Source organism: Helianthus annuus, chromosome 4, assembly GCF_002127325.2.
Source record: "Helianthus annuus cultivar XRQ/B chromosome 4, HanXRQr2.0-SUNRISE, whole genome shotgun sequence".
Taxonomy (NCBI): domain Eukaryota; kingdom Viridiplantae; phylum Streptophyta; class Magnoliopsida; order Asterales; family Asteraceae; genus Helianthus; species Helianthus annuus.
In genome coordinates, this window is record NC_035436.2 from 168,401,750 (window position 1) to 168,473,838 (window position 72,089).

Genomic DNA, 72,089 nt, shown 5'->3' on the forward strand with positions numbered 1-72,089 from the left:
TACTAAGAAAACAAAGACATTCAAATTTTAAAAAATATCTTAGTTAGATTTTCAAAAATAAAAAATAATAAAAATAACTAAAGAGTTATACAGATTAGCATAAACGATTTAACCTATAACAATTATCGGATCAAAAAACACCAAAACAACCATAAAATTAAACTTACCTCTTAAGTTCGACGAAGATTTAGAGTCCGACAGTTGCATAAAATTTAGGGTTTCTCAAGAAAAAACAAAAACCAAAATAATAAAATCACTAACAACATCACTCTTTGAAGACATCAAGAATAGATCCATTCATAAGATTAGAATCGGATAATTAAAATCATCATCAACAACAAAAAAATTACAGAAATGACAACATACCTTTAATTTTTATAAAATCAACTTTAATTTTTGATCGAATCTACATAAATAAGAACAAAGAAAATGTTATTAGCAATCGAAACAATTTTTATAAAATCAACTTTGTATACAATCGAATAACATAAATAACAACATACCTTTAATTTTTTTGGTCGGATCTACAGAAATCAGAAAAAAAAATGGTTTTTAGCAATCGAAACAATCTTTATAAAATCAACTTTGTATAAAGTCGAATAACATATATAACGCAGATCTTGGTTCGATTTGGTCTATTTACCTTTGATTTGAACCGGATTCTTGGTTGAAGATTGTGATCGGAGAACATAAACAAAGATTATTTCGCTTGGATCATGTGGTTTAGCTTTGATTTGTGAAGGATTTCTTGATTTAAGCTTGTGATCGGAGAAGGTAGGTAGAAGAGAGAGAACAGAGAGAATGAAGATCACCGATTAAGAATTGGTATGCACAATAATTGAGTAAAAACAATTTAAAGGACCCATATTCAAAATGGGTAATCTGGAAAACCCGAAACCCGGCCCAAACTTTTTCGGATCCCGCGTATTTCTTTGGTTTTAGGTTTGTGTTTTGTGAAAGTTGGTTTGTTTATAGAGAATTACATGAATTCCCTCCCAAAATCAAGGTTCACTAAACCAATGGATGCCACATCAGCAAAATGGCTCCACCATTCAAGGATACATAGCCCAAATCATCTCATTTATTAATATATATAGATATGTATATATATATATATATATATATATAGAAAAAGTATATCGTACATTACGGCTTAACGTACTTCACGTACAACAACGCGCGTGATTTGTTCTATAAGATGCGTGATTAATGTTTTCAATATGCGTGATTATTGTGTTTCAACATGCGTGATTTTGGATTTTCGAATTATAACGTGCGTTATTTTAAAATGAACATGCGTAATTACCTGTCGTACGTGATGTACGTTAAGCCATAATGTACGTTAACCTTCCTCTCTCTCTCTCTCTCTCTATATATATATATATATATATATATATATATATATATATATATATATATATATATATATATATATATATATATATATATGTTTGTGTGTGTGTGGGGGGGGGGAGAAGTTCGTTAGAACCAAAATATGCTAAGAATCACATAATATACTTGTATGTCGTATTTAAAACTATCAAAAGTAATGGATGGGATAAAAAAAATAATTATGTAACCGTCTTATATATTATATTTATTATTAAAAATAATATGTACAAATATGTTATACGGTTTTTACCATTTTCAAGATTGTATCTAAAACAAACTTCCTTATATAGGTTTTGTAAGATTGATTTTTTTTTTTTTTTTGGTTTTAGTATTTTACTCCTTAGAGACAATGGAGTGAGGCTTGGGTTTGGGCATAGGAAACCCACCCAAGCCCCCTACACCGTCCCCTATGGGTTTGAGCAGGGGCACTACCTCTTTAGCGTGGGAATTGTCATGGGCATGTGGCGGGCGTGGGCTTCGACGTGGAGGATGATCATTGGTTGTTGGTTTTGACCGCTGGTAAAGGACTATATTAAAAATAAATAAATTTTCTATTATTTACTATCTATATAAATCAAACCAACCAAACCCTTTTTCTACCATTCTCTACTACTACACTCTCAAATTTTATAAAAAAATCCTTCCATTTTTTATAAAGAAAATGCAGCGTGTAGTAGTTTTTTTTACTTGATGCAAATGAAACAGGAAATAATGAAAAAAATATAGCATGTAGTAGTTTTATTTTATTTGATGTATTCTTTTTTATTTAATTTTCGTATTATTGACATTATCTTCTTTTCTAAATTAATATAAATGTCTTTTTTATAAATTTAATTCGTTTAGTTAAAAAAGAAAGTATATAAAAAAAGGAAAAACAATGCCACTCATGCTTCAAACCCAAGCTCATTCACTCCCTTACCTTTTGGGACTTGGGGAGTTCACACAAAACATGTGTTAACTCATACCCTCAACCCAAGACCCTTCACTTCCCGTACTCTTAGTTATGGAGCAATATGACCAATATGGCAATATCTTTCATGATCATCTACTTATAGTGGGTTAGTTTGGTACTTATTTTATTTCTAGGATTCCTTTTAAGAAGCCAGAATATTATCATATGCTATTAATTCCATGCCTTGATTACAAGAGACGAAGGACCTCACTTGTAAATGGGCCTAGTATGTGACCCGAACTAGTTTTATTAAAAGTTGGAACACTAAGGCCCATAGAGACTTTTGTGAATGGGCCTAGTAGCCCAATTAACAGAAAAGTGAAAATACACACCCACAAACCCTATCTATTACTCAACTTCAAAACCCAGAAACCAGTAAAACAAAAACCACATATTAATTTTGATTTTACTAATCTTTAAGTACTAAAAAAATGGACTAAATTAAAAAAAAAGTCAAATGGACTAATTTAACAAAAAAAAGTCAAAAATCCCAAAATTCACCTGCTTTTTTCCTCTCTCAGGTCAGATCAAAAACAATTGAAATAGGGTTGTTGATTGATCATCCATAGTAATAGTATTCACAAATCCAAGAAAAACACAACACAACACAACGTGTTGGTGCTAATACAACTCATTCATTCATTCAATATCCAATAAAAAGAAAAACAACCCAAAAAATTAAATCTTTAATCTTTAATACCCAACAAAAAAACATGAAAAGATTAATAATCAACCGGATCAAAGATACAACACCAACTATTGTTATTGTTGTTGTTCTTTCTTTGTTCCTTTGGAATTGCAACAATAATATCATCACACCATCTTGCTTCTGTTTTCTCCTCTCTCTCTCAAGAATTCCCCCCTTCTCTCTCTACATATTTGTCTCCGCACAAAATTATTTTGTGGGTGTTGTAAAGTTGGAATCTTTATGTCGTTTTTCATCTTGGAACCCTAGTTTTTTGGGTATTTTTCGTGTGAATTTTTAGGGTTTTGTTTCAAGTTCTGATTTTTAGCTCTGTAATGGACACTAATGGTCAAACTGATGGATTCAAGAAACCTAAACGCCAGATGAAGACTCCTTATCAACTGGAGATTCTTGAAAAAACCTATGATTGTATGTCTCTAACTTTCTAATAATTTGTTGGTTGTGTGTTATTTGTGTCTTGATATGGTTTGGTTTTGAACTTTTGATACAATATATATATATATATATATATATAGATATATATATATATATATTTTTAGGGGTTGTGTGTGTGTGATAAATTTGTTAGAGTATTATGTTGATGTATTAACTTATGATTATAATTTATAAAGATTTATTATTCATGTTGTGGATGATTAAATATATGTTTGCAGCGGAGATGTATCCGTCTGAGGCGACGAGAGCACAGCTGTCGGAATCCCTAGGGTTAACCGACCGGCAGTTGCAAATGTGGTTTTGCCACCGCCGGTTAAAAGAAAAGAAAGAAGAAATTGTTAAAAAGGTAGTTGGGGAACAGATGGAGGTTTTAAAATCTTCTAAACGAGAATTGATTGTGGCTGAGCACGATGGTTCGCGGTCTATGTCGCGTCATGAGTCATGGTCAGGTTCAGAGTCGGATTCTAGCCGGGATAATGAACCCGTGGTGCGTAGCAGGGCGTCTGAGTTGACCCAACAGAAGATGATGGTGAGAAGAATGATTGATAGTGTGGAGGCTCAGTTGGGTGAATCGTTGAGAGAAGATGGACCAGCACTTGGAATTGAGTTTGATGAACCGCCACTGGGTGCGTTTGGGACACCGATAGGTACGTGCTAGTTTTAATTGTTTGTTAATAAAGAATACTATCACTAGCAATGCCTTTTCGACTTGAACTTGAGTCAGTTAGCCAAAAGAATAGACCTTGAAAAGCTTAAAACCTAGTGCTAGACAATTGGACCGTTTGACCTCTTATATAGGGAAATTTACGAAAATGTCATTTGACCAACGTTCTTTACAAAAATGTCACGTTCATGCGTCCGTGGACAGACTCCTCCACATGGGATGCGTCCGGATGCAAGGGATGCGTCGGGGAGGCATGGGATGCGTCGGGGAGGCATGGGATGCATCAGGGAGGGCATGGGATGCGTCGGGGAGGCATGGGATGCGTCGGGGGAGGCATGGGATGCGTCGGGGATGGACTCTTCAACATTTGAAAGGACACGTGTCAGCTCCTCGTTCATGGACTCTTCAAGGTGACGCACAGACTCCTCCCATGTAGAGGAGTCCGTCCACGGACGCATGAACGTGATATTTTCATAAAGAACGTTGGTCAAATGACATTTTCGTAAATTTCCCTCTTATATATGTATATATATGTGTGTTTGTGTGTATATACAGAGAGAGTGAGTGACTCATTTCAGAACCAATGATATGTAGAGAAGCGCATAATGCATTTGTATTTATTGCTTTGAAAGTAATACACAAGAACGATGACATCTATATTTCTCGTCTTATCCCATATCTTATATAATTTTTCTGATCTTTGGATTATTTACTCGTTTTTTAAAAACAAAATTTCTTGTTTATTAGTTATTGATATTCCTACTAATGTTTATATCTTTTTTCTATTGTGTGTTGCTTGTTAGCAGTGGTCAAGAAGCCTCTAGCTTCACCTATAAATGATAATGACTTCATTGAACCAAATGAAGAAGTTATGCAAATGTGGAGAAAACGCAAGGTATACTTGATACTTATCGATCTTTATTAACATTTCGTTTCTTGTCATATGTAACCATTGGTATTAATTTGTCGTTTTCTTGCAGAGTGAAGATGTTGGAAGAGATGGTCAATCCGAAAAGAGGATGAAAAAGGAGCTTGAGAAAAAAGATCCGTTGACGAAAAAGGTATAGCAATCTTCAAATAAATTTTATTTTTGGCGCTTGTTATAACATTTTATTCTTGTTCGTAATCTAATATCAGAAGGAAGAACAGATGAAAAAAGAAACGGAGAAACAAGACCGCGAGAGACGAAAGGAAGCAGAACGAATGATGCGGGAAAGACAAAGACAAGAAGAAAGATTCCAACGTGAAGAAAGGCGCGAAACCGAACGCCGAGAAAAATTCTTGCACAAGGAATCTTTAAAGGTAATGATTTATTATCTATTTATCTTATCACTGTAGAATGTAGTTAATGGTTGACTCTTTTAAATATATGTTTTGACTTTTGTAAAAGGCGGAGAGAAGAAGACAACAAGAAGAGCTTCGAAGAGAGAAAGAAGCTATAAAAGTCAAAGCTGCTATTGAGAAAGCGGCAGCAAAAAAAATCGCTAAAGAATCTATGGAATTAATGGAGGATGAGCGTCTAGAATTATTGGAATTAGCGGCTTCTCATAAGGAGTTGACATCGATCGTTTCACTTGATTATGAAACTTTGCAGAATCTTGATTTCTTTCGAGGTAAATTCCATTTTGAGTAAACTTCCGTTTTGCTCCCTGTGGTTTGGTCACTTTAACGGTTTTGCCCCAAACCTTTAAAAATAGCCATTTTCCTCCAATAGTTTGCTATGGTTTTTCCATTTTGCTCCCTGCGGGGAGCAAAATGGACAGACATACAATTTGGATGGAGTTAGAGGCAGGGAGCAAAATGGAAAAACTATAGCAAACTATTGGAGGAAAATGGCTATTTTTAAAGGTTTGGGGCAAAACCGTTAAAGTGACCAAACCATAGGGAGCAAAACGGAAGTTTACTCTTCCATTTTTATTATTTACTAATCGTTATAGTTTATCGATAGCGTAAATTTATATGATTTAACATTATTCCCAGATCTTTTATGCGTGTTCCCACCAAAATCTGTGCAAACAAGATTAAAACGTCCGTTTTCGGTTCATCCATGGATTGACTCGGAAGAAAATGTTGGAAACCTTCTCATGGTACGTTTTTATGCATCTTTTTTGTTATATAATCGTCGTAATTTAAAGCAAACTATAAGAATCATCCAAACAGTTTCCTGACTGATTTAAAACGACATTAACAGGTTTGGAGATTTTGTACGACATTTGCCGATATTCTCGGGCTCTGGCCTTTTACTCTTGACGAGTTTGTTCAAGCTCTTCATGATTATGTTAGTTTCACAAACATCTTTGATTTTTAATTATTATCATTTTATTATCTAGTCTTTTTTATATGTTTTTTTAATTTAATTATCAGGATTCAAGATTATTGGGAGAGGTTCACATTGCTCTTCTGAAGCTGATTGTTAGAGATATTGAAGATGTCGCAAGGACACCCTCCGGTGGGCCCGGGGCTAATCAATACGCTGTTGCTAATCCTGAAGGTGGTCATCCTCAGATTGTCGAAGGGGTAATTCCGTAATTTGCATCTAAAATCCTGACACATTCATTTACAAATGTCTAATATGGTTGCAATGTATACTGACGAACATTTATTTTTGTAACTAGGCATATATGTGGGGCTTTGACATACGCAACTGGCTTAAACATCTAAATCCATTAACATGGCCTGAAATACTTCGACAGTTTGCTCTATCTGCCGGTTTTGGACCTAAGTTGAAAAAAGATAAAGTCAAGCATCCGCGCTTGCCTGAAACTGACGAGGTGCATATTATATATATATATATATGTAGGGAGGGGCTCTAGAGTGAACACTACTGTATTTGTGAACTGAGTGAACAAATCCTGGCCATTGATTTACATCATCAAATCGTAAAATACACTAGTGTATTTTCATCATCAAATCCTGGCCATTGATCTACACTTGTGTATTGATAATCAAGGGCTAGGATTAGTTCACTAGTGTTCACAATCAAGGGGGTTGTTCACAAATGAACCTAACCCTATATATATATATAGAGAGAGAGAGAGAGAGAGTCAGAGAGAGAGAGAGAGAAAGTATACTGTACAATTGGCCTTAATGTACGAGCATACGAGATGAGAATGCCGCACGTTATAAACCTCAAAAACCATAAATCCGCATGTTATAAAACATCAGGTGTGAGTCATAAAATCCGCATGTTATAGCCTAAAATCGGCATGTTATAAAACACACCGGTTGTTAGTCATAAAATCCGCATGTTATAACTAAAATCCGCATGTTTTAACCTAAAATACGCATGTTATATTTTCATCACGTACGCATCGTACGTTAAGGCCAATTGTACGTTAACTAACCCCTATATATATGAAGAGTGTTAGCAGGTCAACCTGGTTCGACCTATATTAAAGTTAACTTGTTTGTTGCAGAGTAAAGGTTGTGAAGATGTAATTACGATGCTACGGAATGGCTCAGCTGCTGAAAATGCAGCCACATTGATGCAAGGAAAAGGTTCCCGTCTTCAAAAGAAGTCTAGAAATCGTATGACTCCTGGGACCGTGAAATTTGCCGCTTATCATGTTCTTTGTCTCGAGGGAAGCACGGGCCTAAATGTTTTAGAACTTGCCAAAAAGATTCAGGTTCTTAGTAAAAGATTTCATTTTTACTTTTCTTTTGTTATAAAGATTATCGAGCCGGGGGTCTCATTGGAAGCAGCCTCTCTATTCCTACGGGGTAGAGGTAAGGCTGTCTACATCTTACCCTCCTCAGACCCTACCTTAGCTGTGTTATTGGTGGGATTTACCGAGTATGATGATGATGATGATTTTGTTATAAAGATTAGAGTAAAATGCCATTTTCGTCCTTGAGGTTTGGCCGGTTTTGCGACTTTCGTCCAAAGGTTTGTTTTTCTGCATCTGGATCCAAAAGGTTTGAAATCTTACCATTTTCATCCGGCTCGTCCTCCATCCATTTTCTCCGTTAAGTCAAGGGTATTTTTGTCTTTTCTGTTAACTTAAAGGGCAAGTTGGTCTTTTTCACTTTAACAAAAAAGACAGAAATATCCTTTGACTTAACGGAGAAAAATGGTTGGAGCTAACGAACGAGCCGGATGAAAATGACAAGATTTCAAACCTTTTGGATCCAGATGTGGAAATACAAACCTTTTGGACGAAAGTCGCAAAACTGGCCACAAACCTCAGGACGAAAATGGCATTTTACTCGGAAGATTATTTCAGACTTTTCCTTTGTTATAAGGATTATTATATTTTGACTTTCTTTTGTTATAATGATTATATTTCGACTTTTCTTTTGTTATAAATATTATATTTTGACTTCTCTTTGGTTATAGTTATTGCGTTTTGACTTCTATTTCCTGAACTTTTGAAGAAAACAGGACTTCGTGATCTTACAACAAGCAAGACACCGGATGCTTCAATCTCGGTTGCATTATCAAGAGACCCGATCGTATTTGCAAGAATTGCTCCTTCTACTTATTGTGTCCGGCCCGCTTATAGGAAGGACCCTGCTACTGCCGATGAAGTAATTTCATCGGCTAAAGAGCAGATACAAACTTACGCAAATGGAATCTTATCTGGAGTTAATCTTGAGGAAGTTGAGAAAGATGAAGATTATGAATCGGAGGTTGTTGAGGGTCGAGAACTTAACGATTTTGTAACCTCATCTACTATCAAAGGCACCGACTTTCACATTGAAGATGTTAAAACGTCCGTTTGTGAAGACGTTGATGTTGAATTAAAACGTCCGTCCGTTGGTGTGAGTAATATTAATCAAGAAAGTAGTGAAATTGACGAAAGAAAATCAGAAGCGTGGGTTCAAGCGCTTACAGAAGGGGAATATTCGGATCTTTGTGTTGAGGATCGTCTCAATGCTCTTGTCGCTTTAACTGGAATCGCTAATGAAGGAAACATTATTCGTGTAGTTCTTGAGGTAATTTCAAATTATACGTTTTTTGATATTTTTTCACAAATATTTTTAAACTATTCTTTAACAACTCTTTCTATAGGATCGATTAGATGCTGCAACGTCTGTTAGAAAGCAAATGTGGTCAGAAGCACAACTCGATAAAAAACAATTGAAAGAAGAGTTTATAACCAAATTTCAAGATTCTTTTCTCATGACGGGTCAAAGCCCGTTGATTCCTGTTATTGATAATAAAGTCAATGACGGGTCTCGACAAACGGGTCAGGATAGTTCTGTTGGACAGATAACGGGCCAAATTTATAACAATGGATGTAACACAGCCGAAAGATCACGGTTGCAGTTAAAAGCTTTCATCGGTCACAAAGCAGAAGAAATGTATGCGTACAGATCTTTATCTTTGGGCCAAGATCGAAGGCGTAATCGATATTGGCAATTTGTAGCATCTAATTCCCGGCATGATCCAGGGTCCGGCAGGATATTCGTTGAATTACAAAACGGATGTTGGAGGCTGATCGATTCAGAAGAGGCATTTGATGCTCTTTTGTCTTCTTTGGATACGCGTGGGGCCCGAGAATCTCATTTACACATAATGCTGCAAAAAGCGGAGACGCTGTTTAAGGAGAACATCAGAAGAAATTCAAACAGTACGGCGTGTGTTTCAAGTTCCGATTCATTTGAATCATCGCTCTCTTTCAACATTGAGCTCGGGAGGGACGAATCGGAGAAAAGAAACGCTATGAAACGGTATCAAGATTTGGAAAAGTGGATGTGGAAAGAATGTTTGTATTCATCGAATTTGTCAGCTAAGGCACATGGTAAACAACGGTGCACCCCGCTCCAGGGAATCTGTGATTCTTGTCATGCGTCTTATTGCTCGGAGAAGGCTATTTGTCCCCGATGTTATAGGTCGATCAACACGTTTAGCGACAAATTATCTTATCTTGAAGTAGATAATTATCCCGATAATTGGGATATTACCCTTCCAATAAGAATCCGATTGATCAAGTCCCTATTAACGTTCTTGGAGGTAAGAACTTAAACTGTTTGTATCTTTTTGTAATCGGGTTCTATTATTGACTTTTGTTTGACCGATTGTATGGAAACGACACAGGCTTCTATTCCATCTGAGGCCCTGCAATCTTCTTGGACCGAAAACAATAGGGACGCTTGGGGTTCTAAGTTGCAAGGTTCATTGTCACCGGCTGATCTTCTCCAGGTTAAACTCACTCGTTCTTTTATGTTCAATTATATATGCTCGTGATATTAGTCTTCATTTTCTTGAAATGTTGTTTTTGATAGTGGATCAAATTTGGTTGCAGGTTCTTACATGGCTCGAGAGTGTCGTAAAACGGAACTATATGTCTTTGGAGTTTGAGACCACAGAGGAACTGATTGGGACCTCTGGCTTATCCGAACTGGTTGCATCGGGCCCAGGCTCGGTCCCTGTACTTCCATGGATAGCTCGAACCACAGCTGCTGTGAGTCTGAGGCTTTTGGAGCTTGATAGCTCGATTTCCTACACTTCTGAACAGAAAACCGAGCTTAATATAGTACACAAGACAAACGATATCATTGAGGTAATTTTTTTTTTCTTTTTGAAAACATACACACAACTTGATAAGTTTGATACTAACCTAGTCTCTTTAACGTGTTTCCCTACGGAAGTCTCCATTAAAGTTCACGTTCTTGAAGAACATCGGAAAAACCTTGGATTCCAACCAAGGTAAACCTGTAAAACCGGCTCGTGGTGGTGGACGTAGTCGCAGTGGCGGGAAGTTGCAGAAACGTACGGCAGGTTCCATAACTACCCCCAACAGTAGACACTACTGTAGAGACACTGTTACATTGAGTCAAGTTATCAAACAAACACATGCAACCGGCCGAAGAACTGCGAGGAAAAGAAGAATTGAAGATGCTCCCAAAGAAGAAGAGGAGCGTGTTAAAAACTTTAATGTTGAAGAATGGATTCGTGAACCTGTCGGCAAATTTGAAACTGAAAACCGTAACTTTGAAGCCAGCGAAGATGAAGAAGATGCAAGTGAATCTGATGATGGTGATGGGAACGGAGTCGGGTTTGAAATGGAAAACAGGGAAAGTTCAGGGTATGGTATTGCAAATAATGAAAGTAGATGGGGTGAAACGGATGAGGAGCGGTTTGAAAATGTTGAAGTAGATATGCATGATGATTATGTAGGTGGAAGGAATTTTGAAGTTGAAGATTCAGATTCTTTTGATTCTGGTGAATATACTGATTGAACCCTAAGAGAAACAAAAAAGAAAGAAGCTTAACATGTTATTACCAATTTTGAAGGTAGAATTAATTTTTATGGCCTTTTAGTTTTGTAGGAAACCATATAAAATTTAAGGGTTTTTTTTTTTTTTCTAATATAATCTTAAGTATTTACAGGGTTAATTTTTTTTGAAATTTGGTTGCTGATCATGCTTCTTGTGCCTTGTATGTGTTTGGGCATTGATTTGGAGTGTAAATGAACCAGTAACTAAGGGTGCGCATTGGGTCAGAACCGAACCTAACCGGCCTGAAACTGAGTTTTCTTGTGATTCCATTTTACAGCCTACTGATTTCCATTCAGTATCAGTTCATCAATTCAAGTTCCTTTCTCATCAAAATCCACTTTGTAAAAGTTAAACAATGGTCAAGAAAACTTATGTTTCGATTGTTGTTGTCGATGAAGATGAACACCACCCAAAGAACACTGGTTTACATGACAGCCAATGAAGATGAAACCATGGTTTTGATTGTTGTCGTAAAAGATGAACACGCCTGAAGAACACTGGTTTCCATGAAGATGAAACACTGGTTTTTATTGTTGTCGTAAAAGATGAACACGTCTGAAGAACACTGGTTTTCATGAAGATAGGACAAATGATGAATAAGTTATTTTTTTAAAACCTACAATTCGGGTGATTTGGTCATCTTTCTGGTTCTTGGTGCGGATAGAACCGAACCTAACCCAAAAAGTCTCCATTCAAGCCTGAGGTCCGACCTTTATTTTAGAACGAATTTCATTAGAAACAGACCCCTAGCAAGATGCGAGGAGGCCAAGAACAACACACTACAAAAGAAATTTACACCAATCTTTCCAAGTAATAGACTTTAAAAGGATTTATTCTGAACCAAATAAAACCAAGAGACTTGATGTCAACAATCTTGGACATATTAATTCGGTTATTCGATAGAATACACTCGTTTCAAGCCCTCATTAACAACATGCTATCATAGGGTCTTGAATAGAAAAGGCGAAAACTTGAGGGATGCCACACCAATCGCTAATGAATTACCAGACCACGGTTGCAGTACCTAATTATTATTAAAATAGACTTCAAACAAATAATAAAAGATTTCATAAATTATTATTTTATAATATAATCAAGAAATCCCACTTGAAATAAACAAAAAACCTTTTTATCATACACATTTGGAAGTTCACAATCTCTATACATCGATTAAAGTTCAAATATATAAAAAAAAAAAAAACTGCAACAAAATCCTCAAAACCACAACTTTACTTCAAATTCACACTTTCTTCTTGGATCTTTAAACCCACACACACACACACACCCCGTGATCTTCATCTTCCCCCATTTTCTCACACACATGAACAACACCCTTCTCCAAAATCTTGAAAAATCTCAACAATGTCAGTAACCCTTCAACCATCTCTCATTACAATCAATTATTATCGACCAATAACCAAAAAAACATCATCTTTCACATCACCCAGATCATCTTTACCGCCAGATCATTCATCTTTTACCCCCCTTCGAAAGAATGCCACTAATAATGGCGCCAAATCCTCAATACAAGCTTCAAGAACCACAATTTCATCTGTAACAGTCGAAAAAGATGTATCCGAAGGTACTGTATTCGTGATTAGAACTCAAGACAAAATGGGTATTATCCTTGATGTGATCACTAGGGTTTTAAAAGGGTTTAAAGTTGAAAACTTTAATGTACAATTTGAGGAAAAAGAAGATTGTTTTGTTGTGAAGTTTGTTGTAACTGATTTGGGTGGGAAAAAGATTGAGGATGAAGAGAGTTTGATTAAGATTGAGAGTGCATTAAAGGAGGTTGTTAATGAAGGTGTTGTGTTGAGGAAAGTTGGGTTTGTGGGTAAAAGTAAAACGGGTCCGGGTCGGATGTTTGAATTGATGGATGGGTTTTTGAAGAATGATCCGGGTAGTCTGCAGAAGGATATTCTTCATCATGTTGAGTATACAGTTGCAAGATCAAGATTCAGTTTTGATGATTTTGAAGCTTATCAGGTAAAGATTGTGTGTTAGTTTTCGAGTTTGTGGTTCGGTTTGAAAGATGATTGTGTTTGTTGTTTGAATGTTTTTATGTTTTTATGTTTGATAATGATTGCAGGCATTGGCACATAGTGTGAGGGACCGGTTGATTGAACGTTGGCATGACACTCAACAGCATTTTAAAAAGAAGGATCCGAAACGTTTATACTTTCTCTCGCTTGAATTTTTAATGGGCAAGTAATTTTTTTTCTTATCCGATTGTTGATTTCGTATATACACGATATACTTTAATCTGAAAGTGAACTTATGTACAATTCAGAAAGCTATGCGGGTCTGATTGAAATACGAAACCTACACTATTTAGTAATCACTAATCAGTCTCTTGGCATAGATTATCCCTTTTTTTTAATATGCGAAAATCCAATTGTTTTGCAGGTCGTTCGTTGTCAAATAGTGTTATAAATTTAGGCATACGGGATCAATGCGCTGAAGCATTAAGTCAACTTGGATTTGAGTATGAAGTTTTGGCAGAGCAGGTTAGTTAATGTAATTGTACGATATCACAAAAAAAAAAAAAAAAAAAAAATCATATCTTGCGATTGTTTACTTAAACTACTTAAAATATATGTTATTTCTAAAGGAAGGAGATGCAGCGCTCGGGAATGGTGGTTTAGCCCGTCTTTCTGCTTGCCAAATGGATTCTTTAGCGACATTAGATTATCCGGCATGGGGGTAATATGTGATTCTTAGATAGATGTAAACTTACCTAATTATAAGCATCTCTTTACTTGATTATGATTCTTGACGTCACAATAATCAATTTGAAAACACAAATTCAAACACCATGTTGATTTTTCTTGAAAGTCTTTATTTTTATTTAATTTTGTTGGTTATGGAATAATAAGCATTTTTTTGTCAATGTTTAGATACGGATTACGATACCAGTATGGGCTATTTAGGCAGATAATATTGGATGGTTTCCAGTATGAACAACCCGATTATTGGTTGAACTTCGGAAATCCTTGGGAAATAGAGCGGGTCCATGTATCATATCCTGTGAAGGTTTCAAAGTACTCTTTATCTCTGTTCAAGTATATATCTTATACTTATATATATAGGAGAAGGATCCGTTAGGAACCACCCTTTATTGCGAGAACCGCGAGAACCAATGTGAACACAACAAAAAATACCTAAAAAAACACACAATTTTTTTTTTAATATTTTTTATAAAAAATCGCTACTTTTAGTAGCAAAAAAAAAAAAAAAGTTTTTTGGCTACTAAAAGTTTTTTTTTTTGGCTACTAAAAGTTTTTTTTTTTGGCTACTAAAAGTAGCGATTTTAATGTAAAAAATATTTTTTTTAAAAATTTTGTGTGTTTTTTTAGATTTTTTTAGGTTTTTTGGGGGTTTAGTTTTTAGCATTTTAGCTTTGGGGGGGGGGGTTGTTAGGTTTTTGGGGGGTGGGGGAGGGGGGTTTAGGTTTTTTTTTTTTGGGGGGGGGGGGTGGGGGTTAGGTTTTTTTAGCTATTTTTAGGTTTTGTTCACATTGGTTCTCGCGGTTCTCGCAATAAAGGTGGTTCTCGCATGAACCTTACCCTATATATATATATATATATATATATATATATATATATTCATATGTATGCTCTGCTATAACTCTAACTTTAATTTTACTGTTTACCAAATCAGTTTTATGGAAGTGTGACAGAGGAAGTTGTGAATGGAAAGAAATGTAATGTTTGGACTCCTGGAGAAACAGTGAGTTATTTTCCTTGCATTAAATAATTCTCCAACACAAAACCTTTTTATTATTTCTTATTTTATTTTTCTATTTTAGTTTTGTACCGCTCTCGTCCTCTTCTTTGTAGGTTGAAGCGGTTGCTTATGACAATCCTATACCTGGTTATGGAACAAGAAACACAATTAATCTACGTTTATGGGCTGCTAAACCGAGCGATGGATATGACATAGTGAGTTTAAATGTTTAATTATAATAGGCTATTTATATAATTATATTACATCCAGATAGTGTTATTTATCTGTTTTCCCCTTTATTGCAGGAGTCATACAATACCGGAGATTATATTAACGCTATTGTAAACAGACAAAAAGCAGAAATAATAAGCAATGTCTTATACCCTGATGACCGTTCTTATCAGGTAAAATTTTATATCTACATGCGTTCGACACCTTAAGAAATCCGTAATTCATGTTTCTTGTAAACTGTAAACTTGTTTTCTCAGGGAAAGGAATTACGGCTTAAACAGCAATATTTCTTTGTCTCGGCGTCATTGCAAGATATTATTCGGAGGTTCAAAGATGTGCATGGAAACTTTGATGACTTCCCAGATAAGGTTTTAGGCTTTAGCATCTACTTGGTGTTCTTATATGAATTCTAATAATATTAAGAACAAAAGTCGGTGGCTTTTAGCTAGGGCTGCAAACGAACCGAACGAACACGAACAAGACCTTGTTCGTGTTCATTTGTTAAGAAATATATATGTTCGCGAACCATTCACGAACACTTATCGAACAAGATTTTATGTTCGTGTTCGTTTGTTAAGGAAATGAACTTGTTCGTGTTTGTTTGTTAATTTTAGGCAGCGAACATTGATGAACACAAATGAGCACAAACTAACGTTCATGAACACAAATAGAAACAAACGAACACAAACAATCGTTCATGAACAGAATATATAATACACCGACACTTATTAGATATTTAATTTTTCGGAATTTTAAAGTATTTAATTAAATATAAAAACTAAAAAGACTAATGAAGTATCGAACACAAACGAACACGTTACCAAACGTTCACGAACATAAACGAACGAACATGACCTCTGTTCATGTTTGTTTATTTAACTAAACGAACGAAATTTCTTGTTTGTGTTCGTTTGTTTAGTAAACGAACGAACACAAACGAACTTCCCACCGCACGGTTCACAAACAGTTAGCCGAACGTTTGGTTTGTTTGCAGCCCTACTTTTAGCCTTTTACGCCACCGACCTCACATTTTTCAAAAATTGACAAAGCTACCCTTCCACTTGGCGAAATGCATTTTTTGCCTCTTCTTCAAACAAAATGACAAATGCACCCTCGAACTTTGTGAAATTGCATTTTAAGCCCCTGCTCCATTTTACCAGCACCCCCTATACTTTCAAAGTTTGCATTTTTACTCCCTTTTCTTTTCCTTTTGCGTTTTTAACCCAAAGTTTCACCGCATTGCAATTTTAGTCCCTTGGCTTTGCAAAATCAAGGTTATCCCCCAGGTTTCTAATATTCCAACATATATAATATACGTTTTTAACATATAATTTTCTTTAATGATTTTTGTTCGCTAATTTCATTTTTAAAGAACTAATTTGTCATTAACCTCCTTGTGTTTCAAAAGTTTCGACTTTACCCCTTTCATCCCTTTACTTAAAAAAAATAATTTTTACGTCCGGATTTTTATGTACGTGTCCGTATAAATTCGAGGTGATCTACGTTCAGACGAAAACGTTTCTTGGGAAACGAGTCAGTGAAAGTATAATACATTTTCGTTACGTACCAAACCGAGCGTCGTTAAATCTAATACATTTTCATTCGAATGTATCAACTCAAGTTACTCTACTTTTCGTGTGGTTTCTATTTTTTTGAAGCTATAATAAGCCCCTTTTGATTGTTGCGCATCGGCCGCGGGCCACATAACGTTGCACTAAGTTGTTCGATGTTTGCAATGTACCCACACTGCAACGCGCGCGGGTCTATTTACTAGTTTTATAAGAAATGTCACATCACACATAACTTTTGTAGTTTTATTAATTTATTATGGTTAGTTGATGACTTGATGTATATTTTGTTTTAACCGTGAGTAATCTATGCAGGTTGCTTTGCAATTAAACGATACCCATCCATCAATTTCAATAGCCGAACTCATGCGAGTGCTTCTCGATGAAGAACATTTGGGTTGGAAAAAATCATGGAATATCGTAAAACAAGTTTTTTCTTTTACTACACATACAGTGCTACCCCAAGCGTTGGAAAAAGTTCCGGTAGACCTATTTCAGAATGTTTTACCCCGTCATTTACAAGTGAGTAACAACTTGCTACAGGTTTTTAATTTATCTTAACTTTATAATTCTTGATATATTCATATGTACTTGCTATTACAGATTATATATGACATAAACTTTGCGTTTATGGAGGAGTTGAAAAAGAAGATAGGACAAGATTATTCCCGTTTGTCTCGAATGTCGATTGTTGAGGAAGGTGCTGTAAAGGTATATATAAATTATAGAGTAAAATGACATTTTCGTCCCTGAGGTGTAGCTAGTTTTGCGACTTTCGTCCAAAGGTTTGTTTTTCGCATCTGGATCCAAAAGGTTTGGAATCTTGCCATTTTCATCCAGCTCCTTAACTCCATCCATTTTCCTCCATTAAGTCGGGGGCATTTTTATCTTTTTTGTTAACTTAAAGGGCAATTCGGTCTTTTTCACTTTATGTAAAAAGACCGAATACCCTGAAAAAGACTGAATTGCCCTTTAAGTTAACAAAAAAGACAGAAATATCCCTGACTTAACGGAGAAAAATGGATGGAGTTAACGAGCCAGATGAAAATGGTAAGATTTCAAACCTTTTGGATCCAGATGCGGAAAAATAAACCTTTGGACGAAAGTCGCAAAACTGGCCAAACCTCAGGGACGAAAATGGCATTTTACTCGAAATTATAAAATCTGCTAATGTTCATTAATATGATGCAAGATAAGAATCCACCTTTTTAATTGTAATATCGATATATTGAGTTGACAGAATATTCGAGTGGCGAACCTTTCCATTGTTTGTTCTCACACAGTTAACGGAGTCTCTAGAGCTCATTACGAATTGCTAAAAACACGAGTATTCAAGGTAATCAATTTTCAGTATAATATTTTTCATGTTTGTTCTTTGGAACAAATGTTAAATAAATAAGAAAATAGCTTACTCATGGTTTATTTGTAGGATTTTTACGAGCTATGGCCCGAAAAATTTCAATACAAAACAAATGGAGTAACTCAGGTAACGTTACATATTTAATATGTTGGCATAATTCAAATGTCTAAACTTTATCATTAATTTTTTTTTTGTTGCACTTTAGCGTCGTTGGATTGTAGTAAGCAATCCCTCTCTATGCGCTCTAATCTCAAAATGGCTCGGAACAGAATCTTGGATCCGCGATATTGACCTCTTAGCCCATCTCAGAGAATACGCATCAAATTCTGACCTACAACAAGAATGGATGACGGTAATTAAATGCGTAAAACGTTTTACTAGCGTTGGCAATTTGTGCGATGTTTGGCTAAACAAACGTGTTTGATGTGTAGGTGAAGAAGATCAATAAAATGAGGCTTGCTGAATACATTGAAACGATGAGTGGAGTGAAGGTGTTATATAACTTATATCCTTTAAGAAAATTGCTATAAATGTCGGTGTGCTTTCATTTCATTCACGATTTGGCCACTATACGTTAAAGTGTTTACTAAACTACCATTGTAGGTTAGCTTGGATGCAATGTTCGATGTGCAGGTAAAAAGAATTCACGAATATAAAAGACAACTGTTGAATATACTAGGCGTAATTCATCGATATGATTGCATAAAGGTATCCTTTTAATGTAAACTTTATATCTTTAAGTCACAAATTTAAGGAAAAATTACAAGTTTTATCCTTTATCTTTATACCACTTTTCAGGCGGTGTCCTTTTTAACGAATGTTGACAGGCGGTGTCCTTTACTAGGTATTTTGTTGTAAGTTTAGTCCTTTACACCTAACCCAGTTAAAAAACCCTGTTAATTGTTGGGTGTAAAGGACTAAACTTGCAACAAAATATCTAGGTAAAGGACTAAACTTGCAACAAAATACCTAGTAAAGGACACCGCCTGTCAACAATTAACAGGGTTTTTAACTGAGTTGGCTGTAAAGAACCAAACTTGCAACAAAATACATAGTAAAGGACACCGCCTGTCAACATTCGTTAAAAAGGACACCGCCTGAAAAGTGGCATAAAGATAAAGGACAAAACTTGTAATTTTTCCCAAATTTAAAGTATTAACTAATTTTTACTCTTGTAAACAAGAATATGGGGAAAGATGAGAGGAAAAAGGTTGTTCCGCGCGTGTGCATAATCGGTGGTAAAGCTCCTCCCGGTTATGAAATTGCAAAAAAGATCATCAAGCTTTGTCACGCTGTTGCGGAAACAATTAATAATGATGATGATGTCGGTGACCTTCTTAAACTGGTAAATTATCCTGAATTCTTGATATCTATGTTTATTTCTCAAGTGGGTCCCATGTGTTACGGTCAGGGGCAGTCTTAGTGAAATGTTTTTGCTTCTGCAGGTTTTCATTCCCGATTACAACGTTTCCGTTGCCGAATTAGTTATTCCCGGAAGTGACCTTTCACAACACATTAGGTCTGTATTTCACAAGGTCTTGTTCGTGTTCATTTGTTAAGGAAATATATGTGTTCACGAACTGTTCATGAACACTTACTGTCCGTGTTCGTTTGTGTCCGTTTGTTAATTTTAGGTAAGGAATGTTTACGAACACAAATGAAAACAAACGGAAACAAACAAGCATTCATGAAAAGAATATATAATACATTGATACTTATTAGATATTTCATTTGTCAGAATTTAGAAGTATTGTAATAAAATATAAAAATTGACAACACTAACGAAGTAACGAACTATCGAACACAAACAAATATAAACCAACATGTTACCGAACGTTTACGAACATAAATGAACGAACGCGGCCTCTGTTCATGTTCATTCATTTAACTAAACATACGAAATTTCTTGTTTGTTTTCGTTCATTTATTAAACGAACGAACACAAACGAACTTCCCGCCAAATGGTTCACAAACTATTCGCTGAACGTTCGATTCGTTTACAGCCCTACTAATTATTTTGTATTGACGAGTTTAAGTTTATTAAAAATATGCATCGTTTGTGTTTTTTTATATGCAGCACTGCAGGACACGAGGCATCGGGGACTGGAAGCATGAAGTTTCTTATGAATGGATGTTTGTTGCTTGCGACGGCTGATGGATCTACAAATGAAATTATTGAAGAAATAGGTTTAGAAAACATGGTAACTTTGAATTTGTCGTAAATTAATTTTCTTTTATAATACATCATTACAAATCAATGTGTTATTTTTTTTATTTTCAGTTCATATTTGGGGCAAAGATCAATGAAGTTCCGGCATTGCGTGAAAAAGATTCCACCATTAAAGCACCCCTTCAGTTTGTTCGTGTAGTAAGGTAGAATGCATTTACCTTAAAATGTACAAAATACGCTTTAATTAATAACGATATACGTTAAAACTATGGTGATATTAAATAGAGTAAATTACGATTTTGGCCCTTGTGGTTATATCACTTTTACCCTTTTAGCCCAAAAAGGAATCTTTTAACATCTGAGCCCCAACGTCTTTTTTTTTTCTAACCCTTTTGGCCCCTAATACTAACCCCATCCATTTACTTTTAGGGGCCAAAAGGGTTAGAAAAAAAGACGTTGAGGGTCAAAAGGGTTAGAAAAAAAGACGTTGGGGGCTCAAATGTTAAAAGATTCCTTTTTGGGCTAAAAGGGTCAAAGTGATATAACCATAGGGGCCAAAATCGTAATTTACTCTATTAAATATTATTATTTAATAAGTGTAATAAATCATAAATAATTTTAACTTTTTCAAGGATGGTGAGGGATGGATATTTTGGTTTCAAAGACTACTTCAAGTCGTTGTGCGATAGTGTTGAAAACGGCAAAGATTTCTATCTCTTGGGGTCTGATTTTGCTAGCTATCTAGAAGCCCAGGTAAGCTAATTGATTTTTAATTTTCTGAAATATCGAGTTTAGCGTTTCTTGATTTTGTGCCTAAATTTTTAAGAATAGTCAAGGTGGCACATAAGCATGAAATTGAGTAAGTTTGTGCAAGTGCAGGCTGCTGCAGATAGAGCATATGTCGATAAGACGAAATGGAGCGAAATGAGCATACTTTGTACTGCTGCCTCTGCAAAATTTAGCAGTGATCGAACAATTGAAGATTATGCGGAGGAAACATGGGGAGTCCAGCCCTGTAAATGTCCCTTTTAACTGTTTTCTTCTGTGCTCTAATTGCAATTCAAATGTTTAATAAACTAGTTTTGATTTATGTATAATTGGTAATATAGAGATTCTCATTTCAACTGTGTAAGCATGCATCCAAAAAACGTTTTTCCGGCGACCGGAGACTAACGGCGTTAGGGTTCTGTTAGTCAGGGTCCATTGGAGGCCAATATGTTAAAAGTTAGGACTGCCCGTGGTTATTTTTAAAATTGGGACTGTTGGTGGCCAACGACGAATAGTTGAGATTATTAAAATTCAATATTCCTATCCTAAATAAAGGCATCAAACAGTGGAGGATATTAAAGCATCTTTAACAAGAAATTTTGCTCATCAGAATGGAGTTGTTAAATGAGATATTATGATGTCTGGTGAATCATACATAATATTCTCAACTTTTTCAAGGATGGTGAGAAATGTATGTTTTGGATTCAAAGACTTGTTCAAATTGCTGGTCTAACACTGTTGAAAATCGCAAATAGTGGGGTCAAACTTTCTAGAAGTTAGGTAAACTAATTACTTGCCATATTATCATGTTTAGTGATTCTTGATTTTGTGCCTAAATATCAAGAGGAAAGGGAAAGGGCTCTCTTAGTACAATAAGGCGGGTATGATCAGGAAAATAGAGTGAATTTTTATCGTCTAGATGTCGTAGAGAATTGAGAATTCTAATTTCCTTCACTTTTAAGAATCAAAATAATGTGCATAGAAAGAAATTCTTGTATTTTCAAGTAAGCAGATATGAAGCAATAAAACTATATGAAAAGATGGTGGTTCAATTCACGAGTCGCCCTTAAGAATGTTGGTAATACGAATGAATGCCCCCCCCCCCCCCCCCTATCCACACACACCAAAAAAAACTATATTTTTGGAGGTTATATTTAGGCTAAACTCCTCCCCTCAATTTGGCTTTGAAACATTTTAGCCATCCTCTACTTTAAAACACTCAAATGTAGATATTGAGAAACATTTTGTGTGTATAGTGATTCTTGACTTTGTGCCTAAATATCAAGAATCCCACCATGGAAGATTATGGAGAGGAAACATGGGCCCCTACTAACAGTTTTTCCATTGTGATGTGATAATGTTAAATTAAACTAGTTTTGAGTTTTGTATAATTGGCAATATATAGTTCTCATTTCAATTTTGTTATATCAACATCATAATCACTTTACCTAAGCACTTAAACTCACAAAATCAAGTTCCTTTTTGAAACCCACCACCAAACACATCCTTTCCCAGTTCACAACTATGTATCAAATACTTGATCATATCCATGGTTGGGATTATGTGTCAATTGCCGTGTTATGAGCAACAAATGAGTTTATTGATAATTGATTTAGTGGCCGGTCGAATTTGGCTTGATTACTGAGAGGGTGTTTGAGGTTGAGTTTTGAAGGAGATTTTTAGATTATTGAGTTTTGAAATCGTAAATAATCAGTTTTGAGTGTTTGGGTAAAAAAAATTAAAAAATGGATTATTTGCGTTTAGACAGTTACAAAACACAGTTTTCCAAAAGCAGCCCCCCCCCCCTACTGCAACAAAATGCAGTTTTTCAAAAATTGATTATTTGCGTTTAGAAAAGGATTTTCACTTGTTTATTTTTTTTTAAATATAAATATTTGCCAAACACTCAAATAGTTGATTATCTGATTATTGTGATATCAAGCAACATAATCAAATCCAATCACTATCTTTCAACATCACGTTTTGATCTGATTCTGATTATTCAAAACGCATAATCTATTTTCAAAACTCAACCCCAAACACCCCTGAATAGTGAATTGTGTGATTAAGTGGTCTTAGAGGATCATTAGTCAAAGATTTAATAATTACTAAAAAGCTTAATGGTCGGTAAGTAAGTCGGAAATGTGTAATCTAATCATTATACACATCCAAATTCCAACAAATGAGGGGTAAGTAAGAATATCATGAAACTAAAGACAAAACAGTTATTGTTACAAGGTAAGAGTATAAGGCACATGTTTTACCTTTTCTTTTATATATCCCTATGATTATTTAAAAAAACTACACCCCATATAACAAATAAATTTCTTGTTATATTATACTAATAATAAATAGAGAAATGTGTGATAATAACCATGTATAAATTTAAAATGGGTTTTTGGTCTAGAAAACTAGACATGATAATTATGTTGCAAAGTGATCACTAGTGAATCGAGCCATGAGTGCGAATGCTCCTAGATGTCAAACCGAAGCACTTGTTATTGCTATTTGCTTAGTTACCACAATTATTTTTAAGAATCATATCTATGCTTAAAGGTGGGCCATTTGAAATGATGAGAAACATTGGATTTTTTTTCCTTTCCATGCTTCTTACTTTATTAGATCTTAAGTCTAGGGAGTGCCAAAAAAAAAAAAAAAAAAGAAACTGAATTAACCGACTCATAATTGAATTAACTTATAAACCGAACCGAAAAAATCGAATCAAATAAAATACCGATGGGTTGGTTATTGTTTTTCTAAAAACTGAAAGTAGCGGACTGGTTATGGTTATCAATGTTTCTATACTCACCATAACCGAGCTAAACAAACATGTAGTAAAATATTTGTCTGATTTTGGACTTTTCATATTTTTTCAGAGAAAAATACCTGGATAGTCCATGTGGTTTGCTCATTTTTCACCTTTAGTCCATGACTTTCTAAAATTCCATCTATAGTCCCCAACTTTTGCAATTTTGTTCCCGGATAGTCCCTGGCACGGATGGGAGTTAGTTTGTCCAGTTAGGTGGGTGTGAAATGACGTATATACCGTTACTGTAAAAATAAAACATTAATTAATCATTTATAAAGGCAAGTGGGGGCCACAACTATTATTTAAATATAAAAATTGGGACCCACCATCCCATTCTTCTTCATCTTCTTAACCCGACATAGTACCACCGTCCACCACCAGTTCCGGTCACCTTCGAACCTACAACACCACAACATCATCACTAGCGATAACCTTTTAAAATCGGAAGTCGGGGTGAGGTGGCAGCGACGAGTTGTAGTTGGCAGCAGACATATCCACAGATCCTCAAGGAACAAACCATTACAAACAAAATCAACAACGATCTGTAACAACGGAAGTACCCTGCAGTAGCGGAAGTATTAACAACCACCCTACCTCCGGCGAACAGTTCAGCTACACCCACCACCTCCGACGAACAGTTCTATAACTTCTCTCCATATAACTTCTACAGATCTGTTTATTCTTTAATTTTAGATATCTAGGTATGATTTAGTGTAATTGCAAGTGGTGACATACGGTGGTGTTGGGCTGCAGGCATGGAGGTAGGCAAAAATTGTTTAACAGACCCCCAAAAATCATTGATCCCTCTTTCCTTAACTCAGCACCATCTTCTATAACCAACCACCACCACCACAACTGTAGGTAGCCATTTCTGGCCAATCTGTGATGGGTTCAGGCGCTGGGTGTCGGGCATGATGTGTGAAGGCTATGCTTGGAGACGGTGGAGGTGGTGGTTGGAGACAGTGGAGGCGGTTGTTGAGGGGTGGAGGTAGGTGATTGTAGATCTGAACGCGATTTCAGATCTGTTTTGAATGCGATTTCAGATATGTGGTGATAGTGGTTCAAATATGGGGGTTCAGACGTGGGTGGCTCGAGTGGTGGTTTTGGTGTGGTGTGACGGTGCTGGATAGAGTGATGATGCGGTGGTGAATGGTGGCCGGGAGAAGGTCTCCTGGTTGTAGAGGTGGTGGATGGTGATGCTTGGGGTTGAGGAGATAAAGTAGGAGGGGAAGGTGGGTCCCATTTGTTTATATTTATATTAATAGTGGTGGGCCCCATTTGTCTTTATAAATGAGTTGTTAATTATAAATGTTTTATTTTTACAGTAAGGGTATATATATGTCATTTCACACCACTTAACTGGACAAACTAACTGTCACACCCCAACCGATGGCGGAATCATCGGGGCGCGGCACTGAGCGAAACAGATTGTCCAGAAGTTTCCACAACAACTATTATATAAATTTAGTTTAAATGACACGTCCCATACCGTGTCCCAAATAAATAACAAGTTATCACAGAAAGCAACAAGACAAATAACTCCGTTCCGACAACTCAGATTTAATTATTACAGACAAATGTTTATTGTTTCTAGACTCCCTAGCCTTGATTTCATCACCATGCACCTAAGCATCCTAGCAACTTAAGCACCTGTCACATACGTTAAAATAAAGTCAATACATATAATGTAAAGGTGAGCACACAAGTTTGATAATAGTATATAGAGTTGGAATAGTTTACGCATAACCAGGCACGTACACAGAGGAAAACGGTGCATGTTAATTATCGACATGGGACCATCGGTACCAACGACTGCGGGTTGACCGTCCGAGACGGTTCGCAATACATGATTACCACCGTAATCCATGCAAGTATTTGTCCTTAACAACCCCCGTGTGAACGGGTGCTGAGTCCAAACTATAGTACTATGTTGCTAAGGCAGGTAGATAGCACTCCACGTGTAAACATAATAAACAGCATTCATTTAGTCAAATAGCACATGCAATTCGGTCAGCGTTCAAATAGTTTGTGTTTGATTGTGATTTGATAGGTAACGTATGTAACACCCAAAAGTGCTAAAGCAAAAAGGGATCGAGTATACTTACAGTGATTGATTGTGGATTGAAGGGAGCGCTGAGAGTAAGATTAGCCTGAATAGTTCGATAGCATAACGATAAGCAATGCGGAAAAGTAAACAAGTGTGAATGGATCGAATGGGCTGGTCGATCGAACGGCAGGTTCGATCGGACGGCCTGTTCGATCGGCTAGTATATCCGGTTGGACAGTCCTGTTCGATCGGCCGGTTGACTCGATCGGCTGGACCATTCGAGTGGATTGTTTCTTCCTCTAGTGTGTTTGTGTTAGAGGATTTGAACTTTTGAAGTTCTTGTTGCAGTATTTGAGAACACTGAAGTGTTCCTACCTTTTCAAGTCGTTCGATCGAACGATTCGTTCGATCGGCTAGCTCACTCGATCGGCTAGCTTACTCGATCGGCTAGGAGCTTCAAAGTTAGCCCTCAACTGAATGTCACTAGATCGAACAGTCTGTTCGATCGGCTGACATTCTCTACTACGAACGAGTTGTGAAAATGGTTAAGTGTTGAAGCACAGTATCTCATGATCCGAACAGTAATGTTTACCAATCGGGCGACCCATTTGGTTGAACATTACTTCGTCAATACTATACTTCGAAAGTTTGGAAATGTGGGACCATGTGCTAGCCGATCGGCTGGCCCGGTCGATCGGCTGGTATGTCCGATCGGCTGGGCTGTTTGAACAGCCTAGCCGTTCGGCCAGCATTTCTGACCTGGTCGGCCTTTCGTCTAACACTTGATTGTTTGTTTATTTGTCATTCTTTCAAGGCATCTTGACAACGTGTTGAACTATGATAACCTTTGTTCCTACCTGTTCCCTTGGCTCGAACAGGAATCACCCAAGTCCGGCCGGTTGAACGGTTTGGAATGTCGGTTTAGAGTTTAACCGATATCGGGTTAACCTTGTATATAGAATCCGAATCTTGAACCGCTTAACTGTTAGAAGGATTGGTTAGCCGGTTCAAGCTCCGTTTCTATTGATTTGAAAGCATTGAGTGTAAAAGAGTTGAAAGAAAGTTGGAAATCCATCTTTCAATCCTTCACATCATGAAAATGTTTAGATCTATGATGGATCTTAACTTGTTTATGTGGAAATCGGTTAGATCTAAGCTAATTATAGTGGAATGAGGCCAAAACATGATGTTCTTCAAGAACACCATGATGACATCACCCAAGAACACTTAGATCTTGGTGATTTCACGGTTAGAATCCAAGTTTTGAAAGATAGAAAGGTGTAGAATCAAGTAATGATCAAGATCGTACAAGAATTAGAGTGAAAACTTACCGGGATTGAGAGAAATCTGAGAAAAGGTGAAGAAGATAGCTGGTTCGGTCAGAGCTTTCCAAAAATGGAAAGTATGACAATGACAGCCCTATTTATAGGCTTCCAAAAGAGGAAAGTGGCAGCCGATCGGCTGGGAACTCCGATCGAGTGGGCAGCTCGATCGGCTGGCAAGGTGCTAGCCGATCGGCTGGCCTGTTCGATCAGGATGTTTCCTGTTCGATCCGCCACGCACTTCGAGTATTTAGCGACGATTTTCGACGTTTCGATTCCGACGTATGATGATATGATTTCGATAGAGTTCCTAGTCAAATTACTTTTAATCCCAACCACTATATCTAACACAATCTTCTATAAGTCACGTTTCGATGTCGGTTTCGATTGAGTTCGATTGTTTTTCGAGTTTCGATTCGATTTTCGATTGATTTGCTTGAATACCACACCAAACATAAAGTAAGCACGCACAAGCAACACATAAGGCACACACACACGTATAACAATACCACAATTCAATAATTCAATAATTCGAGTCTCGAGTTTGATTGATTGTTAGATCGGCTTGATTACTAATTAGGTTAACTTTATCGCATTGTTACTTCCTATCATTCACAGTCGTAGATCGGTTCGCATTAAAACACGTTCGATTACTTCGATTCTTGCTGATTACAACACTTACTTCACATAATACAACTAAAACACAAAATCGACTATCTACAGTCAAAGAAAGTCAAAGTTGACTTGGACTTTGACTTTGACTTTGACATTCGAAAACACGGGGTGTTACATTAACCCCCATCCGCGTCAGGGATTATCTGGGAACGAAATTGCAAAAGTTATGGACTATAGCTGTAATTTTAAAAAGTTAGGGACTAAAGGTGAAAAATGGCAAACCACATGGACTATCCGGGCACTTTTCTCTTTTTTTAATATCTGATATTTTTGGTTGAACATTTGTTAGAATATATCGGTTACCCCATATCATTTTGGTTGGATGCTTGTTTGAATTTATGGATTATATCATATCGTTTTGTTTAAATATTAGGTAATAGACGGTATTAATGTGATAAATTATATATATTTTTAGTATATGTAAAATACTAATATATACAAATGTGTAATAACAAATTATCTATGGTAAAAAAAATTAGCCTATGTTTAGCTCGGCTTTATGGATTATATCATATCATTTTGATTGAATATTAGGTAATAAACAATATTAATATTATAAACTAAATGTATTTTTTAGTATATGTAATATACTAATAGATACAAATATGTAATAACAATTTATTCTATGGTAAAAAAAAATTAAACTATATTTACCTAGGCCCAAGTTCATAGTTTAGACCCGTCATAGAAAAAGAACATTCACATTTTTGTATGATTGGATATTGATAATAAATTAAACAACTAAAACTTACTTTAGTCAATTAGTTTAACTTAATACTTGAGAATATTAAAACCAACTCAACTACTCAAGAACTTAATAAATTGACCAAAGACATATTTTCATAACTGAATCGGACGTAAAATCGGTTTTCTTACTAATCTATTGGTCGGACCAGTCAGACCAAATTTATAAACCGGATAACTTTATAAATAATCAAGAAAAAACTCCATAGAATAGTAAATATATATTTATATCTACTCATGAAGATATAAATAATAGCACTAAATAATTAATGACTAAAAATAAATATATAATTATGTTGCAATTTAATGATTTATATTTTAAATCAAAATCTCCGAATCTTTTTATTTATCCTTATGTTGCCTAATTGCCTTCTTAAATTATAATTACCTTCTTTTTAAAGGCAATGGGGAACTTATTTCATTAAAAAAACAAACAGACCATAGCAAGAAGGTGCAACCAAAATACAAAATAAGAAATAAAACATACAGCTACTACTGTAAGACCCTTACAAAAACATTGAATATTTCATATAATATAGTGTGCATTTATATATCAAAAATGTCCTTTTTCAAAAACATCAGCGTAACGACATTTACATAAAGTGCAAAACATTCAAACGATGTTTACAAAAGTTTTACACAAGTTTTTAGTAACAAAAGAACTAATATAGATGCGGAAGCTTCATTTGTATGTGTGTTCGGTTCTCTCGCAAGCTTGATCGTCATCCGAAAGTTCGTTGTAGTTACCTATAATCAAAATGGTCATAAATGTCAGTTATGAAAGTTTATAAAGTATTAAAACGAGTCCGCAAAGCAAAACAAATATCATAGCAGCTTTTGCCAATTTTGTGACCCGTCGCGTGCGGGATTTGAATTATCCTTCACATGACGCGAAGGCTGTCGCGGGGCGCGAGACCACTACTTCGACAGAAAATTTCTAATGCAGAGCTGCATATTTTTAGCAAACTCATTTTTTGCCTAAACTGACATAACTCTCTCAAATTTTATCCGATTTAAGTCTCGTTTCTTCCTACGTGATCGTAATTCATTCCCCATCATATGGAGTTAAAATCCGACATCTGAAGTAACAGAATTCTTAATTTTAAGATCTCAGCTTTATATTATGTTCAACTCATTATGACCCATTCATGTTTTAAACATCAAACTCGTCTAATCATTTTCAGTTTCGTACTAACATCACAACCACAACCACGGATGTTTCCTAATACTAGGGACTTTAATCATAAGATTTATGCGCCCGTTATCTGTTATGTATTATGTTTATTTGACCCATTCGACTACAACTAGTCGAACATTCTTAACACAGTTTCCTTTATGCAGAATTGTGCAATTCTAGTCATACTCAACACCTGAGTTTTTGACTTTTAATCCGCATTCCCGATTCTCGGATAATACGTATAATGACTTCCTACCCATAATCCGGGTATCACTTCAAAGTTATTAATCATGCAACCTTCCCGGTTTACATCAATACTTTAATTTGACCCATTCGGTCTTCTTAGCGAGGTCTATCGCTTTTATACAACCAAAGTATCATTACTTTAGTTTTTTAACCCGTTTGGTTTTATTAGCGAAATCCATCACTTTTATACTACCAAACTTTCATTATTCAAGTCACTTTGACCCGTTTGAATGTTATAGTGAAATCCATCACTTTTACCTTCTACTTATCGCTAGCCTCAAATTAATCTGTTCGGTTTATTCATACAGAATCCACTGTTTTTAGTATCAACCAAACTTCATAATATTGCATTTATCATTCAACATAAATAGACATAAAATACTAACGAAAATCTACGAAGCATATAGCCGCGTACCTTTAGAGCTTTCCCTTTAAGCGGGTATCCGTTCCGCCTTGACCACTTGACGATTCGCCCAATTTGCCTATAGAGTTCAATTCGAATATATCACTTAGAACTCAATTTACAATATTTAACACATAACACGTCTAACTAATCTATTAAGTGATTCTTTCGTATTTCTCAATATTTCAAGATCACTTAGAAAGTTTGTCGAACATCTTATGGGCAAGATTATTATACTAACATGATCAAGTTCATGATTAATAATTTAACCATGTTCAATCATCATTTTCAAAATCATATGTCTATTATGCATAAACAACACCTAGACTTGTATCATAACAATCAAATAGCACCAATTCATCACTATAATTCAAGTGTTCATCCTTTTATTCATAAAACCCATATAGCCTATATATGATTAATCATTCAACCGTTAGGTTATGATACAAAATCACTAAATTCTTATTTAGGGTTTGTTTCTAGACTTGTAATCATATCAACTTTTCCATATCATCAAACATTCATTCAAGAATTTCATTTATGAGAGTTCATGAAAAATTCATAACATCACCAAATATTAAAATTGGACATACCTTGTGATCTCCTAACTAGAGTGATCACGAATTTAGCTTGTAACTAATCTTTAATCAAATTCCTTCTTTGATTTTGAGGGATTTTGGTGAATTTAGGGTTTTAGAAAAGAACTTCCTTTGCTCTGGGGTTTTAGTCGAACAGATACACACACAAGTGTGTATTTGTGTGTTGAAATTTCTATTTATTCAATCTGTTTTCAAGTTTGCCCCTTTTAGTCCCTTTAATTTTAAGATTTGTAAAATGGGTTAGAATCCCTTGATTCTTCATCATTCGATAACATATAATTAACTAGGTTAAATATTCCTAGTTTTATTTTTGCTAAGTTATTATTAACATAATTAATTATTCATATATACAAATATATATAATTGATATTTTTGGGGTGTTATAGCTACATTCACCGGTACAAAGTTTTAAACTATAAAATCAAATTTACGCCACTCATTCCATGAGACTTTTTTGAACTTAGATTTATGTATCAAGCAATCGTAGGTTGTCTCCTTGATCTCTTCCACCAGCTTATGTCTATTGAGATCCATACCTTGGAATCTCTTTTTATTTCTTGCATTCCAAATGCTCCACAATGTTGTAACAAATATAGCGTGAATTACTCTTTCTTGTTTAGTGATTCGACTAATCCACCAATGCTCTCCGCAGGGTCGTTCCTACATTTTTGGAGACCTAAGCGAACTACGAAGTGGAGGCTCTTTCGCAATTATCTTTTTCAACATATTTAGTAACAAAACCCTCCTCCTTTACCCAGGCTTGGGACCAATATTTTTAAACTAAAAATTTTATAGTTGGCAAAGTTAACAAAGTTTTCTTTTTGAAAATTATATGTTGTGCAATTTTTGTAGATAAAAGCTTTTCCAACTCTAACAATTCTTCGATGCTTTCTGGTTTCTTCACAAGATTGCAAATAATGGTGAAGATGCTCTCAAGATCTAAGGTAAGACTATATGAATACCAGACTAAAGTTTTGTTAGTATATTATAAGAGAGGAAAAAAACACATGGTAAAAATGTAATATTAATCTCTTGTAGAAGTAAGTCAGGAAACATGAGAGAAGAAAGAATATACATCTTTTTAGTAAGATCAATAGTTATGGTACCCTAATGATTTGTCAACAGAAAGAAATGCAAATAATAGTGAACAAGCAATGACAGCCCTAGCTAACATGTATCCAACTGGATATATTGAGCAAATGGAAAACATGAGAAACTAGCCCTCCCGCTAGAATTTCTAAACCAAAAAAGATGTTTTCTGCGATTCTGAATTACCAAAACCTTCATCAATGCATTTTGGTGTATATTTGATAAGACTATAAGAGTTGAAAGACACTTGGAAAGATGTTAGAACCCTTTTTTCAGGATTGTGGTATGATTGGTAGACTTAAACTGATATTCATGCATTCTCCTCTTTGTAAGAAATGATACTTCAGAAACCATGATTCAACTGCTGGATTTCTGTAAAGCACCTCAGGAAGGTATCTTTACCATATTTTCTTTGCAATGTTGTAGAAGGCGCTAGGCGCTAGTTGGGCGGTGAGGTACCACCTAGGGATTAATAGGGATTAATCGGAATGGATTTTTATGTATATTATTACAAACTTATATAAATATATAGTTAACTTTATACTTTTTATATACAAATTTACAAGTTTGGGAACCATATATAAAGTTGTGAAAGATAGAGGGGGTTAATGTTAAAATACCCAAACTTAATTAAACCTAACCCACCAACTCTTTCATTAAATGGCCGTTCTTCCCCTCTCATCAGACATGGCGCACAAGAAAGAAGCAACGAGGTAAGAACTCATTCCATTAAATCGATTTGGTCCAATTTTGACCGATTATGTCCGATTTTTGACCAATTTTCCCCGATTTTGACCACTGCTGCCTAGTTTGATCGATTTGCCAAAATCCAGGCGGCAGACCTCCGATGAGCGTTTAATCACCGCCTAGCCGCCTAGGCGCGATTTCTGCAACATTGTTTCTTTGTTCAGCTTTCATGGTAAGTGCAAAGTACAAAATGGTTGTCTAATTTGCCATTTGCAAGTTGCAGCAAGATACAATGCACAATAAAAAACAACTCAGAAGGAATTCAAATTCCATCCAAACATCATAGACAACGAAAAACATACAAGGTCAAGAGATAACACAAATTTCATGTGATGTGCTTTAACTATCATGCCTGAGTCTCTGAGCTTCCGGATGCCCTAGTTCCCTAAACAAGATATTAGCAACAAAATCATCAAATACGCCCTAAGAGATTAACAATGAAATCAACAAATAAGCCCTGAAGGCCTAAACACAAACTGACTGAAATACAAGCCAACCACAAGATATACTGATTACGCCCAAATAACCATTGTTACGATGTTACCTGTGTTCTTCAATTGATATTGCCATGCGATGATTAGCCCCAAATTAAATCGCAAAATTGAGTGAAATACAAGTGTCTGTCTACCAAGTTCCAAGTTCTAAATAATCAAATCGACAATCGCAAAACTGATTTAGTTTCTGTTTGAGGGTTTGAGCAATATATACTGATTACGCCCAAATAGCCATTGTTACGATGTTACCTGTGTTCTTCAATTGATATTGCCATGCGATGATTAGCCCCAAATCTGACAGCCCTATAGTCGGCCACCGCCCTAATTGTGATGATTACATACCGGGTTACTCAATCGACCCTGATTTTACGTTTCTTCATGGCCTCGATTCATTCATAAGTCTGATTCTTCGCACGTCTGATTCATTCGCCGCGTTTTGAGGTTTCTTTATGGATTAGGTTTAGCGGACTGATGTATATGGACGATTGGGCCTAGAATATTTAGTGAATACAGTTTAAATAGGCCTAGTATAACAAAATTTGGTGGCCCTTCAATCTTGGTGGCCCTAGGCTTGTGCCTAGAGTCTTAAGCCCATTGGGCCAGCCCTGTCTCCATTAACTCTTTGATTGTGTCACCTATTTGCCCAGCAGCAGCTTTAATCCATGATAAAATGTGTTGCCAAATTTACACAGTTTGTCTACAAGTTAACAAAAAGTGATTTGTTGTTTCACCATCACCATTACAGAGCGTGCATGTTGTGTTATGTACCGGTACATCCTTCCTTTCCAGCGCTTAAACAATTAGAATTCTGTCCTGAGCCACTTTCCATGCGAACACATTTGCCTTCGGGGTCGCAATCATACTCCAACAAAGTTGCTTGTCGGGAAATTCATGTCCAGATTTTTTGACAACTCACCACGCACCGTTTTCACACTAAATCCACGGTTCATCCTTCCACTGCCACACATCCCTGGATTCTGTCATCTTTTGCTGATTTAGGAACGTATACAAAACCTGCATATCCGCTATTTCTTCCTCTAACCGTGGTGTCCTTATCCTTGCTCATTCCCAATACATACCCCTGTTTATTATTTTGTAATGTTGTTCTATCGTTGCCCTTTTGTTTTTCGCTAACTGGTACAATGGTGGGAAACTCTCCTGAAGAAACGTCCCGTTCCGCCATCCGGCACACCAAAACATAGTTTTGTTGCCCTTCCCTACTTTGCTTCTTAAACTTAGATTCACATTCACACCATACTTCTCACATTCTTTACCTACCCCCATAATAACTTTCCATACACCCGCACTTGCCATCTTAATTGGAAAAGATGTCACATTTCTTGGGTTGTAATGTAGAGCTTTCACTACTTTTGGCCATAACTAATCTGGTTCCATCTTTAACCTTCACCGCCACTTTAATAATAACACTAGATTAATTAAGTTCTCTTATGCCTCCAACCCCTAGTCATCCATATTCTTTGATGCCACTACTTTCTCGATCTAACCCATCTTACTTTTTTGTTTAACCCACATCCACCCCTAAGAACTTCCGTCTAATGCCTTCTAGAGTTTTTATCACCGATATTGGAGCTTTATACAACGATAGATAACAATTTGGTAGACTACCGAGTATCGGTTTCACCAATGTTAATCTTCCCACAAAAGATAGTAGTTTCGCTTTCCAACTTGAAAACCTTCTATTAAACGTATCTATCACTTCCTTCCAATTTACCTAGATTGCCTTTTCAAGTGAATTAAATATATTAAAGATTTTGAACCTATCAAAGTTCCCCGTACACCTCTTTATTATAATTTAATTTGCTTTTCTTCTTTTCAAGTCAATCACCCCTTATCTCACATAGTTACAGAGATAGATGAGAGAGAGGCACGTGAAGCTGTGATGCTTCCGGCCAAAATCAACTACGTTCAACACAAGATCCGACGAAACACTTGCAAGATCCGGAAATATCGTTCTTCTCCTAAAAGATCCGGTGAAGTTGTGATGCTTATGGCTATATCGTTTTTCTCTTTCAAGATCCGAGGAAACACCTGCAAGATCCGGTGTCACAATCTTTTAATTACCGATCTAACTATATAACCTCCCGGCCCTCTGGTCTGATCACCAACCACGGAACCAACCGGGCGGTTCGATGTAAAAAGGTTCCAACACCCTTAGCCGGACCGCCAGCGACACCGATCCCCCGTCTGACCGGTCCAGCTGGCCGGTTCGGTCTGGTCCGGTCGTGAAAACACTGCTTAATCGTTCAAAACAAATAGTAGTGTTTGGTTTATAAGAAACAAATAGTATTGTTTGGTTTATAAGAATAGAAGGCGAAATAAAATGAACCATTATGATAAAATGAAATAAGGAGTATTTGGTGGGTCAATGTAATGGAATTACCTGTTACACAAGGAATCTCATTCCCTTTAAATACATCAAATTCATTTCATCCCCACCCCTTCATGTTTTTTTCACTTCATTATTTCTTTCACCCTTCAATCTTCATCACCCTCCTACCACAACTGCTGCCGCCACCACCACCACCCACCGCCGCCGTTGCCCATGACCACAACCACCTCCACCACCATGGCCACTCACCACCGATTTTATTCTTTCGTCTTTTCCAACCTATCAAACAACAAAAAGTAATGATTATATTTCCTCATGGTAACCAAACAAGACAATAGAAAGGTAATGATTCATTTCATTCCTTCGTCCATTCCATTACCTCGTCCATTCAATTAGCTCATACCAAATAGATCCATACTCTCTTTAGATTGCATTACTTCCTTTTGCATGTTAACTATGAACATAACGTTTGTAAACCTTTATCGTTCATCTGTTTTACGTTGTCATGAAATGAGTTTTGAAGTTTATAATTAGTATACATTGTTTCTTGAAAAAATAAAAAAATATATATTTTTTTAAGTTGATAACTTATTTTTGACCTACGGGTTTATAAATGAAAGAAAACAGCTTAAGCAAGAAGCTCAAGCAGTGAGTACATGTACAAAATACAAACAAAAAAGATGACCAACCCTTAATAAGCAATTAAAGAGGCTATAGAAGACAACAGTACATTACAATGGAAAGTTTATAAATTCAAATGTCTTCCATTTCTCAGTCTAACTCAGTCTAACTCTTGAACTTTGGCACGAGCACTGATCCAAATGAATGAACAGGTCTTTATGTTAGCAATATAACTCTGGACAATGAAGTAAATTTATTGTTGAAGACCAACTCGTTTCTCGCTTTCCATATCACCCAACAAGTGGTGGCCATAGGGGTGCAAACGAGCCGAGCGGCTCGCGAGCTACTTGAGATCGGGTCGATAAAAATCTCGAACGAGCCGAGCCTTATCGAGCTCGAGCCCGAGCTTGAAATTAGGATCGATTAGATATCGAGCCCGAGCTCGGGCCTTGTATGTGTAGCTCGTTTAGGCTCGACGAGCCTTATCGAGCTTAGTATACTTTAGGGTTCAAACTATGTATTATTTTTGGATGATCTAGATGTTCTTTTTTAATTGAGTTCTCAAACTATCGAGTCGAGCTCGAGCCAAGCCTTGGCTCATTAACAGCCAAAAAACGAGCTCGAGTCGAGCTTTAGCTTGTTTTAACTCGCGCCATAAATGCTTAGATCGAGCTTTCGAGCCGAGCTCAAGTTTTAAGGTTTACTAACGAGCTGAGCTTGAGCCCAAAATCCAAGGCTCGAATCGAGCCGAGCTCGAGCTTCAGAAAGTTGTAACGAGCCTAGCTTGATTAAGGCAAGGCTCGGGCTCAGCTCGACTCGTTTGCACCCTTAGGTGGCCACAATGACAAAGACGACCTTTTTGTTTGTTTTAGACATTTGAAAGTGTCGAATATACTTCAATAGCTCCACCGCACTAAGCAGGAATCTTGGCATAGGGATTTAATCCATTGGAAGATCAGCAACCAAGCGTAGTTCACATATTCACAAGAGATCAGTACATGGTCTACTGGTTCATAAGCCTCATTGCACATATCTCATTAAACCGATGACAAGCCAACTCCCCTTGTAGTCAAAGCCTCTTTGGTAGGAATGCGATTTAAGACCACTCTCTACGTGAAACAATAGATTTTATTCGGAATGCAACCCCGACATGAAAGACCCTTTGTTTTCAGGATCAGGACCATGAATCCATCTCTCTACGAAGATCGCAAACCATGAAAATCTCATAAGAAACACTCCTTTTCCAAAGCCACCTATCACTATTTTAACTAATGTTCCAGCCGTTTAGGAGCTGCAAACAGTTGAGCCAGTTCGAGAACCAAGAAACAAAGCCCTATGAGTAGTTATACCTTTGCCAAATGGTGCAAAACTTGTCAAATTCGAGTGAGAAAAAAACTAGGAAATTATTCCTTTAAAGTGTAATTCCCCACCCATTTGTATAGCTAAAACAATGTTTATCGCCCTACCCCACACAAACCATCAATCAACTATGAACATCCACCTGTGTAATGCTCAAGATTCGACCAACATTGACTATATTTTTTCACACACTCCTAGAATCAGTTTTCCCGTAATACTAGAATAGCCCCTTGTGCTACGGTGAAAGGCAACCACGACCCTAACCCACAGCTAAGAACTTTCATTTTTGAATCTCGTGCACCACTTAACCATCAATGATTTGTTTGTTGAGGATAGGCTCCTAATTCCCAGCCCCCTTGATCCTTAGGAGCTACGACTTTGAACCACATCACCCAAGTAATCTTATTTTTCTCCAAGTAACCACTTCATAAAAATTTCCATCTAATCTTTTCCAAATGTTTTTAGTCTTGAACCGGAGCATTAAACAGATAAATATAGTAAGTAGGAAGGCTACCCAAGACCACCTTGATAGGAGTCCCCCTTTAACCGAAATAAATTGTTCTAGCCTTCGACATAGGCAATTTACTTTCAAATCTTTCCACCATGGGCCTCAAATTCTTAACAAGTTCCATATTGGCAACAGCCGGAAAACCAAGGCAATTACACGGAAACCACCCAGCTTTACAGTTGAGAATACCCACCATTTGAGAGATCTCCCCTTCTCCACCCCAATGCTAAATAATTGACTTTGTGAGAATTAACTTTAGAACATGAGGATAAATGAAAACATCTAAGCAAATGAGCAAGATTTTAGAAGTTGGAGGATGACCAATTACCCACGAATAATACATCATTTGCATACAAAATGTGAGACATGATGGAAACCCTAAGTGGCGTATTGACTACATGAAAGATGCCCATCGAGCAAGCACTAGTCATGGCCACATGTAAAGTCTCCATGGCCAAAATGAATAGAACAGGTGATAAAGGGTTCCCTTGCCTAACCCCCCCCCCCCCCCCCCCCCCTTTAAGTATTGAATTCCAAAGTCGGTGACCCGTTGACTAGGATAGAGGTTCAAGCCGAAGAGAGACTTCCTTTCACCCATTTCCTCCAAAGTGCAGGGAAACTCATTTGATAAGAGGATGGACTCCAAGAACTCCTAGCTAAAAGAGTCAAAAGCTTTCTCGAAGAGTACCTTGATAAGCATAACCTTCTTCTTTAAACTTTTTACCCATGAAAAACTTCATTGGTGATTAATGGACCATCCAAAATACTTCTACCCTTAATATATGTCGTTTGCACCTCGTTAACCACTGAGCTAATTAATAACCTTAAGCATGTTTACAAGAACTTTGGCTATCACCTTCATAATACACCCGATGAGATTAATAGTACGAAGGTCCTTAATAAAGTCAGGGTTAGGGATGACAATGAGTCGGATTTAGGTAATCCCAACCCCAAACCCGGTTAAATAAGTTTGTCCCAAAACCCGTTGGGTTTCTAGCGGGTAAATACCCATCGGGTATCAGGTATACCTGCGGGTCGGGTAAAGGGGTATATCACCAAATCCCAAACCCATCCCAAACCCGATTAACCGACCTCAAACCCGCCCCAAATGTGTCGGGTTTCTGCTTTACCCGTCAGATTCGGGTTCGATTGCCATCCCTAGTCAGGGTTGGAGGATTTCGGGATTAAGGTTACAAAACTCAAGTTGCAGCCCCTATTTATCATACCATGCACGTAAAAAAACTCCAAATAAATTTTTTTGGTTAGTTACAGCCCCTAATGAAGTTGATAACTGGCCCATGACCCATGTTAATTATTAATCATTTTATTAATTTGTGCATAAACAAATAATAATTTGGTTTGTAATCCCAAAGTAAAAAAAAGAAAATGGATAATACTCGGTCCGCAAATCACGCAACAAATTACATCCCGGAAACTGAAAGAAAAGGAGAAAAAGGGGCGCCGGGGAATAAAATTAAACTAGGTTTATAGCCCGCGCGCTTTGCGGCGCGTGCCATCTATTGTTGAACAACTTATGCTTTATAATAAGAAATAATATATTTTTTAAATAAATATACAATAAAGCATACACGTCTTGTTTTATATCTCATCTACAAAACAATGGATCACCACATCCACATATAAATATATATAATTAACTGATAAACTTCATGAGAAACTAAAGGATTTTATTAATGAAAAATGTCATCTTACAAAGGCAATGGACTTGTGGCTAAGCAATAAACTTCTCTGTCATTAGAAGATAAGTTGTACCACCAACAAAGGGGCATTAAGTTGTACACAACAGAAGAATTATTTATAAAACAAAGGCAATGGACTTGTGGCTAAGCAATAAACTTCTCTGTCATTAGAAGATAAGTTGTACCACCAACAAAGGGGCATTAAGTTGTACATTAAGCTATATTAAGTTGTACCACCAATAAAGGGGCAGATGCAACGCAAAGTCGATTTTAATCTTGGAAATATGAACTGTTTGATTTGATGTGGTATCATGCTTTCTTTTGCTCAGTACTTCGCTCTTTTCTTTTTATTATTTTCCCAAGCTCAAAACTTACAATTATACATTTGATTTGAAGTTACTAATTACGATTGTATCATCTTCATCGTTTCTCTCTCTTCAAACTCACTCAACAGTTCGAGCATTCATTCAACAACTTCAATTCGCCACCGTAGGGCGGAACCGAAGCGCAGCTGCGTTTCGTTTCTCTCTCTTCAAACTCACTCAACAGTTCAATTCGCCACCGTAGGGCGGAACCGAAGCGCCGCTGCGTTTGCCAAAATACGGCGACGGTTCGTCGGAGGTTGTAGAAACGGCGGATGTAGAGAGAGAAGAAAGCCACGAAGATCTGAGAAGGATGATGATTGTGAGAGTTAATAAAATGTTGAATGATGATTGTGAGAGTTAATAAAATGTTGAATGTGAAAGATGACGCCGGATATCCAAGAGGTTTAGTGGCGGTTTGTTGTTGAAGTAAGATCTGGTGGTACGGCAGTTGTGGTGCTTCGGATGGTGGTTGTGTGGCAGAGAAAGATATGGTGGTTCTGGTGTTTTGATGGTGGTTAGGTCTTTGGAAAAACTGAAGGAAGGATGAGAGAGATAAAAAGTGATAAATTCAGGCTTTAAAGGGTGAAGAAGTCAGTGGGTTTGCACATAAAATATGCGTGGGCAAAGGATAATGTTGACATGTGGTTAATAAACTCAAGAAAACAATGTGGTGGCAAGGTAGAAAACCATGTGCTGGCAAGGCTTGAAAACACTGTTCATGAAGCCTTGCCAATAATATGTATATAATTGGTGTATATCACGATTCACTAAACACAGCCCATATCTGCACTTTATTTTGTTTAGCCAAAACTAGATAGAATAATAATTAAATTTTTATGGGTTTTTTTTTTTTGTTTCATTTATATATTAGAGGTGATAGTTGTAATACATTTTTACATAATTTTTTTTTTTTTTTAAACGGCAAATTTGGATCACTGACGGACCACTGGAGTATAATCGTGCCACCAGTGGAACCACCCGATCATATCCATCTCCACTAGGCATAATGCCTATACACCAATTCAGGAGGAAACCCAATAAATATGGGAAAAACCCCCTTGTGGGAATTGAACCCAGGACCTATTGGTCTCAAAGTCTTATCCCACCCCCAAGATGCACAGTTTCTCCAAAGTAAAAACGTATCAAAAGTCTTTCACAGTGAATTAAGAATTCACTATAAGATCATAATAATATTGATTTTTAGGGACACTTATAAGAAACAACTTAAATGAACAGTTTTACTATGGACCCGACCAGATTTATTTTGACTCAGTATTGTAAATTAATAATTTTTGACTCCCACTTATTTGTACTTTGGTAAAAGGCCAACTCACCTTACCATCAAAGAAGCGTTATTGTCCATCAATGTTGCCCCAGTTATATTTTTCTTCATTTTGTTTTCTTTTTGAACGGCAAATTTGGATCACTGACGGCCCACTAGAGTGTCAGTGCCACCAGTGAAACCATCCGATCATATCCATCTCCACTAGGCATAATGGCTATACACCAATTCAAAAGAAAACTCAATAAATATGGAAACCCCCCAACCCAATTACATTCTCGTTTGACAAAAAATAATAGAATATTGTGCGGTTTTCTAATGGTTTTCTAATGTTAACAACCACATGTGCTTGATTTTAAGTAACATTACCAACCCATTTAGTGACAATAAAAGAGGTTGGTGAAGAGGTTGTGTTAGTGATATTCGAATTTCTAGTATAGGAAAAAAGCAATTTAATTTGTATATTAATTTTATGGAAATTATACTAGTTTTTAAATATATACACAACAAAATTTCATTGAGTCTATAAACTTCTTTATGAAATTGCATAATAACATCATTTCAGAGATGACAAAGTTTATATAAAACATACACATACGTTTAAAATGTCCATGTCATTGTTCAAATCAAAAGGACCATCTAACACAATAGTTGTATACATTCACTCTTCATGACAAAACAAGAATAAAAGCTTATAAGTTATAACGTGCTCTAATGGAACCAAAATTCATGTATCATTTTATGTCACCTTTTATTACCAAAATTCATCACTGTTAGTTCCAAAGTTTTATAACATCATTGTAATTTTTTTCATGAAAAAAAATGCCCTTTTGGATGAGCCCACGTCTTCTCACAACTTGTATGTACTTCCGGACTTCCCTCACTCAATCGCTTCTGTCTCACTAACCTCTCTCTTCCACCGAGACCAGCCTGATCTGGACATGCGCATCCGGACACACGTTATGAATGCTCTAACTGTATAAACAACCGAAGTAACTAGTTAGGCCAAAGCAATTAATACTGATTTGAGACAAGTAAAACATAAGATTGTTTGGTAGGGGTATGTAGGCTATTGAGGTTGTCTACACTGCCATTTGCACAGGGGTTGGGTATTGCCAATAAATGACACTAAATCCTGTGTCCCCCATTTCAAACCCATTTTATTGCTCAACAAATTTATTTATGATCGTCTTTACAATGTAAAAAAGATGTTACAGCTATATATTTAGATATTATTATTGTAATATAACATACCAACAAACCAGTGACAACTAATATACTTTGTCAATGAAGGTTATCGTTTTATTTTATGCATTCATGTGGTCACAATTTTAGAGAGAATCGACAATACTAGCGTTACATCTACATTTTGGCTGTTACAATGACGAAAAGCATAGTGTTATATTCTTTTGTTACGTAGTATAGGTGTATACCCATGTTTTTCTTTTGGTTTTGTAGATTAAATTGAGATGATTCAAGTTCTACAAAATTGTAGTTTAGTTTGAATAAGTGAGGTCGTTACAATGCCTCATATAAAAACTAATTAATGTTTCTAAAATGTATAAATTGTGTTTTTTTTTTATTCTTTTTTTTAAGATGATAAGTGACTTGATTGACATAGGGCCATAGTAATGTTTGTGTATGTAATATTCCAAGGGTACTTGTGTTTGGTTTTGTACATGTCATAGGTCATGAATAGTATCCAATGCAATCCACATGGCATCGTCCTTAGAGATTTTATAAATCCTTCCTAAATATATATAAAATCGTTTTGAAATTATTCTTTTTTCATATCAAAATATTATGTTATATTATATTATTTAATCTTTGTGACATATTTTTCATCGTCATGACCAACTCCGACAGCCATAATTACAATCACCTCCAAACAATATAACCGCACCTTAAAACCTTATTTAAAACCCAAAAACTCTAGCTTAAAGTTTACAAACAATTCCTATCTGTCACCAAAATAATTTCACTGATACAAAGTGGAATCAAACACAAACAAGAACATACACAAAGTGATTCCAAAAATAAGCTTAGTAAGGCTAGTTTAAAAACTTGTAAACAGAAAAGAGTGCATTTTGAGGGTAACATTTTACAAACAGAAAAATAGTGCATTTTGAGGGTAACATATAAAGTGCGACTGTTGGACCTGTGAAATAATAGAGGTATATAACTTTCGGTAAGTTTTCAGTGGATACCTATTTTCTTTTCCTTATTAGTTACTTTTCACCTATTTTCTTTTCCTTATTAGTTACTTTTTAACTTATACTGACAAATTATCTTTATATTATTCAAAAACAATGTTTAGGATAGTAACTTAATTGTCTTTTTTATTTGATTTTCATTTTAACCCTTGTACAATATATGATAAATCCTTTTTATCCATTTAAACCAAACGTCTATAGTTTTGGTTTATACTTATAAACCCATTTAAATCATGTGAAAATACCATACTACACATCGTATTTGCTGACTAATAGGGTGTTGGTCTATTGACAAACAAATGGAAAGCCTTTAAACATTTAGGTTGGGAGGAGAGATCTTGGGATTAAGTCCCACCTATGATAGAGAACAAAAGAAATATTAGTTGGTAAAAAAAACAAATCGTATTTGCTTATATATATATATTATTATTATTATTATTATTATTATTATTATTATTATTATTATTATTTAAAAAGAAAGTTAAGGAATAGTAACTTAATTGATTTTTATTTGTGTTTCATATTAACCTTTATACTATATATAATAAATGCTTTAATTTGCTTATTAGTTAGACTAGAAGGTATGGGGGTCGGCTGAGGCCCGGCTAGGACCGGCGCCGGTCCCCCACACCGCCCCCCTGGGGCTCGGCTCGGCACAACCGGCCACCCACAGCCGGGGTAGCCGGACCTTCTTTCTCTTCTTGCCTCTCACATATACCTATACATACATACATATATATACATAAAGGGGTTCATCCCCCACCCCCTTAGGTCCATCCCCTCCAAGCCACTCCTACGTGGCGCCTCATCCCCTCCAAGCCCATCCTCCCCATACCTTCTAGTCTTATCTTCCTATACTAATAAAAAAAAATCTTTTTGTACACGTGTCACTCTCTGGTGCCTCCTCCCTTTTAATAATGCCTACACAATAAAATATAATATTAATTAATATAGTTAAAGATAGACGTATAAATTCAAATTTAATTAATAATTATCTATAACAAATATAAATGTATCAAATAATATAATAAGTATAATATTATTTAATATAGTTAGAGATCAAACGTATAATTTCAAATTTAATTAATAATAAGTTTTTTTTGAGTCCTTATGTTTTAGTGGTTTTAACCACTTGAATCCAAAATTAAAAAGTTTAACGTCCCGAGTCTCTAACCGCTCATTCACACCCCCTGTAAAAAAATTCAAAAAACCTTTTGTAAGACTAAGTTTTTAAGTTCTCACAAGTTGTCAAAATTTTCATTTTACCCTAATCATATATATTTGTTAAGATAAAATATATTATTTGGATATAAACAATAATTACTAATAAAGTATCAAATCACATGTACAAGTACTTATAGTATATAACTTAGAAGACTAAAATTACAAACGGATTATCTAAATAAAGTACCAAATTATCTTTAAAGCGAACACTAAATGGTTTTTAAAAGACATATTGTTTTGCTATTAAGTATATAACATTATATTTACTTAAGCCGTGTGATTATCTTTAAAGCGAACACTAAATGGTTTTTAAAAGACATATTGTTTTGCTATTAAGTGTATAACATTATATTTACTTAAGCCGTGTGATTATCTTAAAAGCGAACACTAAATGGTTTTTAAAAGACATATTGTTTTGCTATGCAGACCCCTAAATTCTAAAAAAAAAAACAAAGGGTTAATTGATAAATCACGGGGTTAATTGGGGTTTTTTTACAAATTTTTGTATATATTTAATCATAGTTTTAGCAAAGTTTGATAAAAGAATTATGTTATTTTTTAAACAAAAAACATTTTTATAACTTTATCACGTAGACCCCCTAAAAAAAAACAAGCGGTTAATTGATAAATCAGGGGGTCTATACGAGTCGTATAGGCCTATACAAATTTATAATTTACATTTTTTTGTTATTTAACCCGTGTAATACACGGGGTTGTAAGCTAGTTAGTTATTATTTAAAAACAAAGTTAAAGAATAGTAACTTAATTAATTTTTATTTGCGTTTCATATTAACCGTTATACTATTTATAAGAGTGAATTTCAAGTTTTGTCCTTTATCTTTAGGCCACTTTGCAAGTTTTGTCCTTTATGTTTAAATTTGACGAGTTTTGTCCTTTATGTTTAAAAATCAAGCACGTTTTACCCTTTATGTTTAAAAATCAAACACGTTTTATCCTTTATGTTTAAAAAATCAAGCACGTTTTGTCCTTAAAAATCAAGCATAAAGGACAAAACGTGCTTGATTTTTAAACATAAAGGACAAAACTCGTCAAATTTAAACATAAAGGACAAAACTTGCAAAGTGGCCTAAAGATAAAGGACAAAACTTGAAATTCACTCCTATTTATAATAAATGCTTTAATCCATTTAAACATCTGAAAATATCATAAAGAGCAAATCGTATTTGCTACTTAAAGCGCAAGATAATTATTTTATCATCTTATATATATATTATATTTATATTATTATTATTATATTATTTTAAAACAAAGTCTAAGAATAGTAACTTAAATATTTTTTATTTGATTTTCATTCTAACCCTTATACAATACATAATAACATTTTTAACCCATTTAAACCAAACGTGTACATTTTTGGTTTATACTTGTAAACCCATTTAAACCACGTGAAAATACCATACGACAAGTCGTATTTGCTTATTATTTGCTTATTATTTAAAAACAAAGTTAACGAATAGTAACTTAACTATTTTTTATTTGTGTTTCGTATTAAACCTTGTACTACATATAATAAATGCTTTTGACCCATTTAAACATGTGAAAATACCATACTGCAAACCGTATTTGCTGCTTAGAGCGCAAGATAAATTGAATAACTTAAGAACTTTTGACCGAATGAAACCATTATGTAGCTGAAAGAAAGGTTGAAAATCAAATTCAAATCTTATCGCTATTTGTCACTATATTTAGATAAGTTGTTGAGTAAAGTGCAATTTGCCTCCATGTGGTTTGGTGGCGGGAGCATGTTGCTGTAACGCTTCGTCTTTTGTACTTTCCTTATTTAGAAAGTGCAATCTTATTTCTATTTCTGGACACTTGTAATTGTATCATATTCGTATTTCCATTCCAAACGTTGTAATCCGAGGCTTTGATCATAATGAAACTCCATTATTTTATACGTATACATGTTACATACTTGTGTTATACGTTGAAATCTTAATTACATGCTTATACGCGAAAACCTATACTTGGAATGTGTCACACCCCCAAAATCCACCTGCGGAGTACCACCGCTTGGGAGCATGACTGACCAGGATCAAGCCATCAATCATATCAAACATAGCATTTAATAGTAATGAAAGTAATTAATGTAATTCATCATGACATGATTGATGTTTCAAAACCAAACATTGTTTAAGTAGCGGAAGCATAGTAATGTAAACTCAAAATAGTTATAAGTTCAAATGACGTTCATGATCCGTATCTCACAACGACCTGCTCCTCCCTGTGCAAGCTCCATATCGTACCTAAGGTCCTGCAAGGCATGCAGCAAATAATCAACAAACTAGTTGAGCGAGTTCACAGAAAGTAAGTTCATAACATTGTGCGTAAGTTTAACTAGTGGGGGCTTCCCATACTAGTGTGTACTAAAGGTGGGGGCTTCCCAAACCTTGTTTTTATATTACCGGTGGGGGCTTCCCACGTTTATCCTTACTAATGAGGGCTTCTCATCAGTGGTACTTACTAGACTAACTTCCAACCATGTGTTCTTCTTTACCGAGAACAGGAATACGTACTGGGTCACGTAGGCTTTACGTGACGTGCCCTTCCCCGAGGACAGTGGTACGCGTGGGGGCTACGTAGGCTTTACGCAGCGTGTCTTTCCGACCCGGAAGACAGTAGAAGGTATTGGGTTACGTAGGCTTTACGTAACGTGTCCTCCCGACCCGGGAGACATATGGCAATTACTGGGTTACGTAGGCTTTATGTAACGTGTCCTGACTATCCTGAGGACGATGATCTATAGTCTAGTGAATGCGTAAGTACGAGTAGCTCTTTCAATATCAACATATCCAACCCAATTCCCAACCCGGGAATCCCATGCCTTGGCTGTGTGAACTCACCTTGGTTTGCTCGGCAGATACACAAAGAGTACAGGTAGCAAGTAAATTGTCAACCACGTCCTATCATGGTTATTATACAAGTCAGGTTTTGACTTCAAATTATACACGTGTGCATCACATATGTTAACACGTTACTATCACGTATGCATGTAAACAGGTAAGAGCATAGCATTAACATTCATGTGCGATCCAATGTCTAAGCCCGAAAGTCAAACAACCCAATTAACATTCAACCAATTCATATAACGGCCCAATCTAAACAGTCCAGGTTCTCAATCGGCCCAAATAGTAAACGCATACAAGTCCAATAACAAACAGTCCACAAATCCAATCATTTGGCCCAAACGATTGGGCCCGTGACAGTGTGCGTCCAAAATAGTGTACGTGCATATTGGTCTCGAGTCGCAACGGGGATTGCGAGTCGCAACAGGAGATTACTAGTCGCAACGGGAGATTGCGAGTCGCAACAGGTGATCACGGCTTGTCATGGTTTGGTTACGAGTCGCAACATGACTCGCAACCGTGGTTGCGGTTCGTGCTGTTGCTGGTGTGAGGTTTCGAGTCGCATTTGGTGATACCGAGTCGCAACCGTGTGTGTGTAACCGATTTCCATAATCATTCGCAACAATCATTCCGTGATTCTAGCAAACAACTTAGGCAGTTTCAATAACAGATCAATCACGGCAATTATCAGATCAATTACCAACATTTATCAATTTCATAACATATTCATATGATCAACTCGTGTAATCAACATCAAGAACAGCCAATTTCTAATAATCAAACATGTAAATAACTAACTTATAGGCTAGCATGCAATCTAAAACATCACAGCCGGTTACAAGCACATGCAATTCAACCGATTTAACACTAAGAACATCGACTAATCAGCAACATATGATCCGGTTCTGTTCTAGCATATCAACATATATCACCGAAAGTAAATATATAGATTCTGTTGTGTCTTACTAGCATGCACCCTAATCCGTTTAACCTAAATATAGAGTCATAACATCATACCAAATCATCATCAACATACCGAGCATATACAACACACATCAATGGATAACATACCAACTGGAAGATAGGATCAAACACAAGAAAAGTGAGCCGAATGGAAAAGCAAGATCTCCTATCTTCTGAGTTGTTCGCTGTCGGGTTCTAGGCAAGCCGAAAGAGAGAGAGCAAGTAGGGTTTGTGTGTGTGTTATGTTTTGTAACAACAATGAGAATCAAACCCTTACCAAAGGGTTTAGTGTTTGCGAGTGGGGAGTGGGCCGAGCCCACTCGGCTGCCTAATGGATCCGTATACAAGGTGTGGCCCAAAAGGCTTGTGTGACCGGTTATAATGTGCGGTTTGGGTTCGTGAACACATAATCATTCATATATCACAAGCACGTGTTAACATAACATTCACATAACATTCACATATCGTACACATACGTTACACCAAAGCAAGTCTAAAGTTCGAGTTGTCACATTATCCCCAACTAATTGGAAATTTCGTCCCGAAATTTGGTATGCACTCACTGAGGAAGCTAGGTAAACTGTATTGCTCACTGGTTTTCCTGGGGTGTCACATCCTCCCCCCGTTGATTTGGAATTTCGTCCCGAAATTCCGAAGTAGTAGCTTCAGCCTCAGTAGTGGTTGCATTGGTTTCGAATAACTGGGGGTACTTTTCTGTCATCCTGTCTTCGCGTTCCCAGGTGTACTCTGGGCCACGTGTGGAGTTCCAACGAACTCGAACAAGAGGGATTCTCTTGTGTTTGAGGACCTTCACATCCCGGTCCGTGATTTCAACTGGTTCCTCGACGAACTGCAACCGCTCGTCGATAATGAGTTCCTTAAAAGGAATGATGAGGGTTTCATCTGATAAGCACTTCTTTAAGTTCGACACATGAAAGACATTGTGAACTGCCCCGAGTTCAGCTGGTAGATTCAACTTGTAGGCTACCTTGCCAATCTTTTCTATGATTTCGAATGGTCCGACATAGCGCGGATTTAGTTTGCCCCGTTTGCCAAAACGAACCACACCCTTCCAGGGTGAGACTTTCAATAAAACCCGGTCCCCGACCTGAAATTCCAATGGCTTTCTACGCTTGTCCGCGCAGGCTTTCTGACGGTCGCGTGCTGCCGCCATGCGTTGTCTTATTTGTGCAATCTTTTCTGTGGCGTCCACTACAATCTCTGGACCCGTGATCTGACTATCCCCCACCTCTGCCCAACAGAGAGGTGACCGGCATTTACGCCCGTACAATTCCTCGAATGGAGCGGCTTGGATGCTGGTGTGATAACTATTATTATACGAGAACTCCACCAAAGGGAGATGCTTTTCCCAGCCGTTGCCGAAATCGATAACGCATGCCCGAAGCATGTCTTCTAGAGTTTGGATCGTTCGCTCAGACTGCCCATCCGTCTGAGGATGATATGCTGTGCTCATGTCCAACCTTGAGCCGAAAGATTTATGCATCGCTTGCCATAGCTCTGACGTGAATCGTGCATCGCGATCCGAAATGATGGACGTGGGCACCCCGTGCCTCGAAACAACTTCTTTAAGATAGACGTCTGCGAGAGTGGAGAACTTATCCGTTTCCTTTATAGGTAGGAAGTGTGCAGACTTGGTGAGTCGATCCACGATCACCCATATGGTATCGTTCCCACGCTGGGATCTAGGTAGGCCTGTAACGAAATCCATGGAAATTTCTTCCCATTTCCATTGCGGTATCTTAGGCTGTTGAAGTAGGCCAGCTGGTTTCTGATATTCAACCTTGACTCTTGCACAGGTCAAACATTTTCCAACGTACGTAGCGATGTGGGCCTTCATGCTAGGCCACCAATAAGTAGTGCTGATGTCGTGGTACATTTTATCCGACCCTGGATGTACCGAGTAGCGAGACTTGTGTGCTTCGTCCATCACAAGTTCGCGTAGACCGCCATAAAGTGGGACCCAAATACGCCCCGTTACATAGTAGGCGCCGTCTGCCTTCTGTTCTAATCGTTGTCGTGAGCCACGTAAGGCTTCAGCCTTGACGTTTTCGGGCTTCAGTGCTTCGATCTGAGCAGTTCGTATCTGTGCTGGAAGGCTAGACTGAATCGTAAGCTGTAGCGCTCGCACGCGCCGAGGTAATGTGTCTTTCCGACTGAGGGCATCAGCCACAACATTGGCTTTGCCTGGATGGTACTTGATAGCGCATTCATAATCGTTCAGTAGTTCAACCCATCGCCGTTGACGCATATTCAAATCCTTTTGCTTAAGGATATGCTCGAGACTCCTGTGATCGGTGTAAATCGTGCACCTGGTACCGTACAGGTAGTGTCGCCATATCTTAAGCGCGAAAACAACAGCTCCCAGCTCTAAATCGTGCGTCGTGTAGTTGCGTTCATGAACCTTGAGTTGACGAGAGGCGTAAGCGATAACCTTGTCGCGTTGCATTAATACACATCCAAGTCCCCGAAGGGATGCATCACAATATACCACGAAGTCATCTGTGCCCTCTGGCAATGAGAGGATAGGTGCACTGCAAAGTCTATCCTTTAGGTGCTGAAAAGCAGTCTCCTGGGGCTCTCCCCAGCGATAGGTGACACCTTTCTGTGTCAGTAGTGTAAGCGGTTGCGCGATCTTGGAGAAGTCTTTGATAAACCGTCTGTAGTAACCCGCCAAACCCAAAAATTGGCGTATTTCTGTCGGTGTACGCGGTGCAGGCCAGTTTCTGATCGAATCTACCTTGGATGGATCGACATGGATCCCATCCCTGTTTACCACATGGCCTAAGAAGTGGACTTCACGAAGCCAGAAGTCGCACTTAGAAAACTTAGCATACAGCTGTTCCTTCCGAAGGAGTTCCAAAATAAGACGGAGATGCTGCTCGTGTTCCTCCTGACTCTTGGAGTAAATCAGAATGTCGTCGATGAATACAATGACGAACTTGTCTAGGTAGGGTTTGCACACCCTGTTCATAAGGTCCATAAATACAGCAGGCGCGTTCGTTAACCCGAACGGCATGACAAGAAACTCGTAGTGGCCATAACGAGTTCTGAAGGCTGTCTTGGAGACGTCCTCATCCCGGACTCTCAGCTGATGATAACCAGACCTCAAGTCTATCTTCGAATAGTAACACGACCCTTGCAACTGGTCGAATAAGTCGTCGATGCGTGGAAGAGGATAACGGTTCTTCACCGTCACCTTGTTGAGTTCACGGTAGTCGATGCACATCCTGAACGTACCGTCTTTCTTTTTCACGAAAAGTACTGGAGCTCCCCAAGGCGAAGAGCTTGGACGAATGAAGCCCTTTTCCAAGAGCTCTTGTAGCTGTTTTGACAGTTCCTCCAATTCTGATGGAGCTAGACGATATGGTGCGCGAGCTATAGGTGCTGCTCCTGGAGCGAGCTCAATTTGAAATTCGACCTGACGATGAGGCGGTAAGCCAGGTAAGTCTTCAGGAAATACCTGAGGAAAGTCACATACAACCGGTATATCCTCCAGTTTCTTTTCCTTTACTGATGCGTCTGTAACGAGTGCCAAAATGGCTGTGTGACCCTTACGTAAGCATTTCTGAGCCTTCAAGAAAGAGATGATGCCAACCACTGCACCACTCCTGTCGCCTTGGACTTCGAGAGGTTCCTGACCCGAACGAGGAATGCGAATTATCTTCTCACTGCATAAGATTTCTGCCTGGTGTTGGGATAACCAATCCATCCCAATCACGACGTCGAAACTACCCAAAACTATGGGAATGAGGTCTATAGAGAAAGCTTGACCAGCTAGGATAAGATTACAACCCTGAACTACGTGCGTGGCTTCTAGACTTTTACCGTTAGCTAACTCTACTACATGTTTGGTGGGTAAAAGTGTTGGTGCACGTTTTAGCAGTTGACATATTTTCACAGACATATAGCTTGTATCCGCACCCGAATCAAACAAAACAGTAACGTAAATATTGTCGAGGAGAAACTTACCCATAACCACATTGGGATCGTTCACTGCGTCACCCCGACCTAGCACAAAAGCGCGTCCCCTAGCTTCGTTGCCATTGTTGTTGTTGTTTCCACCGTTGTTGTTATTCCCGTTGCCCTGGTTATTATTGTTGCGATTCTGGTTCTGGTTCAACTGAGGGCAATCGCGTTTGAAATGACCTTCAGCCCCACACTGAAAACATCCCCGGTTCCCACGCTGTGGCTGCTGCTGCTGGTTCTGTGGAGCTGGTTGCTGAGGCTGCTGATTCTGATTTGCAGGCCGTGGACTCCTACAGTCTTTGGCCTCGTGCCCCATCTTGAGACACCTTTGACAACGACCCTTGTTACACGGGCCATTGTGATGTCTGTGGCAATTGTAGCACTTGGGTTGACTTCCCTGATATCTCCTCTGTCTGTGACCACCAGAGGATTGCTGACTGGGACTCTGATAGTGGTCGATCTTCTGCTGCTGAGCTTGTGGCTGAACAGTCGCTGAACCCCTGCTGGAATCTCCATCCCATTTTCTTTTGCTTTCGCTAGTAGTAGCAGGAGTAGCTGAAGGAGTGACTGTAGCAGTAGCGTTGACACGCTTAGGCAGTTTATTCTGATCCACTGCCTGATCGGTGATGCGATGAGCGAGACGTTGAATTTCCTGGATGTTGTCGAGGTTAGCCGAAGTAACATGGCTCTGGATTTCTGGCGCCAATCCCTTGAGATACATCTCGATGCGCTTGTATGGAGGGTCCACCATAGTTGGACACAACACGGCCAGCTCATTCGACCGTTTAGTATACGCTTCGATTTCTGACCCAACCATTTTCAAATTATACAGCTCGTCTTCCAACTTGTGAATATCTTCACTTGTACAATACTCCCGCTTGATGAGTTCCTTAAAATCGTTCCATGGGGTGGCGTTAGCAGCTGCCAACCCCAGAATTTGCACTTGCGCGTTCCACCAGGTTAGCGCGATTCCTTCCAAGGTGCTGGTGGCATACTTGACCTTGCGAGCCTCAGGGCACTCGCACATTTCGAATACTGATTCTAGCTTTTCAAACCAATGGAGGAGTCCCACTGCCCCCTCGGTGCCGCTGAAAGAATTTGGACGACAGTCCATGAAGTTCTTAAAGGTGCAGACAGGTTGCTGCGCGTGTTGACCTGCTTGAGCTGCTGCAACTGCCGCAGCAACTTGAGCTTGAACAAGAGCCTCTAACTGGGCTTGTGTCATGTTGATTCGTCCAGACATGATCTTCATAGTAAAAGTAACGTAAATGAGAGTGGTTCGCGAGTAGGGCGATGACAGAAAAGCGTAAGCACGTAGGGATTCTCATGCTTTAGTATCATGTGTATCTAAGCGTAATGCGAGCAAAGTTCTAAGCAGTTCTAGCAAACAGGCAATAACATAAACCTTATTACCTAGGATGTCGAGTCTTGCACGTGGAGCGAAGCGTCGTTGTGGATCGTTGAGAGCACTGTTCTGGTTATAGTCCGGTTTTAATAAAAACATTTTCCCATATTAAAACCAAGTTCTCTATAACCAATGGCTCTGATACCAATCTGTCACACCCCCAAAATCCACCTGCGGAGTACCACCGCTTGGGAGCATGACTGACCAGGATCAAGCCATCAATCATATCAAACATAGCATTTAATAGTAATGAAAGTAATTAATGTAATTCATCATGACATGATTGATGTTTCAAAACCAAACATTGTTTAAGTAGCGGAAGCATAGTAATGTAAACTCAAAATAGTTATAAGTTCAAATGACGTTCATGATCCGTATCTCACAACGACCTGCTCCTCCCTGTGCAAGCTCCATATCGTACCTAAGGTCCTGCAAGGCATGCAGCAAATAATCAACAAACTAGTTGAGCGAGTTCACAGAAAGTAAGTTCATAACATTGTGCGTAAGTTTAACTAGTGGGGGCTTCCCATACTAGTGTGTACTAAAGGTGGGGGCTTCCCAAACCTTGTTTTTATATTACCGGTGGGGGCTTCCCACGTTTATCCTTACTAATGAGGGCTTCTCATCAGTGGTACTTACTAGACTAACTTCCAACCATGTGTTCTTCTTTACCGAGAACAGGAATACGTACTGGGTCACGTAGGCTTTACGTGACGTGCCCTTCCCCGAGGACAGTGGTACGCGTGGGGGCTACGTAGGCTTTACGCAGCGTGTCTTTCCGACCCGGAAGACAGTAGAAGGTATTGGGTTACGTAGGCTTTACGTAACGTGTCCTCCCGACCCGGGAGACATATGGCAATTACTGGGTTACGTAGGCTTTACGTAACGTGTCCTGACTATCCTGAGGACGATGGTCTATAGTCTAGTGAATGCGTAAGTACGAGTAGCTCTTTCAATATCCACATATCCAACCCAATTCCCAACCCGGGAATCCCATGCCTTGGCTGTGTGAACTCACCTTGGTTTGCTCGGCAGATACACAAAGAGTACAGGTAGCAAGTAAATTGTCAACCACGTCCTATCATGGTTATTATACAAGTCAGGTTTTGACTTCAAATTATACACGTGTGCATCACATATGTTAACACGTTACTATCACGTATGCATGTAAACAGGTAAGAGCATAGCATTAACATTCATGTGCGATCCAATGTCTAAGCCCGAAAGTCAAACAACCCAATTAACATTCAACCAATTCATATAACGGCCCAATCTAAACAGTCCAGGTTCTCAATCGGCCCAAATAGTAAACGCATACAAGTCCAATAACAAACAGTCCACAAATCCAATCATTTGGCCCAAACGATTGGGCCCGTGACAGTGTGCGTCCAAAATAGTGTACGTGCATATTGGTCTCGAGTCGCAACGGGGATTGCGAGTCGCAACAGGTGATCACGGCTTGTCATGGTTTGGTTACGAGTCGCAACATGACTCGCAACCGTGGTTGCAGTTCGTGCTGTTGCTGGTGTGAGGTTTCGAGTCGCATTTGGTGATACCGAGTCGCAACCGTGTGTGTGTAACCGATTTCCATAATCATTCGTAACAATCATTCCGTGATTCTAGCAAACAACTTAGGCAGTTTCAATAACAGATCAATCACGGCAATTATCAGATCAATTACCAACATTTATCAATTTCATAACATATTCATATGATCAACTCGTGTAATCAACATCAAGAACAGCCAATTTCTAATAATCAAACATGTAAATAACTAACTTATAGGCTAGCATGCAATCTAAAACATCACAGCCGGTTACAAGCACATGCAATTCAACCGATTTAACACTAAGAACATCGACTAATCAGCAACATATGATCCGGTTCTGTTCTAGCATATCAACATATATCACCGAAAGTAAATATATAGATTCTGTTGTGTCTTACTAGCATGCACCCTAATCCGTTTAACCTAAATATAGAGTCATAACATCATACCAAATCATCATCAACATACCGAGCATATACAACACACATCAATGGATAACATACCAACCGGAAGATAGGATCAAACACAAGAAAAGTGAGCCGAATGGAAAAGCAAGATCTCCTATCTTCTGAGTTGTTCGCCGTCGGGTTCTAGGCAAGCCGAAAGAGAGAGAGCAAGTAGGGTTTGTGTGTGTGTTATGTTTTGTAACAACAATGAGAATCAAACCCTTACCAAAGGGTTTAGTGTTTGCGAGTGGGGAGTGGGCCGAGCCCACTCGGCTGCCTAATGGATCCGTATACAAGGTGTGGCCCAAAAGGCTTGTGTGACCGGTTATAATGTGCGGTTTGGGTTCGTGAACACATAATCATTCATATATCACAAGCACGTGTTAACATAACATTCACATAACATTCACATATCGTACACATACGTTACACCAAAGCAAGTCTAAAGTTCGAGTTGTCACAGAATGGTTGAAACATCAATTATATGTGCATTATACTTATACATTACACTTTTATGCTTGAAATACTTAAAACCGGCTAAAATATGTGAAACTGGCCTAACATAACTCCCTCGTGCGAAGGTACCATTCCATCGCACGAACCAACTACCTTCGTGCGAACCAAGCCCTCTTGTGCGAACCTACTTCCTTTGCACGAACTAACCATCATTCATGCGGACTTAACTTCCTTCGCACGGACTTAATCCTCTTTCGCACAAATGGACACTCCTTCGCACGAACGACTCTCATCCGCACGAACCTCACATCCGCACGAACGGAGCTGGCAACGAGATTACGGGCAGAAAACGCAACAGTCGTGTTTTACCTACTTTTTAACCTTTTTACAACACCCAATCACTTCCTACTTCATTTATGACTTAAACCCTAATCCCATCCTATAAATAAGAGCCCTCTTTCACTCCTAAACACTTTCCAAACACTTAAATCTCTTCCAAATCTTCACATTTTCTCTCTAAATCTACAAACTTTGGGCAGAAGGTTTCAAGTCTTCTAAGTGAGTTTTAGCTCACTTTTCTTCTTATTTCTTCATGTATTCTTTTATCATTCTACTTGGACAACCTCTAGGAAGGTTTTCACAAGTTTTTCATGGCAAACTAAGGTGAAACCTCACCACATTTGAGGTCCAAAGTGGGATTAAAGTTCTGTTTTGTTTTTGTACATTACATTTCTCGATTTAAGCTTGGTGAAATCTTCTACCCACCAAGCTCACAACTAAGTTCATAGTTATGGGTTTGTGTTGTTGTTGATTTTCACTAAGAAGCAAGTTCAATAACTCTTTTAAGTTATGCTCATACATGTTCTAAGTTTTGAAACCATCCAAGATTCACCATCTTCAATATGGATGAACTTGTGTTTTGGTAGAAGTGTGAACCGTGGGAGCTTTGGCTTTACAAACTAATTCCACTACCTCACTTATGAACTTGTGTATGAACATCCAAGTAGTTTCCTAGTCCTAAAGTAACACAACCCCGTCGCATCTCCAACATTTTCCATGATGGGTATGAAACCCCCGGGTTGATCTTACTTGGCTACTTGGCAAAACTAGTTAGTTGTATTTTCTTATCATTCATGACCAACCGAGTTTATCAACTATGTTGATAAACTTTGTGCTTTGGTGAATTCATACAAAGAGGTATACATACATCCATGCTTGAGTTACATGAAATCTATGATAATAGATGATGGACCAAATATAATAATACTATATAATAAGATATAATATATATATATATATATATATATATATATAGGATAGGGCTAGATAGAAAACCCTATCTATATAAAAAACCCTAGAAAACCCAACCTCCCGACATTTTTTTTTTGAAAAAAATAACACATGTAATATACATGTTTTTAAGAGTTTTGGGCCAAAAAAATCAAAAAAGCGCCGAAGGGATAATTTAAAAAAAAAATTCAGCAACTTTCAGCATTTTTGTCTAACACATGTTAGGCGCTGAATTTTGTTTATTTTTTTTTTTAAAAATCCCTTCGGCGCTTTTTTGTTTTTTTTGCCCAAAACACTCTAAAACATGTATATTACATCTGTAATTTTTTTCAAAAAAAAATGTCGGGAGGTTGGGTAAAAATGGGGGGAGATTTGGGTTTCTAGAGTTTTCTAAGAATTTTAGGGTTTTTTGTCTAGCATTACCCTATATATATATATATATATAGGGGACCGCTAGAATGAGAACCACCACGAGTTGTAAGAACCACGAGAACCGCGACCCGCGGGTGGCCGTTGACCACGAAATTTTTTTTACACCTAGATCCGTATATTTTAAGACCGGGTGTAAATTTTGGGTTCAAACGGCGCGCCCGAGGGGGTAGTTTTTTACGCCCAAAGTTTGGTTAAAAAAAAAGAAAAATTAAAAAAATTAAAAAAACCCAAACTTTGGGCATAAAAAACTACCCCCTCGGGCGCGCCGTTTGAACCCAAAATTTACACCCGGTCTTAAAATATACGGATCTAGGTGTAAAAAAAATTTCGTGGTCAACGGCCACCCGCGGGTCGCGGTTCTCGTGGTTCTTACAACTCGTGGTGGTTCTCATTCTAGCGGTCCCCTATATATATATATATATATATATATATATATATATATATATATATATATATATATATATTAGTCGAATTCATGATGCTAACCGGTTTGTGGTTAGGTATTATGAACTTAAGTTATTTTATCTTTGTTCTAAATTCTCGTTTATGATTCTAATGGGCAAGTAAGGACCCATGAAATCACATAAAAACTTAGTGTCAAAACGAGTACTTAGACGAGATATATTTTCGTGTATACATAGTTTTTTACTTAAATTCCAAATCCGAATCCTTCGTCAAAATCCGAATACTCACACACCTTCGTTTCGCCATTGTAGGGTAACATCGGTGTTCCAACTCTCACGTTCGTCAACTCATGGACTAATCGGAAAGCTAGCAAAACCGCGAGTGTACATGACCTTTTTTATTTTAACACTTTTGGGTGCAATACATATATATTATCATACTCACACAATCACATACTAACAAACAATCCAATATACATGCTTAATACGTTATGCTTGAATTCGTATATGCTAGACTATTCTTATGCTTTATAATTTTCATTAACTTCGTACAAACCTCCCTTAACATGTATAGCGCTATAGGATTAACGCACCGTCCATATTCTGTTGGCGGTAATTCCCGACTCATCACAAGTCGGTGATGTGAAAGGGTGGCAAAGGAGTTCAAGTCACAAGTCGGTGAACTTGAGGGATCAATGTTGACAAGTTGGTCATAATTGGTTAAGTTTCCTAATTACATTATAATTATATTTGGTAATGTCTTGGTCACCAAGTTAAGGGTTATTTGGTAATGTCTTGGTCACCAAGTTAGGGTAAACCTATATAAACCATGTTAGGGTTAGACATTATTAAGAGTCAAGAGGAGATAAACCGAGTTATGGTTTATGAGTTATTGTAATCAAGTTTTTTGAGTTATATTTTCTTGGTTATAATAAAAGTTCATTGGAGAATTATTCCATTCATTCTTGTTCTTGTGTTTGATTATTCGATTGGGACTTGAATTGGTATCAGAGCCAAGTTCAATCGTCAAAATCAAACAAGTACTCGACAAATCGACGGCTAAGGTATCAAGGGTCATCGATTGGCTGAGGTTGCTCGTGGCGGCAAGAGTGACCAGAAATGAAACAAGTCAGTCGGACTTTTTCGTTCTCGCGGTGTCCGTACTAAATCGTCGGTGCAGCGGCGTAGGTACTATTACAAAGGCGGGCAACGAGTACGTTGTTCGTACGACGGAAATCGATAAACGGAACCAGATGGGTTCTGCTCGGATTGGGTTAGGTCACTGATAATCGGTTCTGGAAAAAGAACCCCATCGGCATTTTGGATTTACTTTTTGTTGAAGCAATTAAAAAAAGAAAACAAAAAGGAAGTTTGTCATTTTACAAAGAGAAGAACAATAGGAGTCAAAATAAGAGATTTTGGTTTCTTGGTTTTGTGTTCTATGCCTAAAAGAAAAAGAATATATAGTAAGTCGGTGGAATTACAAAACTACTTGATAAAAAATAAAAAGGAGTTGGTTTCTTTTCCGTGATTTAAAGAAAGAAATACAAAAATTCAAGCATAAGGTTTTATTTATTTATTTTTTTTTTGTGTTACGATAAAGAATAAAAGAAAAGAAAAACAAGATTGGTTAATTTTTCTTTGTTGATTCAAAAGGTTTTGGTGTTACCATTAAACTTTGATTTTTATTTGGGTTGGATAAGCGGGTTCAATTCAGGATTTTTTTTACTGGGTTTGCGAGAGGGATTCGTGATCATATTTGCGAGTAGACGATTCGGTTTTGAAAAGCTGTTCGAGACTAATCAGTTGGTATTCGTTTCGACGGACTGGAGCGAGGGGGTAAATTTGTCACTTTCTAACAAGTCGGTTAGAGTATATCTAATTCAAACAAGTTTATAGTTCAACAAGTTTGGTTGCTGCTACGTTTGTATTAAATCGACAAGCAGGTTGATTTATTATCATAATTGAACGTGTAAGGTCAAAGTCTTTGGGTTAAACAAGTTGGTTTAATTAAGGAATATTTTTTTTGGTTGAACGAGTTTGGGTTTGACCGAGGATTAAACAGAGGTTAGAGTTGGCAAGGAAGAACCAACCGGGAGGATCAAGACCGACGAGAGGATTGGTAAGAAGATCAAAGGGCCGGTCGAGTTTCTTCAAGAAGTCGCTACCCATGTTTTAGTCACGAGGTTTGAATCAAGATGAGCCTATATTCTAAGGGAACGCATTATGATCCAAGAAAGCTAGTGTTTGCTTAAGATCGCAGCCGAGTCAATGGTGGTGCGAGTTCTTATGATCAAAGGACGAGTCGTGGAAAAAGGACTAGTCGAGTACAAGGTCACAAGAATGTTCGAGCTAGGAAGAAGCCGAAAAACACAACTAGAGATCAAGATGAGTTCTATGAGAATCAAGACAAAGAAGACATGTTGGAGCCTACCTATTTCGAGTCGGAAATTAAGGGGGTGATTGTTGGCGGTAATTCCCGACTCATCACAAGTCGGTGATGTGAAAGGGTGGCAAAGGAGTTCAAGTCACAAGTCGGTGAACTTGAGGGATCGATGTTGACAAGTTGGTCATAATTGGTTAAGTTTCCTAATTACATTATAATTATATTTGGTAATGTCTTGGTCACCAAGTTAAGGGTTATTTGGTAATGTCTTGGTCACCAAGTTAGGGTAAACCTATATAAACCATGTTAGGGTTAGACATTATTAAGAGTCAAGAGGAGATAAACCGAGTTATGGTTTATGAGTTATTGTAATCAAGTTTTTTGAGTTATATTTTCTTGGTTATAATAAAAGTTCATTGGAGAATTATTCCATTCGTTCTTGTTCTTGTGTTTGATTATTCGATTGGGACTTGATATTCTTGAGTTCATGTTAAGTAAACAAAACGGTCTATTCATTGCCATGATTAGATTACGCTAGCGGGAATTTTTGGGTTGACATGTATAGTTGCATGCTAGTATTATGTGATAGTTTTAAGTTAACAATTATCCCATTCATACTTTAGTGGACCCTTACCAATGAGTCAGGATTTACTTCCTTGACCCGTTCGGTGAGTACTAATCACACTTAGAGTACGATGTTGCCAAGTTAGGGGTGAATCCCGTATCTTGACAACTAGTCCCACTCCTCAATTTTCAATCCTGCCAAAGTCTCGAATTTTCAATCGACTAGGGACATGTAGTAACCAGAAGGGTGAATGTCGTTAACCGCTCCTTGGTGAGAGTATTCTACCCTATTAGGCCAAAGAGTGTTTCCCTAACTCAAAAGAACTTTCGATCACGTTGGAATAGTCTTAGTTTCGTTCTGAGACACTCCAAGTTTTACATTGAATCTCTTTTATGTTATATCCATTTCGTTGTGTTTGAGTTTGTATTGTAATGTGATGGTGATTTTGGCTGCGAGGGTAACTACAGGCGGCAGAGACAACAACCGGCTACCGAAACAGTAGCAAATGATTGTGGTTGTTGTTGCTGTTAGCTATTTGGGTGAAGTATTGACGTCGCCTCCCAGGATTATACACCGAAATTAGAATCTAAGATGAATTCTAAAGTTTCTATCATTACCTTTTTCCCATATTTCGAAGACATGCAAATCGCCACCCTGATCAAATTCCGTCAGTCATCATCGTCGCCATCAAACCATCAATATCTCACGTGGAAACCAACGATCCGATACTCTGTATTGAGACCCAAACTCTGGTCTAAAGTTAGTTTGAAGTGGAGAATTTCAGATACATGTTTATTTTGTAATTTGGGTGTTGTTTGGGTGGACTCGGTGTGGCCGGAATCCTTGTAGAAAAAACGGCAAAGCAGGAATGGGGTGGTTGATCGATGGTGAGAGAAAGAGAGAGGGGGTAGAGAGAGTATAGGGTTGGGTGGGATTATATTTTTATTTCTTTAATTTCATTTTAATGAAAAAAATACTTATTGCTTTTGTTTTAGTTTCTTTTTACATGTTTCTTTTTACAAAAAGTTAACCGAATTTTTTGATGGGTTTAGTCAATTAGACTAAGATTCTTGCAATTGGAAAAATCAGGTGTTCAAATAGTTAAAAGTTTAGAAATTAAACTCAAGTAGTTAAAATCAATAAAATACATGAACTCAAATAATAATTTATTCTACTATAAAGAAAACAGAGAAGTGATGATAATAGAGGATGGATGGAAGTATCATTAGTATTCAATAGAAGAAGTAGAAGAAGAAAATGACTTGAGGGAGTAGATGGGGGCATGCTCTAAACATGACTTGCTGCCATGCTTACTCAATGCAGCATTTACATTTATGTGCCACAAGCCCACAATCCTCGCATGACTACGCTGCCATTACTATTATGCCATTGTATTTTCTATGCCCCTCTAAATTCAAAATTTCCCAAAATACCCTCCTTAACATAGAAGCAAACATGCAATTAGGATTTAGTCTTATCAAAAAGTTTACTAGTACATACATAATTAAAATGATTAGTATATCAAATTAGATATAGACACTACAAGAAAGGGACACCTTTAGCGGCAACAGGTGTCGCCGGTATTGGTCCAATTTGTCGCCGCTATTGACCTTTACCGGCGACAAGTCGTCGCTAAAGGGTCGCCGGTATTGATAGGCCGCTATTGGCCATCTGTCGTCGCTAAAGGTTGTGTGGCTGGGGATTAAAGTGGGACACCAATCGTTAGCGGAGACATCTTGTCGCCGCTATTGCTTATAAATCGTCGCCGGTATTGCTTCCTTAATCCCCAACCATTAGATCATATTAATGATCAACGGCTGGGGTTTGGGTTGACGCGGATCGACCAATAGCGGCGACACTTGGCCTGTCGCCGCTAAAAGTGTCCCTCTTGTAGTGAGAAAAAAGCCTACTAATCATATGACATCTCCTTTGGAGTGTGGTCTTTAATGCTTCTAGTTTAAGTTTATATGATCGATCATGTCATGGCCAACAATATATACAAATTCATTAGATTTTATTCTTTTCAAAACACATTTACATACTTCCATTAGAGGTGAACAAACCAGGTTATTTTCTCAAACCGGTGTAGGTTTAGGTCAAACAGGAGGAGCAAAACCGATTCTTGAAAGGGAAATGATCATGCCGGTTCCATTTTAAAAACCAGGTTATCATCGGTTTAGTTCGGATTTGACCGGTATCAAACCTATTTAGAAGTATAAGTTCTATTAGTGTGTGTATAGCATATATATAGATAGAGGTTTGTATTGTATTCTGGTATTATGATATGAGATTAGAGAAGTTTGAGCTCAATACCTAACTTTAAGTTCTAAAACCAATTACAACCCATCTGTTCAAGCTAGTTCCAAACCGGTTCAATATCGGTTCGAATTTCGATTCCCAAACCCGTTTTGTGCACCTCTAAGTTCAATCCACCATTTTGATATTTTACCCTAAACACAAAATGAAAATCCACCCACAAGAAAAGGACTCTTTTGTCAATGTTGTATATTGCATTAGGGACCACTCACCATTATCATCACCATCATCCTTTTTTCCAATTTCCCCTCCATTTTACACCTAACATCTTCAAAACCATCAAGTGTAGAAAAAAAAAACACACATATATATATAATATTATATATAGAACTTTGCTATATAAATGAACAAAATGAACATAAAAATACAATCCCAAAACTCTTATCTCTCCTCCATGGCTCTCATTTCCTACTTCATTCTTCTCACTCTCACTCTCTCTTCTACTATCCATGCAAGAGAAAGCCAATTCTTCAACAAATTCTCTAACAACAATCAACAACAACCCTTAAACACCAATCAAGAACAACCCTTAAACACCAATCAACAACAACAACAACAACCCTTAAACACCAATCAACAAGAACAACCCGAGTTCATCCCACAAACCCAAGACTCCGATTCATACGGCCTCTACGGCCACGAATCCGGCCAGCTTCCACCGTCCGCCACCACCACCACCACCAACAACAACAACAACCTCCCGGACTACTTACCTGAAAACTACAACCCGGTTGCATACACCACCCCCATCCACAGCAACACCCAAGAGTACATCCCTGATGAATACAAGGAGTACCCACAAGCCAACAAGTACAACGGTGAAAGCAGAATGTACAACTCTGAGAAGCAAGGTTTTGATTTTGATGATGCAAGGTTTATGGAGACTAGGGAAGGTGGTGGCAATGTGTACAACTCGGAGAAGCAGGTGGAGGACCAAAGGTACAACTCGGAGATGCAGGGGATGGGAAGGTATGGTACACGTGGCAATGGGAATATGTACAACCCTGAGAAGCAGGGTATGAGTGATACTAGGTTTTTGGAGAATGGAAAGTACTATTACGACATTAATATGGAGAACCCTAATTCTAATGCAAACATGAACATGAACATGAACACAAGAGGGTTTGGTTCCAGAAATGGGTACAACACACAAGGGTATTATGGGAATAATCAGAACTCATATGGTTCTAGGAATGGATACAATACACAAGGGTATTATGGGAATAATCAGAACTCGTATGATAGATACAATTACAATGGAGGGTATCAGAACCAAGAGTACCGGTTCAATCCTTGAGGGTATTTTTGTCTTTTGCGCTTGTTTTTCTATATATAGTTCTTAATTATGGTATGTTTTAATTAGGGAAGACAAGGGGCGAATCAATTTGTGTCTTGTTCTTGTTTTATGATGCATGGTCGACTTATGCTTGGAAGAAAGTACTATGAGCTTTCAATGTTATACATTTAATTTATGAACCAACTCATAAATAAAGTTTATGCATATTTTCATGGTTAGATGAGTCGATAGAAAGTATTATACCAAATGATATTTAGCCTGTTAGTATCTTAGTCATGTGTAAAAGATGCCCCTTTCCTTAAGGTCGAGGATTTGATTATCGCTATAAATTGTGAACTAAAATTAGAAGTAGATTAGGTTGCCTTTCTTAAAAAAAAAATATATATTGTAAGACCCGTTAAATATCACGCACAAGTATATCAATAGTAACATAATTATTATGTAGTATGTACAAGCTATAATGGATTCCATAATCATTATTCATTATGAACATCATGTGACCAATTGATTCTTGACCAATTTTATATTTCTTTGAAAACAAGGAAGCTATATGGTTGAGCAAATTCAAGTACAAGACATATTGTTAGATTATACCATGTGTAGTGGGGCATTATGTGGGCATTATGCTAAAAAAAAACGCTCCCCACTTCCATTACATAGGGCATTATGGGGCATTATGCTCAAAAAAAAAATTGCTTTGGCGTGATATATAAAACGCCCAAAGGGGATTGTGGGAGGGTTGACTGACCAATGAGATTTTTTAGGGGTTTCTTCTTTATTTTATTTAATGCCCCAATAATGCCCAATAATGCCCCATCCCCATTACACCCCATTTTAGAAAACGCCCAATAATGCCCATTTGCTGACTGGACCGCCACATGGCGTAAATTGCCCTAGGATGGGGGCATTATATTCCCCTTCCACTACACATGGTCTTTAAAAAAAAAATAGGAAACCACTTAAAATCTATGATTCACATCATAGTTAAAAATACATGTTGATTATTTCTATAAGTCATGTATCTAATGTAAACTTATATAAATTTTGTGTTAATTCTTGTAAGAGGGCATCCAGAGTCGGGGCTCATGGCGCAAACCGTAAAAACCCTCACGAATCTCACATGCTCTTTTCTCACAATAAAAAAACCCTCTCTTTCGAGGACGATTCGTGTGGGCAGACTTTCGTCTTGAAAACCGTCTCCCTTCTCGATTATCCTCTAGCTCATCGTCTAGTCATAGTCAGTGGAGTTCAAACCTCCAATTACAAATGCTATAATAGCATGTGAAAAAATGATAAATATTCACCCACCTTAAAGGTGTAGTAGATAAAATTAAGTAGAAAAAGGAAGTTTCTTTCGGTGATGCATTCAAGAGCATCTTTTGGAGGATGGTGTTGTTAGTGGTTGGACCCTTGACAAGTGATTAGGGGGACCAGGACCTCCTCCATAGTTTGTAGTATGTATTGAACCAGTAGACCCACATATTGTAATATATGTAAACTTCATAAAAAAAAATCATCTTTTACGACAAACATTTCATTCTTGAAAATGTCAATTTCTTCCTAACTCTCGGACACCAGCTGTAACCCGAGAGAGACTCACCGCACCTCACTCCTCAAGACTATCCGACATGCCAGCTTGATCTTTCTTATTTTTCCGAATTATCAAAATAGATAACACATTCTAAAATTGTTTAAACTAGAAATAAGATTCCGCGCGCGTTGCGGCGCGGGTACATCGCAAACATCGAATTGATTAGTCCAAACGTTATGTGATGCATTAACTAATGAAAACACACGTTTTGTTGTATCTGATTGAACTCAATGTAACCTATATAAGCATAGCGATTGGATCCAAAATAAAGTAAATCAAATTTATACTGTACAATCATAACATATTATATGTGACCTCGAGTCATACATAGAAAACGTAACGGGTATAACGGAAAAGCTGACACGTATAATTAAAAGAGGTTAATTAGAGCTTTTAAAAAGGGGGAAAATAAACTACAATTTGACTCCACTCATATCAAAACGTAAAACGGGAAACTTGCGAAAGATGAAAAGTATGGGGGTACAAAGTTGAAAACAAAAAAGTGTTGTGGTTAAATTGTAAAAGATGTAAAGTTTTGGGTTATTAGTATTAACTATATGAAAACACACGCTTCGTTGTGTTGTATCTGATTGAACTCAATGTAACCTATATAAGCATAGCGATTGGATCAAACATAAAGTAAATCAAATTTATACCATACAATCATAACATATTATATGTGACATCGAGTCATACATAGAAAACGTAACGGGTATAACGGAAAAGCTGACACGTATAATCAAAAGAGGTTAATTATAGCTTTTAAAAAATGGAAAAAAATAAACCACAATTTGACTCAACTCAAATCGAAACGTAAGGGAAAAAAAGTAAACCACAATTTGACTCCACTCAAATCGAAAAGTAAAACGGGAAACTTGCGAAAGATGAAAAGTATGAGGGTACAAAGTTGAAAGCAAAAAAGTGTTGTGGTTAAATTGTAAAAGATGAAAAGTTTTGGGTTATTAGTAAAAAAGTTAAGGGATTAAAATGCAAAAGATAGAAACTTGTAGGTTAAAAATGCAAAATGCAATTTTTTTTTGAAAATCCCCCAATGCACATGTTACTATAACATAAAGCAAAAACATGTTGGTAATTTATAGGTTGGAAATTCATACTATGGTGTTTTGCTGCTATATTTTAACCAGTTCTTTATACTTCTTCAGGTTTCAGAGTTCACTATCATACATGTAATTTTAGTACAAAACAACAGTGTAAGTTGTCATATATATTAGTTTTTGAGGTATTTATTACTGAAACCACATATTTTTTAGGATTTCATGTCTAAGATTATACACAAGACAACCTCATACTAAATTTTATATGTATATATAAACCGCATTTTGGCTTTGGATTCTTGACAAAAAGTGATTTCAATATAGAATATTTTCTACTTTTTTTTTCCTGTGGAATGAAGCACTCACATTTACATTTGAACTACTAAATCAACAAGTGTTTCCTTGCTTTTTAAAAGATTTTAATTTGCCTTTTGTCTTTGTTTTATGATTTATGTTTATGTTTTCTTTTTTCCTTCCGGAATCTATGTGGAATGTAGTCTAATTGGGAGATCCATCCTAGTCAAAAAGCCACCTTAAAATGATCCCGACTTTTTTTTTTAATATATAAATATTTATGTAATCTGGAAGCTTCTAAATAAATTTAAAAAAAAGTTTAGTTAATTAGATTAACTTGTTAGAAATTATCAAGGATGATTTAGGGATCATATGTTTAAAAAGGCTACGAATATTAGAAGTATGGTTCTTATTCTCATTTTAAAACTTCATAGTTTTATGTTTTATTTTTTTGTTTGTTTTTGGAGTCAATTATTAAATACAGTTGGTTACTTTGCGTTGACAATAAAAAGAAAAACTCGTGTTGTACGTTATTTGGTCAAACGAGTAGAGTAGAAATTTTTTAAAAAGTTATATATAAATGTTAACTATTTGCTGAGTTGTCAAATGGATGGTAATTAAAATTAATTGTTTATATATATTATATAAGCTATTACAAATTTATGGTATATTAATAATAAGAATAAGAATGTTATACTACTAATTGAGTAGGCGACGGTTGATAAAAATATAGTCCTATTCCAGTAAAAAAAAATAGAATATATTATAGTAATGAAATAGAGAAAACTCACAATTCCATTTATTTTCAGGAACATATTATACCTGTATAATCATAAAAGATAAAAAAAAAAACATGAGCCTAAGTTATATTCAAGTTCGGGCCCAAAATCATTTATAGAACTTAGAACATATGCTAGTAACATTTCAGGCTTGAAAAAGGTTGGGTACATGTCAGCTTTGAAAAAGCAAGCCCAGACGAAATTCTTACCTGAAGTCATTAAGTCAATATATGCACCGGCCCAAATATAAGTTTGAACACTTGGAACACACACTTGGGTTAAATATTAACGAACGAAAAAGTAATCTATAAACACTACAAATGCCTGTTTTGATACCTATTTTATATTACAATGTTGTTAAATCAACAATATTAAATTGTTTTCATGAATTATTTCAATAGAATCTTAAATACCAAATCTAAGAAATTAAGTCAAATTCAAAATCATAATCTGAAAATTCTAATACATGTCTAATCCTACTCCTACTTCATCATAAGACTCGAATCCTCAACCTTAAAAAGAAAGAAAGATAACTCTATATACACAACTTGATATAGTGTACTACAAGTCCTTTTATTATATATAATTAGATACTGCATTTTACATATTATAAAATAAAAAGAGGTTTTGTATAGATGATAATTATATATGTTCATTTGTTTACATAGGTTAGTATGACCAAGTGGTTTAATGATATGGTATCTTCCCTCTATATAAGAGAAAAGGGTTCAAATCCTATAAGGTGCAGGAGATACAAATAGTTTATAAAAATATTTAGCAGTAGATTAGTTACAGTTAAAAAATTGTGTAAGGGGAAAATAACCTAAAATACATGTGATCGTATATAGAAATTTTTTATTCGTTTTGATGGTTTTTTTAGATATTAATACAAGTTTTTAAGCCCTATAAAGTAAAATAAAACTGTCTTTTGAAACCTAACTAAATTGTTACTATTGTTCCAGTTGTGGTATGTTTCATTGTTTGGCTTACTTAATGTTTTATATTAGACTACTTATTCACTTAATTCTAGGGGTGTAAATAAACAGAGCCAAACATGAGCTCGACTCGTTTAACTTCGAGCTCGGCTTGTTTATAGCCTTATTTCTATTGTTCAAACTCAACTCGTTTAGAGCTTTATAGATATTAATGAGTTAGTTGTCAAACAAGTGGACGTGTGATATGAATTGAATCTTGTTATTGACATGTTTTAGCGCTGACCATAGAAGGACAACATTGCAACATGTAAGGATTCTTTAAAAAAAAAACCCTTTCCGTTCATATTGTTTTTATAATAATGTCTGTTTTTATTTATAATATACTGTTTTTGTTGCTGTGAAGGACAAGTCAACACTTGCTAGCTAGTTTGCTCATACGCCCAAGGGTCTTTACTAGTCTGCATTCCTTAACTACATTCAATTAATAAATTTAGTTTCCGTGTTGATAGTGCATCCTCTTTCATTTTGGCGTAGACGACTCGGTCATCAACATCAATGTATTTTCTTTTAGAGTAAACTGCTATTTTGGTCCCCGTGGTTTGGGCACTTTTGTCATTTTAGTCCAAATCTAAAAACTTTTTAAATCTGGGTCCCTATGGTTTGCATTTTGCTGCCATTTTAGTCCAAAACTCAAAATCTCTCATTTTTTACTGTTTTAAGGTCCCTTTTTTGTCTTTATCTGTAGTAGTTTGGTCCATTGAATTTTCATTAAACCAATTCCTTTATTAAACCAATTACATCATCATCTTCAACCCTGCCACACACACACTTTCTCTCTCTAAACGTATACATTCGCACACTCATCTTCTCTCTCTCTAGAATAGTTTCAACTTTCAAATCTACTTTCTCTCTCTAGAAACCTTTCAATCACTCACCGACTGTAACAAACAATGTTCGATTCGGTTCTAACAATCCGCATCCGCATCGACATTTTACGGAGGCTCCGGAAACGGTTACGGTTCCAGATCTGATAATTTTAACCTCACTACTTCTGATTCGATGTATTCTCGTGGCGGTTACGGCGCGCTTTCGCCTGTAGGTTATCCGTCTGCTGATGAGATGATTGATGAGCCGATTGATGATGTTCCGAGATTCGGAGGAGGTGATAGCATTTCTGTTACAATTCGGTTTAGGCCTTTGAGGTAATTTGATTAAGTTCAGTTAGTTTCAGATCTTTATTTGAATTGATTTGAGTAGTAAATGAAGTGTTTAGTTGAATTTGTATGGTAATAAGACAATGTTGTATTGATCTGGTGAATTTGGGGTTTTTTTAATAAAGGAATTGGTTTAATGAAAATTAAATAGACCAAACTATCCCTGCAGATAAAGACAAAAAAGGGACCTTAAAACAGTAAAAAATGAGAGATTTTGAGTTTTGGACTAAAATGGCAACAAAATGCAAACCACAAGGACCCCGATTTAAAAAGTTTGAGATTTGGACTAAAATAATAAAACTGCCCAAACCACAGGGACCAAAATGACAGTTTACTCTTTCTTTTATGTTAGAAACATCTAAAGACAGTTTTTCACAAATGACAAGCTCACTTATAGGACTATGGAACCTTGTAATATATATTTTTCCTTTTGTTATATTACAATATAAGTGAACCAGCAGTTCAAAACAAACCATTTATTCCGATTTAAAGAAAAAAGAGTAAATTACAAGTTTTGTCATTTATGTTTACATCAAATTGCAGGCGCTGTCCTTTTGGCCAAAAGTTTACAGGCGGTGTCCTTAACCTTTCAAAATCTTGCACGTTTTGTCCTTTAGGCCAAACCTGGTTAGAAATCTCAGTTAAAAACTGTCATGTGCAATGCACATGAGGGTAAAATGGTAAT

At 36.9% G+C, this 72,089-nt stretch overlaps 3 protein-coding genes and 3 long non-coding RNA genes across 6 annotated transcripts; 3 read left to right on the forward strand and 3 right to left on the reverse strand.

Moving 5' to 3' along the window:
* Positions 1-2,919: 2,919 nt before the first annotated feature.
* LOC110937271 (homeobox-DDT domain protein RLT1) lies at positions 2,920-11,354 on the forward strand. The gene is made up of 16 exons (XM_022179665.2): positions 2,920-3,458; positions 3,704-4,132; positions 4,956-5,044; positions 5,130-5,210; positions 5,287-5,451; positions 5,540-5,762; positions 6,130-6,236; positions 6,341-6,427; positions 6,514-6,666; positions 6,765-6,920; positions 7,566-7,775; positions 8,524-9,084; positions 9,161-10,105; positions 10,190-10,294; positions 10,398-10,655; positions 10,744-11,354. Exons 1-16 carry the CDS (start codon positions 3,365-3,367, stop codon positions 11,332-11,334), a joined length of 4,254 nt encoding a protein of 1,417 aa, XP_022035357.1. The 5' UTR covers positions 2,920-3,364; the 3' UTR covers positions 11,335-11,354.
* A 1,236-nt stretch (positions 11,355-12,590) lies between these two features.
* Positions 12,591-21,563, forward strand: LOC110937270 (glycogen phosphorylase 1). Its single transcript, XM_022179664.2, has 22 exons — positions 12,591-13,362; positions 13,466-13,580; positions 13,783-13,883; positions 13,988-14,079; positions 14,274-14,409; positions 15,037-15,105; positions 15,216-15,317; positions 15,408-15,506; positions 15,591-15,701; positions 17,217-17,423; positions 17,505-17,612; positions 18,142-18,237; positions 18,331-18,387; positions 18,467-18,613; positions 18,693-18,752; positions 18,865-18,969; positions 19,445-19,606; positions 19,707-19,780; positions 20,339-20,462; positions 20,543-20,634; positions 21,064-21,184; positions 21,311-21,563. The coding sequence occupies exons 1-22, from the start codon at positions 12,736-12,738 to the stop codon at positions 21,461-21,463; spliced, it is 2,958 nt and encodes a 985-aa protein (XP_022035356.1). The 5' UTR covers positions 12,591-12,735; the 3' UTR covers positions 21,464-21,563.
* A 2,649-nt stretch (positions 21,564-24,212) lies between these two features.
* On the reverse strand, positions 24,213-25,214 carry LOC118491128. The gene is made up of 2 exons (XR_004890475.1): positions 24,335-25,214; positions 24,213-24,250 (listed from the first exon to the last, which is right to left on the reverse strand). It is a non-coding gene; the product is annotated as an uncharacterized LOC118491128 (long non-coding RNA).
* Positions 25,215-29,309: 4,095 nt separating this feature from the next.
* LOC110935063 lies at positions 29,310-31,355 on the reverse strand. Its single transcript, XR_002588838.2, has 3 exons — positions 31,216-31,355; positions 30,635-30,701; positions 29,310-29,543 (listed from the first exon to the last, which is right to left on the reverse strand). It is a non-coding gene; the product is annotated as an uncharacterized LOC110935063 (long non-coding RNA).
* A 1,932-nt stretch (positions 31,356-33,287) lies between these two features.
* Positions 33,288-34,034, reverse strand: LOC110935062. Its single transcript, XR_002588837.2, has 3 exons — positions 33,801-34,034; positions 33,602-33,698; positions 33,288-33,442 (listed from the first exon to the last, which is right to left on the reverse strand). It is a non-coding gene; the product is annotated as an uncharacterized LOC110935062 (long non-coding RNA).
* Positions 34,035-64,560: 30,526 nt separating this feature from the next.
* LOC110937268 (protein E6-like) lies at positions 64,561-65,754 on the forward strand. Its single transcript, XM_022179663.2, has one exon. The coding sequence runs from the start codon at positions 64,583-64,585 to the stop codon at positions 65,534-65,536; it is 954 nt and encodes a 317-aa protein (XP_022035355.2). The 5' UTR covers positions 64,561-64,582; the 3' UTR covers positions 65,537-65,754.
* Positions 65,755-72,089: the final 6,335 nt, after the last annotated feature.

What these genes read in the sequence shown, in the direction of transcription:
- LOC110937271 (XM_022179665.2), top strand. Translation starts at nt 3,365, where the DNA reads ATGGACACTAATGGTCAAACTGATGGATTCAAGAAACCTAAACGCCAG. An exon ending in TGCACAAGGAATCTTTAAAG is followed by an intron (nt 5,452 to 5,539) that starts GTAATGATTTAT and finishes CTTTTGTAAAAG; the next exon opens with GCGGAGAGAAGAAGACAACA. An exon ending in ATCCTCAGATTGTCGAAGGG is followed by an intron (nt 6,667 to 6,764) that starts GTAATTCCGTAA and finishes TTTTGTAACTAG; the next exon opens with GCATATATGTGGGGCTTTGA.
- LOC110937270 (XM_022179664.2), top strand. Translation starts at nt 12,736, where the DNA reads ATGTCAGTAACCCTTCAACCATCTCTCATTACAATCAATTATTATCGA. An exon ending in TTGATGACTTCCCAGATAAG is followed by an intron (nt 15,702 to 17,216) that starts GTTTTAGGCTTT and finishes TAATCTATGCAG; the next exon opens with GTTGCTTTGCAATTAAACGA. An exon ending in TAAAAACACGAGTATTCAAG is followed by an intron (nt 18,238 to 18,330) that starts GTAATCAATTTT and finishes GTTTATTTGTAG; the next exon opens with GATTTTTACGAGCTATGGCC.
- LOC110937268 (XM_022179663.2), top strand. Translation starts at nt 64,583, where the DNA reads ATGAACAAAATGAACATAAAAATACAATCCCAAAACTCTTATCTCTCC.